Here is a 72089-nt window from a genome sequence, read left to right on the forward strand (position 1 = left end):
GAGAATCTTTGGCATTTTGGTATGCAGGTTTATGCAGTTTTATGCACATTCTGTTATGCAAAATAGACTTGCCGGAATCAAAGTTTCCTTTCCTGTAGGCTTGCAGTTTGACCCTTTTTGAAATGCAAAGAAAAATTAATGAGTCGAGTAAAAAAGTATAGAAGTATTCATGCAAGCAGGACTCATAATAAAATAAAGTGGAAATAAAATAATACATAAAAGACACAAAAACAGAAAAAATACTATTCTTGCATCAACATGATCAAGTTGTGTACGGTGTAAGCCCTATAGCACAAGACCGCCTGGCTTGGCTAGTCTTTGCGCTGGTAACCTTGTTAGTACGGTAAACAGTGAAGGACAACAGCTTATGCACATCTACCTCCAAATGCCCATACAATTAAGTCGCTGGTAGAAAGGGACGAGGTTGTCCAGCGTTAAGCCTGCAAGGCCACTAAGACCAGGTTGAATTTGCGTTCAAGAAATCCGGCTACAGTTAAGACTCGGGCTTCGAGAGCGGGCTAGGCTTAGTAGCCTCAAGGCCACCTTAAGCCTAAGGCTTACGAAGACTCCTATCGAGAAATTCGCCCTAAGAGAACTACCGAATCAGTCGAGCATATGTGACCGTACACGGCGAATGAGCCGTAAATTCCTCCCCGGTCAATTTTGTTTTATTTCGTGTTTAGAAAACATACATCATAAGCTTTAAAATGGTATATTATTTGACTTCAACCGATATCCAGAAGCGGGGTTAAGGTTTGTTGAAATTTTCTCCTTTAACAAAGTAGTAGCTTTTTTCGTTTCTACATGTGTCTCTTTTTCCACATTGCTGGCAATAAATATCAAACAATCATAATTGGCGGTCATTTCAAATCATCCCCAAGTCAAGGAGGTTCACTAAAGTTCTTTCATCGATAATTGTCGGTTATAAATATGATACCTACGTATACAAAATACAATGCCTGGTAACCCACCACTTGAACAGGATTTAGCCAAAGCAGACAAAGACCAGAGCAATTAAAATCTATAGCCATCTAAGGTAGAAGCTTATTATCCTCTTCAACAATAGGATTCTTGATTGGTGTTTGACTATAAAATGAGATAGATGTCGCGCCAGCTAGAGGTACCGATGAATACGACCTTCGTGCATATTAAAAGGAAGGTGTTATTTTAAACTCTAATGGTGACCCGCAGGTCAAACTGCTAGATATTGAACATTAATCACACCTAAACAGACACAATGCAATTTGCAGGCAGCAGCTTTAATCAGCGCCAATATTGCAACAAACAACTATACAAACATTCAATCAAACCCAAACCCATCCCTCCGTAGGCGATGAGGATAAAGTGCCTTGCCCAAGGATACAACACGTTGGCACGAGCGGGGCTCAAACTCGCAACCTATGGATTATGAGTCGGGCGCCTTTTCCATTCGGCCACACGTGCTCCCAAAGACATATTCTAAACATATTTTACACTGTAACTCAGAATACAATTTAGTGAATTTACGGCTCATTCGTGCTGTACGGTCACATATGTCAAATGAACAGGTAGCCGTAACGGAAGATTCAAGTGGTGCTTATTTAACTCCAAACAAATAAAAGATGCACGGAGGGTAACTCCGGGCAATCTAATTATATGTTGGAGCGATCACCTCTTTTCTCATCTGTACATATTTCAGGTATATGATCTGGACATTAAAAGCATTTCAAGTACACGAAGCTGTGGAATTAAAATCGACTTTATATAGCGTTTGATTAATAGCATGCCTATTTATTCAGGGTTGATGACCTATTGCGTCAAATGTATAATCGCTTTATCAGCAGAGTATAAAGCAGTATACAGACTTTTTATTGTACGTACAATATTGTATGTACAATATGTACGTTATTTAATCTATTGCCATTCTATTTCAGTAATGTTTAAGTTCTAACGAATGTTTGATGACGTAAAATCGATAATATATTTCTGCTAGATATTGTATGTAACATATTATCGATTTTTCGTCATCAAACATTCGTTAGAACTTAAACATTACTGGAAATAGAACGGCAAGAGATTAAATAACGTACATATTGGACAGACAATATTGTACGTACAATACTCTGAGTCTGAAGCCCGCTTAACAGTTCAGTCAAGTAAAAGCAAATTGTTTTGGTGTAGTGGATAAGGTGAGTTACCGGTCTGTTGCATCAAGTGTATAATCGCTTTATCAACAGAGTATAAATACTATCACAAAAAGTTTCAAAACGTAAAAAAGGACTAATGTTTTAAAAACTTTTCTGTGTGGCTTTTCGCCCTTTTTTTAAAATTTGGTCCCATTTATGAGAATTTTAACAAAGTGAGTTTTTGCTGGTTCTTAAATCAAAATACATTAAAACTTCTGTACGGAATAACTTCAATCTCGCACGGACAATAATTCATTCACTCTACGAAATGCTTTTTAGAAAACACTGCCAGCTAAGAAAACCAACAAGTATAGATGACTTTGTATACGTCTTTCATAAATGGGACCAAATTTTAAAAAGGGTGGAACTTTGGCCCTTTATACGTTTTGAACCGTTTTGTGGTAGTAATGTCGTTTTGATGTGTTGTTTTTGTTTGCTTTCTTGGAGTGTTCAATCATCGTATGAGAGTCGCCGGGCTCGGGCCTCCAGGCCCTGCGGCCTTGATGTTTTTTGTTGATACTGGGCCCCAGTTATAGGTCTGTCACACTACGACGGACTGGATCAACGTACATCACCGAATACAAAAATATTTTATTCGGTGGAAAAATCACTAGTCCGGCAGAAGATTCGGTGGGATTTTGGGTCCGATTCCCGTTCGTCTCTCTATGCGTTGTGGCCGCTAATAATCCTGCAGGCGTCTTATATCCGATCGTTCAACGTCCGACAAATGACCGGATTTGGGGTCCGATTCCCGTTCGTTTCTCTATGCGTTGTGGCCGCTAATAATCCTGCAGGCGTCTTATATTCGATCGTTCAACGTCCGACAAATGACCGGATTTGGGGTCAACGTCCTACAAATGTCCGGATTTGGGGGTCCGATTCCCGTTCGTCTCTCTATGCGTTGTGACCGCTAATAATCCTGCAGGCGTTTTATATTCAATCGTTCAACGTCCGACAAATGACCGGCGAATCCGTGGCATGTGGCACCAACAGGGACGTCCACCCTATCAGAAAAGTGGGGGAGGAGAGGGTGTTTGAGAGGGTTTTTGACCCCTTAGAGGCAGTGACGTATATAGCAAGCACTTTTTCAGAGGGTGAACAAAGTGGGGAAAGACAACTTTTAAGGGGGAAAACTTTGACGAAAATGGTCAAATATTGGCTAATAAGTACAAAAGGGCTACAAATCTGATATATCAGGGCAACCAGCGTCCGGGGCAATAGACGTGAGAAACCTTTGGACAATGAAGGCCCAATTGAAGCCATTTGTCATTTTTTGGATCAATTTTAGCACTATTATTGGGTACTATTTTAGTTTGAAACAGCCGCAAATTGGTGAAACGAAAGCCTAATTGAAGCCATTGAAAAGTTTTCACCATTATGATTATTGTATAATATAAACAATTATTTTAAAAATAACACGTGGATGTCCATAGCAGAAGCAAAAAGGAAGACTTGTCCATTTTTCAAAATGAAGGTGCAATTGAAACCATTTGCATGGGCACTGTAGGGCCTATTTACATTATTAGGCCTAGGCCTATTGTGTAGAAATTTAGTTTTAAAATGGAAAATTTGGAAAATTGTTTTTGGTGCATCATTTTTACACTATTATTGCCTTAAACAAAAAACAAAGAAGGCCCGAACTGAATTTGCAAAATTTAAAATGTTACACTGATCCACTGACATCACTTAGATAAGACTTCAAGACTCGTAATTTCAGGTAATACATGCATGGATTGATATGTTAAAGTCAGTTATAGACCTAAGTCCGTCGTAATACTGATTTTTGTGACAAAATGTCACGGGCCCTACATATCGACGGGCCGGCAGTATTTTTTCACAGGCTTTTGGACCAAGGAACCACATTTAAGCACTGCCTATAATAATCACAGGCCTATACTTAGGCTTACTATATACTATCCTGGGCCTACTCAATAACGTACAATTTAACCTTTTCCATGTTTTCTCTTTTTTCTTTCTTGTCAATCACTAAAACTGGTAGGAATTTGATATTGCGTCCTCTACCCTTCAGAAAGTGCCCTCCCTCAATACTACTTACATGCATGGTCCTACTAAATTACGTGCAATTTAACTTTTTCTCGTCTCTTCTCTCTTCAATTTTTCTCACTTTCTTTTCTTTTTTCTCTCCTTTCCCCCTTTTTTCTTCTTGTCAGTCACTAAAGTACTGGGGCAATATGATACTGCGTCACACACCCTTCAGAAAGTCCCCCCCCCCCATGATCGATGCACATGTTCGCCATAGGCCTACATCCGGCCGGCACAAGCGCCTGCGAAACCTTGCAAACACCTGCGGTATATAAACGAAAGAATAACGAACAAACCCAGGGTATTATACAGAACAGTACGAACACACATCGGACAACTTCCGAACATGTGTATTCGGCACACTCCGTTTCAAGTTTTGTGCATGCACAAAACTTGAAACGTATTGTCGACGGACTAAACAAACATCACCTAACACGAAACGCATTTGGCGGATAATAGCAGGACATATGAAGAACATAAAACGAACATTGACGAACACTAACGGATTTGCTAAAATACCATCCGTTTTTTATACGGAAAACCGATCCGGTGTAGTGTGACACTAACACGGTCTGGGTCAACGTACATCACCGAATGCAAAAATATGCTATCCGGTGGTGAAGGCCTCACATGAACGTATTTGCAACGAACACGGGCCGAGTGCAACGAACAAAGAACAAACATGAACGAAAGGAGAACGAACAAACTCCGGCAATATGCAGCACCATACGAACACACATCGGATAAATACCGAACATGTGTATTCGGTACACTCCGTTTCAAGTTTTGTGCATGCACAAAACTTACCGACGGACTTAACGAACATCACCTAACACGAAACGCATTTGGCGGATGATAGCAGGACATAAAAAGAACATAAAACGATCATTGACGAACAACAACGGATTTACTAAAATACCATCCGTTTCTTGTTCGGAAGACCTATTCGGTGTAGTGTGACAGAAGCATTAAGGGCGCACTCTGTGTAACCCAAATGAGGGTAAAAACAGAATAATATTTTGAAGTATTTTGGGCCTCTCTGTGAATTTGTAATCAAAAAGGAAAGCATGTTATAGCTTAAATGAAAAATTGCGACCTATACATGAACTTAGATCGCCCAAAAAAGTTGCAAAATACAATTTTTGAATTAAGTAGGCCCGCGGATTGAAAAGTGGCCAGAAACGGGTTTTGAGGGTAGAGAAGGGGTCGAAAATGGTGATGGCGCTGTATAAGCGCACATATCTCGAAATATAATCACAAGATTACCCGTACATTGAAACATATGTTAAATTTTCATCGATTTGCGCAATCGATTGGTAGTATTTTTATAGTTAATTTGTTGCCGAAAAGGTCTAAAATCGCGCAAAGAAAAGGCGTGTTTCCACGTGTATTTCAATGGGACGCTGAATTGGTGGTGAGCGCCCCTAAGGTGACAGCAGGGCGCACACCACTAAATAATCGTCCCATTGAAATACGTGTAAAAACACCAGTTTTATTTATTCGTTTTGAGGCCTTTTCGGCGCTTTCTGAGAATTCTAATGATAACCAGTCGATTGCAAATCGATGAAAGTTTAACATATGTTTCAATGTATGGGTAGTCTTCCACCTCGTTTTCCCGAGAGGAGCCGTTAAACGGCGCCCTCACTGTTTTTGACATGCTCTCATGACTGTAAACCCGTTTCTGCCCATTTTTTAATACGCGGACCTATTTTCTCGATAATTATAAAAATGCGACTTGTTTAGTGATTCAAATTCATGCACAGGCTTTACACTTTTATTTAAGCTATAATTCGCTACTCTTTCCGATTATTAGTCCAAATATTAGCCCATAATACCTCGAAAACTTTCTGTATTTTACCGGAACTTAGTAGGGTTGCACAAATGGCGCATTGATTTAGTGGTGTGCTCCCTTCAAGGGTTTTCTGATGTTCATAAAATTGAGTTCTTTTATCTTTTTCTTGAAATATAAAATGTTTTGAGTAAAACACTTAGAAATTTAAGTGCCCTGTGACATTCACATCAAGAAAAATGTCCTTTCAAAGTTACATGGTGGATTCCGAAAATAGGCAAATTTTCCACATTTTGACCATTCATGCTTAGGCCTACTCGTCTATATTTGCATTAAATTCCAATTCTCTAGATAGTTTTTGACCTTCTACCAGATGAAATTCGGTTTTAAATGAGAGTAAATCACGTTTCATAATTGCAAGAGCTATCTTACAATAACATCCAAAGGGTAGCTTCATTGGAACTTTTTAAGCGTATTGAATCCGTTGCGCATTTTTCGCAACGGTTTTATACATGGGGAAGGTAAGGAGGTATATTACATACTTTGTGTGTGTGTGTGTGTGAGTTTTGCATCTTTCAACGGATTTATAACTTGTGCCACTTTGGTCTATATATACGAATACTTCAAGTCAAGTCAAGTTAAGTTTTATTAATCCATTTCTGGAAATTACATGCACGACTTAATTGATATCAGGTTTTAGATTGTTACCAAGTAACGTAGTTTTACCGCAACCAGGATCTCCATTGTACTTGTATTAATTGATATCAGGTGTAAGATTGTTACCAACTAATGTAGTCTTACCACAACCAGGATCTCCATTGTACTTGTATTAATTGATATCATGTGTAAGATTGTTACCAACTTATGTAGTCTTACCACAATCAGGATCTCCATTGTACTTGTATTAATTGATATCAGGTGTAAGATTGTTACCAACTAATGTAGTCTTACCACAACCAGGATCTCCGTTGTACTTGTATTAATTGATATCAGGTTTTAGATTGTTACAAACTAATGTAGTTTTACCACAACCAGGATCTCCATTGTACTTGTATTAATTGATATCATGTGTAAGATTGTTACCAACTTATGTAGTCTTACCACAATCAGGATCTCCATTGTAGTCTTACCACAACCAAGATATCCATTGTACTTGTATTAATTGATATCAGGTGTAAGATTGTTACCAACTAATGTAGTCGAGTCTTACCACAACCAGGATCTCCATTGTACTTGTCTTAATTGATATCATGTGTAAGATTGTTACCAACTTATGTAGTCTTACCACAACCAAGATCTCCATTGTACTTGTCTTAATTGATATCATGTGTAAGATTGTTACCAACTTATGTAGTCTTACCACAACCAGGATCTCCAGTGTACTGTTATTAATTGATATCAGGTGTACCATATACCAAAAAGAAATTACCCCCTTAATGAACATGATTACTCCAAAACGATTTATCACATGCCAAATACGGGATGTCCATTCTAAGCAGAACTTATTTCTGCGCATTATAGTTCATCATGACACCTCATTTGTTGCAATGGTCCTGATATTGATGTCCCAGCGTACATTTAAACGAGCGCAACCCAAGCTTTGAAAGTTGCCGCAAAATCCAATTGCCTTGTATTCAGTATCCATTGAAGGAAATTTGTTCGGTTCTCATTCATATTCTTAAAACATGTGACAATCAATAACAATCGTCATTATTCGCATGAGTGGTCATTATTCATTTAATGTCAAATTGAAACATGATGATTTCAATATTTTTTTCTGACTATAAACAAGGTCCTAAATGGCATACAATAATGCAAATTGTCCTTTCTATGGTAAACTTAATTCAACATTAATTGGTAACCCTTGGTCTTCCACATCTGGTGACCTTATTGGTCACAAAAAATATTGAACTTGTCATGTTTCAATATGTGATTAATTGCGAACAATGACAATTGTTATTGATTATCACATGTTTTGACCTCCTCCAAATTCATGAAACAAAAGGAGAGCCGAAAACATGTCCTTCCATGGACACTCAATACAGACCAATAGGATTTTGCTTCAACTTTCAAATCTTAGGTTAGGCCTAGGCCTACTGTCTTTTTTGCCAAAATGATCATCCTCGAGATAATGAAGAGTTAGAAAAAGCAGGGGCAGGGGCGTAGAAAGCGGGTAGACAGGGTGGACGAAGTCCATGTGCCCCGAGCCTTCAGGGCCCCCGAGCAAAAGCAAAAATAAAATAAATAGGGAATGAGGCTGATACAGAAGGTGTTAAAAGGGCCAATTTTGTCATTTGACCCCTAAACTTTGACCTTTGGGTCATAAATATTTTTAACATGTTTAGAATGCTGAGCTGGATTGGACCAATTTTGACATTTGACCCCTAAACTGACCTTTGGGGTCATAATATTTTAAAGATGTTTAGAATGTCGTAAGGATCATTCCTATCGAATTGGAGCTTGATTGGACCAATTTCAAAATTTGACCCTTGATACCTAAACTTTGACCTTTGGGGTCATATTTCAAACATCTTTAGAATGTCATAAGGATCATTCCTGTCAAATTTGAATGTCGTAGGATCATTCGGGTGACCTCGGGTTGACTTTTTCATGCTCCCTCATAGCAAAGATGCTTTGCACCAAGTTTAAGCCCAGTCGGGCAAACTTTAATATTGACCCCATTTGACCTTTGACCTCAGATTGATTTTCTCGTGATCCTTCATATGAAGGGTTATTTGTACCAGGTTTTTAAGCCCAAAGGGATATATTTCAAAATTTGACCACTACCCCATGATTACATCAGGCGGCATAGGAAGCGCAACACGTGACGTACGAGGCTGGCGAAGATACAGGGCTGACAGCCCCATTCAAAATACATGGTTAGCAATCACAAATGGAAAATTAACATACTTGCAGTGTGGTACACGGTCGTACCCAGCGGTTTTAGAGTAAGATAATTTTGCTTTGACACCACATAACAAATTTAGAATTGTTTATGAAGATTTCATGATTATGTGTTAATCCAATGGCGACCTCAAAATTGGCGATATCGCTTCCATCACCGCCTGGATTACATAGTCATCTGCCTTACCCCCTCAATCATCATGTTAGTTTGAAATTTGTAATTTTCCTGTACTTTGCACAGTTTGTTCTAAGGAGTTTCATCTGGGGCAAAATACACTACTTACAATTACACAAAGTGACATTTTTGGCCGCATGCCTTGTCTCATTTTAGCATGGAATTGACAACTTTTCTGCGCTTCGCGCCAAATTAGTTCCAAAAAAATTTGGGAGCTCCTCCCCTGGAGCTCAAAATTATTGCACAGCCCCCCTACGCCACTGGTCACCAGGACATTTTGTGAACTTGGACCAGGTCAAGATCTTAGACAGAGACCATAGGTGGTTTGAATGAAGCATCATGGAAGCAGTGCGCAAATCAAAGTCAACCAGCCAACAAACACAGGGGCAGGTTCAAACTTCCAGCTACAAGATGGTGAACAAGTCTGAGGTCAAAAAGGTCATGGCCTGATGATTAACATGGACTAACCATTTGAAATAACTTGGAATAACCATTTGGTATAACTTTGTGTTTATTCAATTTTTATTCATCAATCATGATACAATGAGTACATTATAAAATATACAATACAACTAATAGTAAGTGAGTTGCAAATTTTAGTTCCAGTATTAGATTTAATTGACAAAATAATGTTTTTAACTACTGGACGCCACTTTCCCGGAACCACCGCTAGGTGGCAGCACACGACTAAAGCTTTGAAGGAACACCTGAATTGCTTTCATATGCTCAGACCTGGTAATGCTCAGAGATGCCCGAGATATCTATGATGTAGCCACAATTTTGACATTGTAGCGCATGGAATGCCTTAGGATGGTTTCAAAAGGGTTGGAAACGCTGATAAATATACGAAACAGCATAGGTCTGGGCCAAAAAAGTGCATTTAATCAACAGCTCTACTACACCCGTGACGGGTCTAGCCGGGTATAACCCCTTCATCTGGCCAGATGCCACAAATGGCATCTATCTCTAGTTCCGAAAAACTCTGGATGAATAATCTACACCAGATATAACTAATAGTACTTACTCATAACCTGAGATGCATGCGACCCAATTAGAGGTTAATGACTGTGACCCAATTAGAGGTTAACTGCACATCAAAGGATATGCAAGGTCCAAGCAAAATGTCTAGATTTTTACCCGAAAAATAACTGATACAAAGTCATTAACCTCATTCATAACCATCACTTTTCAATTTCCTTGATTCCATCTGTATAATATTATCATATATTTTTTTTAAATAAAATACAATTTTGACTTTTCTTTCAATTTCCCTTAAACAAAGAGCCAATCCACAAGCAAACAAATTTTAAAAAGCGCTTAATCATGCTATGTTCACAAATACGGTAGTTTTATGTGCGTAAATTGTTCATTCGCCAAGAATACACTTGCGCAAATGTCATTATAGTGCGTATTTCCATACCACAAACGCGCAGAAGTCATTAATGTTATGCGGAGGTCCGCTGTTGTTTATTAGTAACTGTATATCACATTTGTTTTGGCAAAGAAATAAATTTGATTGGGTCTCATGCGTCGCATAAATTATGAGGTTATAAATCAAACTTACTTATTCACCAAAATGCCAATGTGATGCGTGGTTACTATAGCTTGCTAATAAACAACAGTGGACCTCCGCATAACATTAATGACTTTCGCGTGTGCGTGTATTACTTTTGCTCAAGCATATCATACGCCAACAAACAATTTATGCACATGCAACTACTGTACTTGAACATCGCATGATTAAGCCCTTTGTAACTGGTCTGGTAGTGGATGATCATCTATTCAATTTTTAACTTTGCATTTTTTTCAGGTATTGTGAAAAATTTGCTTGGACCTCAGAATATCTCAGTTCCTCAGTCCCCAAGCAAAATATTTAGATTTTTTACAATACCTTCAAAACAACTGATGCGCAGTCATTAACCTCTGAATAGTAAATTGCAAGAATATTTCTAAAATATAATTATTATTACAATGCAGTTTCCAAGAATATCCTTTGGGGCTGTGCCCCTCAGTTCCTCGGTCCCAAAGCAAAATATTTAGATTTTTTACAATACCTTCAAAACAACTGATGCGCAGTCATTAACTTCTGCATAGTAAATTGCAAGAATATTTCTAAAATATAATTATTATTACAATGCGGTTTCAACTTATGAGTTGTTCAACACGTAAATAAAGGTGAAATCTTTACAGGCAAATATTATGAAGTCTTTTAATTACATGAAAAGGCCTAAAATTCCAAAAATTTCAGTTGATTCCGATTTTGCATTTGCAAGTTATGCATGATTATGTGTATTACACTGCTCCATGGGACAATGTGTTGTAAAAATCTGGTATTACCAGAACTAAATTCAAATTTCACGATATCTTTACTGAACAAATTAATCTGCAAGAAATTTTTTGTACATAAACATGTAGCCAAAGGTTTCCAGTGGTATAAAAATCTAAATTTTTTGAAAAGAAAAATGGGGGCTGATCGATGCTGTGGATCATGAAATGCCCCTTTTAATCACGCTAAACACAATCTGGAGGTACAATAGCTGGTTCAACGTATGACAATCCAATACAGCAGGATTTCTATTGTTAAACATTACATGTATTAGACTCTACACGTAACTCTTTGATAATGGTATGAATGCACATTATGTGCCTGTATTGTATAATTAGTTCAATATGAATGATTTCACCAGACTACTACAGACTAACCACAAACAGTCAGTGTCTCAGTATCACCCGATAATGAGGGTCAATCGTTCCATGAAGTATGACAGACGAAACTGCTACGCACATACCACATGTTTTTACGGTCTTTCGTGTAAACGTGAAGACACGCTCTATCATGATCATTAGACGGGCATGACCGAACAATCAGTCCCCATGAATTTGCGAGAATTCACAGCTAGCATACAAAGCATGGGGATCAGACTTGGACTGTTATGGATAGTCTGTAGTATTCTGTGGATTGAACTAGAAGAACACTGCTGTCAGAAAAGAAAAACAACAGCTACATTTTGTATACCACTCCTGCACTAAATATCCTTGCCACGCCCTTCAAATCCATCCATAAAATCATGCATCCCATTGTATTTGCCAGCCACCAGAGCATGCTCCACTGGCATGAAGCTAGTATACACAAACAAGGAAACAAAACACAAAATTACATGTACAGCTGAGTTTACTTTGATATGACATACTATTGAACTGAACATCACACAAGAAGAAACTCGGCCTTGGTTTTTGAAGCGTTACAGTTTCGAAAGAGCGTTTTTACAAATTACAACAGATATGGACATGAGAAATGTGTTGTTATTGTTTTGTTTTGTGATACTTGGATGGTTCTTTAATGAACAGGAAGAAAATCAATATTTTGCCGATCTGATATTTTTCTAACATTGCTAATTATCGGCCGGGCCAATATCTGATCCGGTGCATCGGTCAAGCATTTGATTTGCTTTTCAATCCCGTAACCATAAATATTTGTAATTAATTTGAATCAGCAAATTTCAAAATGGAACAGTAACAATATTAATTTTACACCTGTCCACACCAAACTGGGCGGGGTCCATTTCAATAAACTTTACAACTCTAAATTTATTGTTTGTAACGACTCGAAGTTCCATTTCACTAAACATACTTACGAATGGTAACCCTTTGTCAGAACAATGTAATATGGATTTACTACAGGGATCATTCGTAAAGTTACGTCTAGTATTACCCTTCGTAAAGTTACGTCTAGTATTGGGTATTCATAACTTTACAAACGGTTACTTGAGTTATGAAGGGTTAAAAGTTTAGTGAAATGGACCCCTGGTTGCATCCAACCAGCAAACCAAAATATGGAGTTTCTTTTGCAAAATATTTACAATATTATATCAGCATTTCTAGATCTACGGATCAATTATGAACAATTTACTCTACAGTCCATCAATCACTTGTTTGATTTCTACCAACAAATCCATCCATGAACTCATGGTATCCGAGTACTGCTCCACCAACAAGACCCAACTTTGCAGGTATCCAGCTATATATAAATAATCCAACAAAATGACATACATTTGTATAATACCTGCTATGGAAGATATCATTTCAGATAGCTGGTATATGAAACCAATGATTGCTGAAACTGGGGTAAGGCAAAATAAATATTGATATTTCAGGATTATTTCAGGATTTTGTTTCGTTTTTTCCTGAACAAAAGTATAGGTTTTCTACCACACACAAACTTTTTGTCATGAATGTAATCAGGACTCTCAACTATTTCAAAGACTTTTTCTCTAGAATGAGAATTTGTAGCTCATCTAGGAGAACCCTGATGATGTAATACTACATGTACATGAAGCAATGTGTTGCCTAAGCTTTGATTGCATGTATGCACTGTATTGGCTGATAATAAATAATAGTTTAAATAATAATGATTGAAAGGTGTTTGCACATTAGTGATATACGTGTATTGAAAACGGGTATTGAACTTTTTAATTTTGTGAAAGATCGAGGGGCCAGTGACACAAAGACGTAACTCCATTTTTTTGCGAAATGAGATTTTAATATCGAAATGTTCAAAAACATGAACACTTTCCAATAAACACATAAAAGTAACTAATATTTAGCAGTTTTTAGCACTAGTACCCCATTGAAATCAATGATGATGCCCAGTGAAACATAGACTTAACTACGGTACACAAGTCAATGTGGACCATTATCTTTAAACTCATTTTTCTCAGAATGGCCTAAATGGAGTTGCGCCTTGTGTCAATGACCCCTCGAGATGATCAATGAACAATTGCAGTATAAATAAATCATTTACATTACAAATACATTTTAAAAACAATAGTTCTTACTGTACTCAGTACTTTTGACTTTAGTTTAATCTTCAGAGCCAAACATGGCAGAAGTGATCCATAATTTGTGACACGATCTGGTCCATGGGAGCCAAAGGCGGCAAATTTGAAACTGAGATAAAGGTAAAAATATGGAGTAAAAAAACAATAAAATACATAAAAAAATAAACATTACAAAGCTTTAGAACTTCCAAGTCAAGTATGCTAGACCTTTGGTGTTTTCAGTATATGATAGCCTAATGTTTGTATAAGATAATAATTATAGTAACTCAATTATCAAAAATGTCTCCTTTGGCCCTCATGGAGTAGATTGTGTCACATTCCGTGCTTTAACTCCATGAGAACTACCTGCCGATTGGTCAAAAAGAAGTTTTCATTATCAATTGGCCCAATCAGCAACATTGTTAGAATAATTTCACCACGCAAAAAAATTGGGGTGAATTGTTTGCAAACATCCATTCTGATTGGTGATTAAAGTGAAGATATCATGTAATTGACCAATCAGAGGCAATGTTAGATCAGCAGGTAGTGCTCAGGGGGTTAATCTGATGTGTAATTATTGCCCACAGGTGTCTGGTGAGTTGCATATTACTATGTTGCATTTGCCTAATGTTCATTTGCCTGCCCTACAATAAAAATCAATCAAATCATCATACATTTTACACTAAAATGATGATTTAATGAAAAATTGACTCTGATATGATCATCTTCAAATGGCCCAGTCATTCAAAATCTAACATATCCAACTAAATTAGAACAATAAGATTATTACTTGGCAATAAGATTATTGATTATTACTTGGCAAGATGTATGAAATTTCAGATGAAAAGATGACTGCATCAGGAATGAATGGTGAGCTGTGCATCCATTAAATGTCTTTATCATCAGCACGTCCTATAAAGTTTTTCATCTGTATCTCTTCCACTTCCATTTTAAGAAAAGATTCAACTGGTACCCAACTAAAATGAATTATGGAGTAAAAATTAACAATTTAGAAGTTGATGACATACTTTACTGACAATGAGCTATACAAATGAATTCAATCACTTCATTTTAAGTCAGACATATACATTATTAATGGCAAATTGTCACATATATGTGGTGTGATCAAGCAAAATCAGTTTGAAGTCGGGTATATTAAATTTCCAGTTTTCTACATGATTTTATAAACCATGTGCAAAGATATATTCTGCAGAAAAACCCATTGAAATTGAACATTTCTTTCCAAAGATATGAACAGTTAAAGTGTTTCCAAAACAATAGGCAACAAAAGAAATTATTTCCTTTGTTTGGCTGTATCTGAAAATCAATATTTCCAACTTCTGACTGATTTTCCTTTTTATACTTTGATCACAGGAATCATTGACAGTACAAAATTGGCCAGGGGTGTAGTACCCCCTTAAGGATTCTAAGGAATCTAAGGAATGGGATTCTAAAATTTGATTGAGCATGTGCATCTTAACCCAACCATTTGTTTAGTCAAGCAGCGTTAGGTTAAGGGATGCAGCAGATAGGTTGCTTTGTAACAAGAAATGATAGTTGTGGACTTGTTAGAAGCAATTAAGGCTAAAAAATGCTTTGTCTCAAAATGCCCCACATGTTTGTTTTTCTTAGTGTGTCCATTTCAGCTGAAATGGCAAATTCCTTTTTTTTATTTCCTTTTTTCCCTTCAGTTTTTTGCCCTAAAAACATGGAATTCTGAGAAATGTGTTGAAGAAAAATCACTTGATTTGATTATAGTTATAGGTATAAAACAATTGATATGTATATGAACCAAAATATACTTTTGAACACATGCAAATCTTAACTGAAAATTAAGTTTCATAAAAATCTCTACAACAAAAATCTTTAAAAAAGCATTCCGCATTCATTTTTGAAACTGCCAAGAGCTTTGACCCAGCATTTTTTTACCATAAGAGGCTGTGCAATAATTATGAGCCCTGGGGAAGGTAAAACTGAGGGGGTACGAATTTCTTGGCAAGCTAAAAGGTGGGGGCAAGCAATTTTGGCAGGTCAAAAGGGATGGGGGGAAGCAACTTTAGCACACATTTATGGGGCAAGCAATTTTTGGCAGGCAGAGAGAGGGGAAAGCAATTTTTGGCACACTGTTTGGAAATTTTACCCTGGCTCATAATTATTATACAGCCCCTAAAATTAGCATTTTCCATCTGATACTTTAAAATTGTGCAGTATGCTGACTTGATGTGCAGCTGTACATTTATCAAACAAGATAAACACAAGATATGTATAACGACTACATATTAAAATTGCCAGCAAATTTAAAGTGCTGCAAAGAAATTATTTCAACAATATGAACAAAAACTGCCAGGGTGCATCCATGTTTAATACATGATTGTAAAGTTCCAATTTGCTTTTAACAAGTATGCTTGTTAAAACATCAATGTGACATATATTACAGAAAGGTAAGTATTGCACACTCAAAAGCTAGTATTTTAACAAAATATTTTATGATTCTTCTTCAAGCACATAATAGATACATATTTGAATTTTACATTTCAGAGCATTGTCATGATTGTGATTTTCGGCAGAATATTTCAAAATTACACACAATTTTGCTTTCGGGTTTTAAATTCCAATAAACATGTCTATATACAAAATTAATTTTACCATTAAATAATTCAGGAATCAAATCAAGGATATTCATAGTTTAAAATTGAGATACATGGGTCAGTCTATGAATGTACAAACATAAACAGGTTCAAAGCCATAAGAAAGCAAGAACAGTTTCCCAACCCAAAGTGTTACAATTAAACAAGACAACAAATAAACACAAATCACAACCGGCACCGGCATGGGATTTGAACTCACAACCTTCCGATCTCTAAAGCCATAATGTACGATCTTACAATATGAAATTGGTTCATTTCTTCATACCAGATTCTTTGCTATAGGTTTACTTATGTCCCAACAATCCATTTAGGTGTTTAAACTATTACTAAATGGAATCAGTCAAATTAGTAGTGTTTGTAGGTCAACAGAGCAATTTCAATGTAAAATTGTATTACGACATTAAGTTCCACTACATAGAACTCCATGTTAAATGACCAAAATTGCCAGCGAGGTTTCTTTCACTATACCTCATTATTTCAGCTTAAAATGGATAGAAACCCTTCCTGACAGTTATTATTATTATTTACACATTTTGGGTAAAGAAAAACAACATTAAAATTGGATGGAAATCGTATATTATTGCTTTAAAGAATTGTGCCTAATGGCTGTGATTGAATGTGCACTTCAAAATCAGCACGCTTACAACAATTTAAGCTGCTATGCTGAGATCATCTCAGCACTTACACCTGGGTGGGGTGAGGCAAGTGAGGTCAAGCATCTTGCCCATGTGTACATTTTGGCGCTGCAGGTACCGTGAGCTACTCGGTGTTTATCCAAATCTTTACCACTGTGCCCTCATTAATTTAATAGGCCATCTTAATTTAATTAGTTTGTCCCCATGCGCATTAGTAAAATTGCCCACTTTTTGAGCCTTATTCAGTTTCTTTCCACTGTTTTATTTTTCATTCTAAATCCACCACACAAAAATCTCACATCGGACATCGCAAGATGTCAAAATAGCCTAAATCGTAAATCTCAATAAAATTCTTAATCTTGACCATCGTGAAACCTCTTTGAGAGATGAAAAGGTGGCCTATTCTTGTCAAAAAGTTCGTCACACAGATTTAAAAAAAAGTAAAATAAGAAAACTCTAAAAAAATGCATTCGGCATTAGGTTTTTAACTTGGGAAGGGCTTTGAGACAAACTATTAAATTAAGATGACTTAAGCTTGTTTGAGATCCTATCATTGTGACCAGATAGATCTGGTCCAATCAGGCTAAAGTCGGCAATAATTAAAATGAGATATTGGCAAAAAGTGAGGAGAAAAAACATAAAATGGACATATAAAATGTTCATAGCTTTGCCAGCAAGTATTCAAGAGACCTGGGGATTCAACATCAGTAATTGTATGTACTGAGCAGGGTTATAGCTAGGCAAATTTTAGTGCCGTGTAATATTTATATGAAATGGTAAAAAAATTGAAATTTTGATAAGAATTGTAATTTTTATACTGATTGTTCATTGATTTTGAAACATTTGAGACTGGAGTGCCGGGTATTTGGGCTCAAAATTAACTTGAGTGCCGGGTAGAAATTAAGAGTGCCGGGTGGATCCGCCTGCCACCGCCCAGCGTAGCTACAACCCTGGTACTGAGCAAGTTAGTAATGGTAGTACATAACTCAAGTTTCAAAATTTCCGACTTTGGCCTGATTGGATCAGATTGGTTCATAATAGGCAAAAGTAAGATATTTTGCTAGAGGTCCTGTTTGGTAGCATGCGGTATTACTGCATGTTTAGCAAAGATACCAGTCACCACGACGAAATGAACATCATTAAAATGCTTGATATCCTATCCATCCTTTCTTCCAATAAAAGAATCCAATGCTGTAAAGGCCCCAAAGAATTCCTCACATGCTTGAATAGCGCCTACAGGCAAAAAGCTAAAAACAAAAAGTGGAAATACAGCATATATTCCATAACTATGTTAGTGTTTCTCTGAAAAAGGCGAACATCTCTTATTATTATTACAATAGAATATAATTTGCGTAAGGTTTTTGTTTAATGTGACATTTTTCATTAAAAATGAATGAGTTTATGTATTGTTTTGATGCTTGCTATGAAACCAAACAGGTGAAAATGCTAACACTGCAATGTGACAACAAGCATGGTAACCTGGAGCTAATTAGTAGCTATTAGTGAAATGCAAAAATATGAAATTGGCCATCAAACTTATTTTGAGTTAATTAATACAACCTTCAGTTTGATCCATGGCCGTATGCACTGATTTCAACATCTTAGTGTGATTTTAAGCATTAATTTGATCATTAATTGCAATGTTTATAAAACTAATCTGCTGCTGTCCTCAACTACAAGCAATGATCAGGCTAGTGACCATGGTGATAGGGTGTTTTTAAGCAATGCATGCAAGCACTAAACCATTTTCCAGTCGATGTGGCAGTGACATCCGTTTTTCGCTTAAAGCAATGGCGTACACGTAAATGCATGTGCGAAACAGTTGCCTCAATGTGTTGACATCACTGCCACATCATGATGAAAAATGGTATAACTACAATAAAATAAAACACGGAATAACTTCAGAATACCTTACATAACTTAACACACAATATTTGTCATATTATAACCCTAATCTTAACCCTAACACAAACCTTTGAACATTGTAACCTTAAATCCAAGCCATAATACTACAAGTATGAAGAGTATTCATACTCAAGTTAATCCATGTTTCATTTACATTTCTGTTTGGAAAGCAGCATACCATTTATGCAAGTGTCAATTTGAAGCTTGATGAACCTACCCGTTATCAAGCCTAGACATATTATTGACTTCGATTTGATGCCGATGACTGAGGTCATACTTTTGTTGACCTCAATCATCGGCATCGAATCGACATGGATAATATTCTGAGGCTTGAGGTGGGTAGGTTCAAGCTTCAAATTGACGCTTTCATTGGGGTAATATTAGCTAGTATTAGCAATATAGCATTAATGTTTTCTCCTGATTGCAACAACAACAAAAAGCATGCATTAGCAGACTGCTATGGGGCATAAGCATTTCTACCAGAATGGAACATTCAGTGCAGGAATCTGCAATTTGCATATACAAATTTGTAGTCTTTCACATGCAAATTCAAGAATCTTTCAAGATTTGTAACATGATCAAAATAAATTATGTTATGGAGGCATATTGACATAGATCAGAGGGGGGGGGGGGTAATTCCCCCCAATATTTTGTTAAGTGGGAAAGGTCATAATGAATGTTGTAATAAAAATTACCATCAAAATTCAGTAAAAGATGATGATTTTTTACTTCAGACACTACTCATTTTAATAAATGTTCCCTGAACGTGACAACTTAATCACAGGGGCACTAATTAGGTTGAATACTGTACATTTCTTTGACAATTAATGTACTATCTAATCAACATTTTTATCCTTTTCAGAACATTAAAGATCACTTGACACAAGACTAGAGTTTACTTTGTTCACACCAATTATTCATCAAGGATAACACTTACCTCTTTAACCAGACCATGATGTAAAGAGTCCGTGGTACCATTAGAACTCGCTGATTGGTTAACACGGCTTGCATGATTTTCTCTACTACATATTCTGGTTTCAAACCTGGCAAGAGTTCAGGATGCCTGGAAAACAACATACATTAGGCTTTTACTATTATTATATTACATAACTATTACTCTCCTCATTTTGAGGCACTTTAAATGTTACAAACATCTCAAAACACTGCTGTTTTAGTTCAGAATCACTTTACTTTCTGCTCATGTGCAGCCACATGTGTGTACTTTGTAACAGCATGATGCGGTATTGAACAGCATACTTCAGGTCAGTTTTATTTTGCCACACATCACAACGAATTATACAGGTGCAACAGGAGAAGTGAATATAAAATCTATGACACACACACACATTCCAAAAGTAGCAAGTGTAAACCCAATTTATGGCTGCACTACTCTTACAGGTTGAGCCACAAGGATGCCTTGGCACAAAAGTGTAGGTTGTTGTCCTTAGAGGTGGGAATAATATGATTTTGGAATATTGGCCATGATTAGAGGAGGCTTAAATACATTCCCACAATACATTATGATTGGGAAATTTGATCAATATAACCTTATTTTAAAGGCAAAGTCCCCATTACCACACACACAAAATGGTCATTTCAAAATTGCAGCCAACAAGCTAATAGTCGAGACTTAAAAAAAATCAAATTTGATTTCCTACAGAAAATATTCATATTGTCCAGCTGCATTAATTTTATTTCAAGTCTGGCGATGTCACTCAATGTTTTGAATGTTAAATAAAAGGATGAAAACACCAGATATTTGCACACAATCCTGATGCAAGATATGGTCAACTGTGCCACATGTGTACAAAAGGCAGACATACCAAGGCCAGAAACCCCATTGGGTTATGGGAATGTATTTAAACATCCTCTGGGCCATCATGATATAGATCATTTTCACCTTGATCCTACAAGCTTCCTTGCAATAGCTCCGTTTATGAGAACACCGATTTTGACCCAGATACTAAAGTAGTTCCCAATTTCAAATCCTGGTCATGGAAAAGATTGCTTTTCATTCATTGAACCAACTCCACAGATCAAATAATTTGTGATCTTAACCTTGATACAAAACTTACTTGACTTTTACACCTTTGAACATGCCAGTATTAATCAGATATGGATTGACTATGGTAAAGTTGACATTCTCAGCTCCTACAACAATAGCTTCTCTCTCCACAGACTCATGGAGTCCAACAGCTGCAAATTTACTCATGCAATAATCCGCCATACCAGGTGCCCCGAAGTAGCCAGCAATACTGGCAATGGTCACTATATGACCATGGTCATTCTTGAGCATATCTGGAAGGAACGATTTCAATGTCTGCAAAAGGACAAATTGACAAAACAATCTATGTTATGGCATCACATTTTTAAATCTATTTACACATAGTGACTGGGATTGGTAAAACTGGACCAAAAACTGTGATTTGGTCCTAATTGTAAATCTTCTTTTTCATGAAGTATTACTTTATTCCCATACTCCACACTGTCTTCTTTTCCTCTCCAGCACAAGCATAGGCCCAGGGTCTATGGCACAAGTCACATTTTGTTAACTAGTATGATGAATGATAGACACAGGTGTTGGCCCTGATCATTTGTTCGTATATCCGCCATTTTGGATTTTTGCCATTTTAAGCATTTTGAAACCAAAGACCAATTTTTTCTTCATTTTTTAAAGACCCCAATTAATCTGTATGCAATTACCTATCATGTGAGACATGTTAATGGCTTGGCTTCGATTTAGTTTTCTTCTTCTGACAATTTTCACTTTACGGCCGCCATCTTGGATTTTGGGCTGAATTTGCATAAATTTTCAAGTTTTACCGGATTTTTAAGCCGAAGGCGAATTTTTTCTTCAAATTTTGAAGTCACCAAGTAATCCTTGTACAATTATCGTTCATATAGTACATGCAAATTGGTTGGCTTCGACTTACTTATCTTTTTTTGAACTTTTTTGAACAAGTGATCAAGCGGTCTATGTACATCAACCCCTGTGTAGAATGAGGTTGAAGTGGAAGTTCACCTTTATTTTGGGCTAAAATACTTATGTAAATTGCAGTGGTTACACAATCCCAAAATGATGCCCACTGGGAAATATTTTATCTTTCCCCCCTCGAACAACTAATCCTGACACACCGCATACGTAAATACTTGGACCCCACAAAAGAATTTTTACAAAAACCACATTGAGCAAGACCATTAGACCATACTTGACCACATACTGGTAGAGTGACAATGAACTTCTTTGGGGCCAACACTATCAACTGCCTCCCCTGGCCCCGTCCAGGTCACATGCGTGCAGTGACAAGTTGGGGGAGAAGAGTCCTTGAACTAGAAGTTCTCTGCCTCCTACACTTGACTAAATGGCTTCAAAGAGAATTATAGGCACTGACAACCAACACATATTAGTGCCATGTATATGATATATGACCATTTTAACGCAACCATTGTGTGTTTTGGGAAGTGTTCACATTTTTTAGGCAGGGCGTACATAATGACATTAATATGATAACATTCAACTTTTAATCGGAGGTTTATTGTAACACAAGTTAAAAAGCTTTGAAAGGCAAAATACACACCAAAATGTTTGTATACAAATGAGGACCCCTTTAAAGCAATAATATTGATGCCAAATTGTGGACCACTTTAACATTTACATGTAACTACCGTAATAGATTTACAATGTTAAGTACACAAATTTAAGAAAGCCATTGTTTTGCTTACCCATGCATGCGCCATACTGTTAACTTCCATTGTCTTGATAATCTTTGCATCTGGTGTATCCAATAGTTTAGTGCCTGACACAATACCTGCATTGTTGATAAGAATAGTAACTTCACCTACTTCCTCTTTCACCTGCAATCAATCACAATTTATTTTATTTTATTCATCAGGCAGCAAACATCAAAATCAGAAATTAACATAAAGGAGGCCTCCTGAGCTGCCAGAGAGCACGGATGCTATGTGGGCACTCAATGAAATATCATGTGCCATTTGCCAGGACAACTGTTTACCAGCATTCATTCATTCAAACTCACACACAAACAACAAGAAAAAAAAACAGTGGGAGACTGACTACAAAAGATGGTGGCTGACAGCCGCTTTGAATGAGGCAATGGATTGGCATTTGACAATTGACTCAAGAAGGTAATTCCACAATGTAGGTGCATATGGATTAAATGAGTTTATGGTGAGGGAAAGGCTACAGAAGGGAGTAACAAGAGCGCAGCTGTTTAGGTTCCGGAGATTGGGTCTGGGGTGAGGTTTGTAGGGATTGGGAGAAGTGCATAGAGAGTGATAGATTTTTAAAAGAGCGCTTGGCAAGGAGAGGGAGATTTGCATTCTGGAGGAGGTCATCGTTGGAAAGGCTCCAAGATTGGAGGATGACCCGGGCAGCAAAGCGCTGGGCAGATTCAAGCCTATTACTCAGGGTGATGTTAAGGGGATGCTAAGTGATGCTCCCATACTCAAGCACGGGCCGGACCAGAGCAAGGTAAAGAGTACGGCGGATAGAGGGAGAAGAGGAATTGAAAGTCATGTGAATATAGCCAATGGTGTTATGGGCTTTTTTGCAGATATGGTCAATGTGGAGATTCCACGACAAGTTGTCACTAATGTGGATACTCAGGAATTTGACTGCAGAAACCCTTAAACCCTTTCAACAACCTGGTCATTCATGGTGAACTGCACATTTGGCAGCACATCCTTCTTGGTGGAGATGACCAATAGCTTGGTTTTAGTAGCATTGGGTGTCAGATGATTATTGACAAACCAGTTGTGTATAGTGTCTATATCATCTTGGAAAGAAACAACATCATCATTGCTGGCCATGGGTTTATACAGAGGGTTGTGTCGTCAGCGTAAAGCACCAGGGAACTGTTCCAGGAAAAATTTGACAAGCAAAGGTCGTTCACATAGATAAAAATAAATAAAGGTCCCAGAACAGATCCCTGGGGAACACCAGACACAACAGGGACAGGATTAGACACTACAGTCTGCATGCTTACCTTGGCAGCTGCTTCATATATATTAGACATCTTCTTTCTTGGATATATCACAGACATAGGTATGCGTTCTTCCTCCCATTTCTCTCACCAATCTTGCCCCCTGTACCCCCTCCCACTGGCTTACCTTGGCAGCTGCTTCATAGACATCTTCTTTCTTGGATATATCACAGACATAGGTATGCGCTCTTCCTCCCATCTCTCTCACCAATCTTGACCCCCTGCACCCCCTCCCACTGGCTACACTACAGTCTACATGCTTACCTTGGCAGCTGCTTCATAGACATCTTCTTTCTTGGATATATCACAGACATAAGTATGTGCTCTTCCTCCCATTTCTCTCACCAATCTTGCCCCCTGCACCCCCTCCCACTGGCTACACTACAGTCGACATGCTTACCTTGGCAGCTGCTTCATAGACATCTTCTTTCTTGGATATATCACAGACATAGGTATGCGCTCTTCCTCCCATTTCTCTCACCAATCTTGCCCCCTGCACCCCCTCCCACTGGCTACACTACAGTCTGCATGCTTACCTTGGCAGCTGCTTCATAGACATCTTCTTTCTTGGATATATCACAGACATAGGTATGCGCTCTTCCTCCCATTTCTCTCACCAATCTTGCTGTCGCTTCATTACCACTCTTATTGATATCCCACAGCACTACCAATGCACCACGTTTAGCAAATTCAACTGCCATCAACCGACCTAGGGTTAAAAAAAAAGTTGAATAATAGTTGATATTCTGCTTTAAATGGGATAGTCACTCAGTCAGGTTTCTGTTAAAATCCAAATGAAATGAAACTGGCAAGATTTTGGAATTACTCCTGTCACCTCATGAGATTAGGATCAAGAGTTAGGTCAGGGCTAGGATATACCGTATTTCGTCACCCCCCTCAAATAAACGCCCCCACCACTTTTTTTCAACCAAGATGTTTCAAAAATGCCGATATTTCCATGCTATCTTGTGTAGTAAGCTTACCAAGTTAAGCACATCATGTGGTCCATAATAAGCGTCAATAATTGGCGAAAATCTGGATCAGAAACCGGAAGTGAGCCAGAAGTCAGTGTTTCTAGTTCATAGTTCGTCATTTTAGCGTGTGTTTTTAGTTTACCTAATGATTTTAACGGGAATTATCGTTCTAAAATTGACCTTGAATAACGCCCCCCCTTGGGAAAATGTAACGCCCCCGGGGGTGTTTATTTGACAAAATACGGTAATAGAATTTTGGTTGGGGTGGCAAAAAAAACTGCAAGTCCAGAACACTTTTCGTAGCCTATTAATTAAGCAGAACATAAAAGTGATAGATCTATCCAAAATGACTTTTTCCTTCATAATTTCCAGTTTTATTAAAAAGCAAACCAAATTAATTGCATCAAAAACACAATGGAAGATAGTGTTATCACTCATCTGACATTTATTTGTAGTGCCTTCATCAACCTCGATGGGCAGTCAATGATGACGATGATGATGATGATGATGATGATACAATTGATGTGTACTTATGCAGATATCTTGATATTTACTTACCTATTCCACTGCCAGCCCCAGTAATCAATACCGTCTCATCAGCAACAGATTTCTTCCTTGGCGGTATGATCCATAGTACCCAAGATCTTACTAAGTAATACACCATCAAAAAATTCATCCATAGTGCATCTAAAACAGCCATCTCCAAATATCACTTATATCTGGTATAAGGGGAAAAAATCACAAGGTATCGTTTCAATAGTTTACATATGTACAGTTAGCACAAAAAAATCTACAATTTTGCCATGAAGCAGCAAAAACAACAACTACATCGGTAGGTACTCGAGAACTCCAGCTCTTCAAATTAGTCTGAGGTTGCTCACACCAGGTGGTGTAATTTCCAGAACATAGTAAAATATCATCAAAAATTAATTTTTTGATATTTTGTAGGATATGACACCACTTTATCACTGACAAAGAATTTAACTTAAAAATATTTTGTGTTTTTGTTACAAGAGCCAATTAAAATGTCGTTTAAAATACACAGACTTCTATGTAAATTCAACTTAATTCGTATTTTAAAATGCATTTTTCTCAAATTGGGCCCTGTTATAAATTTCACATTTAAACTTGTAATGTGGTTTTGTTCCATATTTGCCATTAGGCCAATGAAAGTCAATTCATTGTTTCCCGTTACACAATTTTTCATTAAGTGTAGGTGACCATTTCATTTTTCATTATTCATTATTTTATACTATTTCATTATTGTATCTGTTACAGGTGTAAACCAATAACTTGGATGTATACATGTGTTAAATCACAGTTTATAGTTTACAGATGTAGTTTACAAGCACATGAAGGTGATTGTGCAACTATTTTCAGAAGTTTCACAATATTTTTTACGGGATGAGATCAGAGCAGATCTAAAACTGCGGGCCAGAGAATTGAGTAGGTATTTATTATTAATTCATTATTAACCATATACCATGCTCCTACTGCAAAGAAAATCCCTGAAAATCAACAGAAAGAGTTTTATGATAAATTTAAAACCACAATTATTTATTGGTATGTTAAAGTTTGTTAGAAATCAACATTTTATTCAAAATAATGAAATATTTGGCCAGCTTTTGGTTTTGAGCAGAGTAGGGTAACGGGAAACAAGGAATCGACTTTCATTAGCCTTAGAACATGTCCTTTATACTACTACATGTATAGTACATTAAACCTAGTTCATCATGAAACAAAATTGTTAAAATCAGATCCGATTTACACACTATACAGGTTGCACAACTTAATTTAAACGGGCATTTCGTGATCCACAGGCACAGCATCATCGCCCCACTTTTCTCAAAAAAAGTTGAGATTTTTATATCACTGGAAACCTCTGGCTACATATAATGTTTATACAAAAAATTCTTGCAGATTAATTTGTTTAGCAAAGATATATATCGTGAAATTTGAATTTCGTTCTGGTATACCAGAACGAAATTACAACACATTGTCTATGGAGAGGTACTGTAATATACATATTAAAATCATGCGCGGATTTAGAGGGGGGCACAGCCGGCCCGTGCCCCCCTTTTGGCGGATCCCAAAAAATAAAAAATAAAAGAAGAGAAAGAAAAAAGAAGGAGGGAAAGAAAAGAGGAAAAGAAAAGAAAGGGAAAAAAGAAAAGAAAGAAAAAAGAGAACGGCACAACGTAAAAAGAAAGAAAAAAATCTTCGGGCCGATATAGCCTAATAAATCTGTAATAAATAAAAAGAGGAAAAGAGAGAAGAGAAGAGAAAGAGGAAAAAAGGAGAAAAAAAAAGAGAAAGGAGAAGGGAAAAGTTAAATTGCACGTATAATTAGTAGGCCCATGCCAAATAAACCGCACAGTAGCTCACAGTTTGGTATATCAAAAGTAGGCCCTATATAGGCCTAATATAGGCCGGATTCTTTTAGGCAGTACTTGTTGATTTCTGATGGCCCGTCGATGATGCAGGGCCCGTCACATTTTGTCACCAAAGTCAGTATTAATACGGACTCCATGCTGACTTCGATCCATGCCGAATCTCCAAGTCTTATAGGCCTATTAAAGTGTCAGTGTAACATTTTACAAATTGAGTTCGGGCCCTGTTTTGTTTTAAAAAGCAATGATATACTCTCGTATAGTGTAAAACAGATGCACCAAATGGCTTCAATTGGGGAACATCAGACACCCCTGCCTGTATAAACAACTGCCCGTTTTAGCTTCTGTATTTCACACCCAGCACTCTGAATTTATACAATAACAGTGAAAAAAGGTGGCTTCAATTGGCCTGTCATTTCGCAAATTTTATATTTTCGGCTCAAATTTTACACCATAATAGTGCCAAAATGGTCCACCAAATGGCTTCAATTAGGTTTTTATTTTGCAAATGTTTTCATTTCTGAGGGGTATCCCCTCAGACACCCCCATGTCGCGAAACGTTATGGGTACATATACAGCAAATTTTACAAAAGAGGTCAAAACTTGTCCACGAATGGCTTCAATTGGGCCGTCTTTTTGCAAATTTTAGGCATGTTTCAAACTAAAATTTTACACCATAATGTTGACAAAATGGTCCACCAAATGGCTTCACTTGGGTCTTCATTTTCCAAAAGTTTCTCACTTCTGAGGGGGCACATCCCCCTCAGACACCCCCTGCGTCAAGCAGCCTCCGGGATGACAGCTTGGCCATTTATTAAATTTTTTATTTTCAGGAGTGTGCCCCCTTTCTCGAAATCCTGTATCCGCCCCTGATTAAAATCATGCATAACTCGCAAACGCAAAATCGGAATCAACTGAAATTTTGGGAATAAGCTTTTTTGTGGTTATTTCACGGGCGCGACTTTCGGCCCGCTGGTTTTAGGCATGGACCTACTCAATTACATAGTAAATCCAGCACCTTTTGGCAACAGAATAAGTTCATGCAGGGATGTGAGTACTCTCACATCCCTGGTTCATGGTACAAATGTGCACAAAGGATCGTCTATGCCTGTGGTCATAACACGGTCGGTGTATGTTAAGTTGCATTGTAATTTTGTATGAATATGATATGCCGTTTTTTTTATTTAGGCACGATAAAAATGAGTACTCTCACATCCCTGGTTCATGGTACAAATGTGCACAAAGGATCTATGCCTGTGGTCATAAGTAACACGGTGTATGTTAAGTTGCATTGTAATTTTGTATGAATAATTGAATATGATATGCCGTTTTTTTTATTTAGGCACGATAAAAATGATCAAATGAAAGCCGTAATCAGGAGCATCAGCATAGGCAGGAGGTTGTCACCCCCTCCCTCCATCACTAAAAGCTGAAATGGTCGACTTTGTGAGCATAGCGAGCGAGCGAGAAAAAAAAAAGGTTTTTATGCTTTTCAACTGGTCAGAATTTAACAAACCGTTCAAACCCAAGGGAACGTCCTTTATTATTATAATACTAGTTCTTTGTTATTATTTACCTAAATCCTCTTACGCCGTCTTGGCAATGGATGCCTGGATGTTTATGATGGGTTTTGATCGATTGGCTGTCACTCAATTAATATTTAGTTATAATAATTGTTTACAGTTATTTTATAATTTTCAGTGGAGAAATAAGTTTGATAATTTATTATTAAAAATAACACGATATAAACACGATGAATGTTGTTGTTTTTAATGGTTTTTTTTTGTAATCAATATTATTTTTAAATGTATTACTACATTTATTATTATTTATTATTTATTTATATTATCTATTGTTATTTTTATTTATTACTATTATATTATTAAATTATTATTATAAATATTAATCATTATTTTATTATTATTATTATTATTTATTATTATTAGGCCTACTAGACCTAATATTATTATTACTATTGTTTAACATCACTATCTTATTTTTGAACTTGTAAAAATACAATTAAAAAGTAGGCCTACACTGAATTCATTTCAGATTTTTTCTTTATCTTTTTCTTTTTATAGGCCTTTTCGTTTATTTGTACAGCTAAGTATAATATATTATTTGTTTATGTTCTTATTTTTGCTAATTTCTTCAGGTAACTTTCATTTATTTATCATTCATGAATTAATTTAAATTTATTTAGATGGCACTGTATGCTAGCATAGTAGCATGATTTTAATTTTATAAGTTAATTTGTCATGATTTATTAAAATGACGACTTTGTTTATTATTTTACATGATAAATCTCTAGTACTAATAATTCCTGTATTGTTTTTATTTCTTTTTAAATCATAATATCATGATTCATTTTCATTTTTAATAAATGTATTTTTATCTGCTAAAATAATGTCAGCTGACCGTGGGTGACGGTACTCAAGTACTTGTGGCTTTTGATACCACTAGAAAAATCGAAGTCAAGTGGTGACTTCCATATAAGGCTCATATATATAATGGACGTTCCCTTGGGTTTGAACGGTTTGTAGAATTTAGGTATGCTAGGTGAATTCAAATTTGCCATCAAACTGCATCATTTTATATATCAAATTAAAGCCCTTGAGTAAACAAAGCCAAAACTAAAAACCTTTTTTTCATAGCACTTTCCGTAGCAAAGTTACATCTTGGCAAAGAATTCCATGTGCGACTTGATTATCACCATAAAAAATCATATATTTGGGTCAAGTGAAGTATAGAAAACATATTTATGTAGGTTTCCTTCACCGACCTATTCTCGAAAAAAATTCAAATTTCTATGTAAATATATGCATTGTGTTTGGGCCCCGGTCTCGGCGAATTTCGCTGACTAGCAAATGTGTTAATTAAAGCAATATTATAACATTATCATACAAAATAGATTAGCAATTCTTTGACATAAAATGTTAGTTTTTACTGTCAGATATATCCCCTTTTATTTTTTGAGCCGAACAACTACGGCAAAGCAAAGTAAATTGGAATTTACTACCAGCGCGTATGTCGTCAATATGTACCACTCCTTCGGTCATGTTATGGTATGACCCTTTGTTGTGTAGATCACCGTCCTGCACGCCGTGTGTACTGTGTGTTATGAACATCGTGTATGCGTTCGACTAATAATTCCATCGTAATAATAAGGCGCGGTTCCGGTGCTTTATTCAAAATCTCGGATTTTGACAAAACTACAGCACCTAGAGTCTTGAATTTTGCAGGGTATATTGGTTTAATAAAGTACAATATAATCGTGTAAAAAGTGAATTTAAAAAAAATCAGTGAGGGCGTCCTCCTCAGCAAATGTTATAATATGGCTTTAAGGTTTGCCTGGGATACCTACAGAATTAAAAAGGTCAAAATTTGCCCAGTAAAAGTATAAGGTTTTTAACAAAATGTTATCGTGCTATGTTTTCAAATTTTGCAAACCAAAACACATGTTATGTATCAGTGTATGATATTATTGATAATGTAAAGTTGGATTGAGGAGACTGACATCATCATGCATCATGTGACATGATGACAAATTTAATTTTAAGTAAGCTTATCTAAATTTTACTTACAATTTATGACAATACCGGCTCTTCACATCAGGCAGCAAATGCGATAGTGCTTCACTCAGTGTAGTTGAAATTTGACCTTTGGAACTAAAGATCAAGTTCCCATTATTATTTGTTTTGCATGTACACAATCTCAGTCGACCCTGGCCTGGCTGGCCTTTGCAGTGAGTAAGTAAACAAAGTGCACGTGGTTAAAGTTACTGATTCAGTTAGTGCCCGACAGGATTTTGAGAGTTGACAAAATGAATGAAAGAAATCCCTTTAAAACGAATGGCATGTACAGAGGGATGACAGTGCAGTAGGCCAAAAATTATTATTATTTATAGCCTAACTTTGAGAAATTTGGAACAAACATGGTTGAAAATATTGAATTTTCAAGAAAAAAATCTGCTTTTCGCCAAAATTTCATATACTAGTAGGCCCATGAATGATCAAAATTTTTTTTAAATGTAAAAAATGCCAAGAAAAAATGGCACTATTCCTGATCTACCGTAGTTTCCATGGAAAATAGGCCTAATGGTTTAGCCTTACGGTAAAAGCAGTCATACCTAGAAAGGATAAAATTCAAATTGAGAAAATATTCTAGGTATGACCATTGGGGGACTTGTTGTAGGCTACTAAAAACCATGGTAAAAGAATAGATAATGGGGTAACTTCGGTCAGCGGGGTAACTTTGGTCGGTCAAATATATTTTTTTTAATTAAATGATCATATTTACGTAAAGCAATATTGTTTTTAGTCATATTTGGTGTCAATTTGTTAAGAAATATATTTGGAAGAAATAATAGTCGATCATTCATGTCCAATTTCCACGATTGTGAAAAAAAGCCAGGATTTTTGACCAAAATGAGCATTTTTTACATTTTTTACATTTTTTCAGAAAAATCAAAATCGATATTTGTGAGCAAGGATGTATGCTTGATTAATTTTGAAAGGGGTCAAATGTCACAAAAAACAATAACTTGCCCGTATACAGCGAAGATCAATTTTTTTGATTTTTTTTCTTCATGGAAATATGTAATAGGCCTACTCTGACCAAAGTTGCCCCAAATGCGGGGTAACTTTGGTCAGGCTATTTTTAACCCTATAGGGCACCCTTACAAAATTATTAAAAAATCTTTTTCAACTTCAAGGTGTAGAAGGGAATGTCATAAAAAAGAGTTAATTAGAAATATAATTGGTTTTGTTTAGAAGCATCAGTGAAAACTCTGAAAAGTGCCCAAAGTTACCCCATTTTACGGTAATGTCTTGAACTGTGTAAATTCTTATCACAGACGATACACATCACTCACAGATTAGAGAAATTTAAATTTAATTGGCTGAGTGACATTTTTGTTTTAAATATTTTGAAATTATTTGAAAATATGAGAAATTATACAAATCTGTTTTGCGTAATTTATAGAAAAACATGAAAGAAACATATAAAATATAAAAAGTATTGCCCAATGACGTAGAAAAAATAAATATTTAACCAGATATTTACTAGTAAATGTTTATTCAATTTCACAATATTTCCGATATCAGATCGAGATCAGGGTCTGATCGAGATGCGAACTTTCCGTTGTTTTGACTGAATTAGTTCTTTATGAAGTCAAAATGTTCGCACTTTTATTTATCTTCAGCCCATTTTGGAACTTTTATTCCAAATTTCGTGCGATATTTTCAGGGTTTTTTACTATGAGGTAGGCCTAATAGGCCTATAATAATTATACTAATGGCATCTCTGCGGTATCATATCAAGCCGGTAAATTATACTTATAACATTTTGGCAGTAAATATGGCAAACCCTGAATTATATTGACCTACTTCCCAACTATATTTAAAATATTTATTTCGTTAATTCTTACATTAAGGGGGTACTACACCCCTGCCCAATTTTGTGCCTATTTTCCCCCGGGGGGGGCACTCACATGTTAAGGTGGTACGGGTATGTGCGGCGGTCAAGAGTCCCTTTTTAGGCTCTCCGGTAGTTCCTTAAGCCCTATATACATTTGGATCTGCTCCAGTTCTTTGAGCCTCAAACTCTGACAATTGTAGCTCTTTAAGCTCAAATTTGGAAATAATTTAGAAATTTTTAGCTCAACAGCCTATAATTTGGCCCTAATTTCAGTTCTTCAAGCCCCTATTTTGCCCGAAAATCAGTTTTTAGTTCCCAAAGTTCGCCGCACACCCCTACCAAAATTTAAGTTGAGTGCCCCCCCAGATTTTCCCGGGCTATTTTTGCATTTTTCTCAAAAAATATAGAGCATTGATGACAAGTAAGATAGGTATGTATATTATAGTTTTTGAGAAAAATGCAAAAATAGGTACAAAATTGGCCAGGGGTGAAGTACCCCCTTAAAGAAAATAAATAGCCAGGTCCAATGTTGCACAAATAAAATAGAGACCCATGTAAAATTACCCTCGATCGAAAGGGAATAAAGGTATAACTAGATGCCACAGTAATGTGTTTTACCACGAATATCTATGCCCGTGACCACACCTAACCCCCTTCCCCTATTCACAAACGAAAACTTGGTGATGAGCACCATGTGAAAGCACTTGTTTTAAGCTTTCATTTGATATACATGTAATGCTCATAACACTGGACTGACCCACACTCTCTCTAATACCCTACCAAGCCTTCACTCTTTATACCCCCATCAGACCATCACTCTCTCTAAAACACCACCAGACTGGACCACACTCTCTCTTATACCCCATCAGACCCTCACTCTCTCTTATACTCCACCAGACCATCACTCTCTCTGAAACAGCAGACTGGACCACACTCTCTCTAATACCCCACCAGACCCTCACTCTCTCTAATACCCCACCAGACCCTCACTCTCTCTTATACTCCATCAGACACTCACTTGCTCTAAAACATCACCAGACTGACCCACACTCTCTCTAATACCCGACCAAGCCTTCTCTCTCTTATACTCACTATACACTCACTCTCTCTAGAACACCACCAGACTGGCCCACACTCTCTCTAATACCCTACCAAGCCTTCACTCTCTCTTATACCCCATCAGAACCATCAATCTCTCTAAAACACCACCAGACTAGCACACACTCTCTCTAATACCCTATCAAGCCTTCACTCTCTCTTATACCCTACCAGACCCTCGCTCTCTCTAAAACACCACCAGCCTGGACCACACTCTAATACCCCACCCCTTAACCAACCACACCCTTTGTCCCATCATGACACCCTTTTGAGGTGGTCCAAGGAACCAAAATCAAAATGCCTACACATTCCCTTTTCAGGGAGTTTTTGTCAAGTGATGAGTTTCCTTGACGTACGATTCAGACCTTTATCAAGTTCAAGTTCAAGTTATTTTATTGACATCACCAAACAAATAGGTACAGTCAAGTAATACAAAAGATACACATATAGAAAATATAAAAGAGAATAAGTAAATTATAAAACTAAACTATTAAACAAGTTAGTTCAAGTTATTTTATTGACATCACCAAACAAATAGGTACAGTCAAGTTATACAAAAGATACACATATAGAAAATATAAAAGAGAATAAGTAAATTATAAAACTAAACTATTAAACATCTAGGTTACTACGTGCTTCAAAAGCAGAGTTTACAAAAGTAAGAACAGGTTTTATACTATCAAAATCTGTGACACTCACTATTTTTATAAATTTAACATCGTCAGTCAGATTATCAAAGTTATCATACATATCAGTTAAAATTTTCAACATATCTCTACGCAAAGTATCATAAAATGGGCATTTAATAATAACATGAAATTCATCCTCAATCATATTTAAAGTACATAGATGACAAATTCTCTTATGAGGATCTAGTTTAGGTATTAAATGACGCCCTTTTCAATCATCAAAGAGTGAGCACTGAGTCTTAATCTACTGAAATTTGATCTAAATGCGCGATGAAACATAAGAACATAATTCTCACAATGAAAATTTGTTTTGAACAAACAATAAGAACGAAGTTTAGGCTGATGTTGACACATAAAATCTAAACATTGAACTTCATAATTGGATTGAAGATTGGAAAGAATATTAACATGAAAATTGTGCTTAGTTAATATGTTTGGTTTATCCCAAATATCTAATCTATCTATACTAGCAAGAATTTTCTTAATACCAGAAGACCATGAGAATAAACCAGTATCACATAATATTCTATTGTCCAAAAGAGCATCAATGGCTAGGGAATTATTCCCATGTAAACAATGATTATTTAAAGACCACCAATATTTAACAGATAAATTCATCATAAAAAGTAACATTGGAAAGCAACCTAATTCACTTCTTACTGCATTGTTAGTGGTTCTTTTATTAACACCAAGAATTAATTTACCAACCTTCACATGTAAAGATTCACCAGGCAATTTATCACAAATAGATGTAATATTAGAATCATTTAAATTCTTAAGCAAATAGGGCATCCAAACCTCAGAACAATTATTCAAAATGGGCTGAATAAGAGTAGTGAACAATTTTAGGCTACAAGCAACAGATGAACTATACAAATTATCTCTTATTTTGAAATACGCCTTATTGGCCTTATCTTTCAACTGGTTCATAGCTTTAGTGAAAGAGCCAGATGGAACAAAAATGATACCTAGATAACAATATTCATTCGTTAAGTCTAATGTAACATCACCATATTTAAAAGTATAATTCTTCAGCATGCGACCACTCTTATTAAAGATCATAACATTTGATTTACGAATATTGACTATCAACTTCCACTTATTACAATAATCATACAATTTATCAATAGCACATTGTAATCCTTTAGCACTTTCAGAAATAAGAATTAAATCATCAGCATACATAAGACAGCTCAAGAAAGAATTATTTAAAGTAACTGGATCACAGCTTGTATCAAAAATATGCGGAAGATCATGAAGAAATATATTAAAAAATACCGGGCTAAGAACACAACCTTGTTTTACACCAACACTAGTTTGAAATGAATCTGTAATCTTATCATCACACTTAATGGCAAAAGATACTGAATTATACATATCTTTAATGATATTTAAGAATTTGCCACCAATTCCAACATGGACTAATTTATATAAAAGTGCATTTCTCCATACTGTATCAAACGCTTTAGAAAAGTCATTGCAAACACAGTTAGCTAACAAAATACTACCTATTGCGCTACACTGTGTTAAAGGAGTATTTCGTGATCCTAGCATCCTCTTTTTATGACATTTTTCAGTACATATCCACGAAAAAAGCCTATTCCCAAAATTCCAGTTGATTCCGATTTTGCGTTTGCGAGTTATGCATGATTATGTGTATTACACTGCTCCATAGACAATGCGTTGTAATTTCGTTCTGGTGGCACCAGAACGAAATTCAAATTTCACGATATCTTTGCAAAACGAATTAATCTGCAAGAAATATTTTGTACATAAACATTATGTAGCCAGAGGTTTCCAGTGATATAAAAATCTCAACTTTTTTTGAGAAAAGTGGGGGATGAGGCTGTGGATCACAAAATGCCCCTTTAATATGTCGTACCTAGTTTGCATTTTAAAGCCTTTAGACTTTGACCTCTGGGGATGCGGCTAACATAGAATACATCTAGGGTCATGGGTCATCATTGTACCAAGTATGAACCCTGAGGGCGCTGTAGTTCCTGAGCTAGAGCTGTTTGAAATTTTACACTTATTGCCCCCTGTAGCCCATGAACTTTGACCTCTGGGGTCGATGTTACTGCAGAAAATATCTAAGGGTCATGGGCCATCGTTGTGATTTTCCCGGGCTATTTTTGCATTTTTCTCAAAAAATATAGAGCATTGATGACAAGTAAGATATGTATATTATAGTTTTTGAGAAAAATGCAAAAATAGGTACAAAATTGGCCAGGGGTGAAGTACCCCCTTAAAGAAAATAAATAGCCAGGTCCAATGTTGCACAAATAAAATAGAGACCCATGTAGAATTACCCTCGAAAGGGAATAAAGGTATAAAGATAGGCCTATTAACAACAACAGACAATGTGATTTTTTTTTCAGAAAGTATAAACACTATTACCTAAACTATTTGCATGCTTAAGGGTGGACGAGGTATTGTTTCTTCTCATCTTCTCTGGTTGGTTGAAGCAACCTAAAAATCGATTTTCACTATCTAGATCAATATATTATTGAAAAATAACACCTTGATGTTTTGCAAAAGTTCATTCTGCAAATCATATACTTTGCAAACTTGCTTAATTTATTGGGCTATTCCAGAAAATAGATGCACACCCCCTATAGAGGAGTTCGGATATCCGGACTTTTTGTCCAGTCGTAACTGTTGGAAATCCAGACTTTTAAAGTGCCCAAAGGCAAAAAAATCCGGCAGAAAAATAGTTTAAAATCAGAAATCCTCAATATGAAAGCGGCTCATTTTCAACATTTCCGTGATTTTTCCTTCATTTGATTGGATTTCCAAGCTTTTTCCAGTAACATTGGCAACTGGAAATCCAGTCGTTTTCAGAAAGCAAACTTGGAAATACGGAGATTTCTTTGATTGAAAATTGACTCCTATAGGGGGTGTGCACTGTACTTATTTCTGGAATAGCCCATTATTGTTAATGAGTTATGTATACGTTTTACAAAGGTGTTGTTGTTTCAGCCCTCTTTACAACGTAACTCAAGAACCGCAGCACCTATATCTGTGATATTTTAATTCTTCTACACACTCGCTATGAATTGAGCAATACAGTTTTTGCCAAAGCTCACTACCATTCGTAAGATGCTGTGAACTACCAAATCACAACAGTTTAAAATAATTAATAACCTTAAAGACTTGAAATGTGCAAGCATATCGATCTGGATTAAGTTTCAAATAATATTTCAAATCTATTAGAAACACACCTATAGGCCTACCATTATAGACTCATTATGTACCGGTATAGGCCCCCTACTCATTATTACATTCATCCAATATTCAATCTCTCTATGTGCCATATCCAGTGACGTGGGCGACCATGGAATGCCAATCCATCCTGTCACAGTTCTATGCCAATCTCAACAGCTTGATGTTATCCACACCCGTCCAGGCTGCGATTATTTTTTTCGTACATCATATTTGTAAATTTTGATTTTTTTTCCGTTTTTCAAAATCAAACACGGAATAAAGCAAAACTCACTGAAAAAATAATATTTTCTGAAAAATCATCTGCTTTTACACGTATGCGTTACAAATTATGAATATGATGTACGAAAAAAATAATCGCGAACAGTCCTTTCTTCTCAGTTTCAGTCACAACTTTGTTGACTATTTGTTGAAGATCTGACTCAGATGTAGCTATCAGGACAGTGTCATCTGCGTACCTTAGACAGTGGCGTAGCTGGGATTTTTTTCCAGGGGGGGGGGGGCAAGCCCGTATGGGGCGGGGGCCCAAATCCACCAAACGAAAATGGGGGTAGGTGCGAGTGGTGCGACGCACCCCATCGAAAAAAAGTGTACTTTCAAAGAAAAGTACACTTTCAAATATATCAAAGAAAAATAATTAAAAAAAGTAAATAGGCCTACGTTTAAATTTGGCAATACAGTGGCCCAAGAGAGAAAATGGTAACGGGTTATTACTGAGAAAAATTTGCTTTTTTTATTACTAATTTGGTCTTAATAGAAATGAATTTTGGCCATAATTCTTGCTAATTTCCTGATTAAAGTGCTACGCCACTGACCTTAGATTGTTAATATTTGTCCCACCAATCTTGGTAAATCCTCCAGTTCTCTTAGTAGTATCCACTCGCTGTACAAATTACTCAATAGTTGCAACTAAATAACAAAAAGCATAAATCAAGTAGTATGATTTGTAGAATGAATTTTGTAAAGCATCAAAGTGTTATTTTTCAATAAAATATTGGATTTAGATAATGAAAATACAATACCTAACCTACCCGGGATTTATTTTAGTATGAAACATGAACTTCATCCATGGCGTTGTTTTTTAAAGACATTTCTTGTTTAATTTGTGATTGCGTTTCGTAAAAAGTTCCCGGATGTCCAGGGTTGCCAAACCCGCGATTTGGTCGCCCAATTGGGCGATTTTCAACTTCCGTCCCGCGACAAAGAAAGTGCTCCCGCGATTTCGCGACATTTGGGCTACTTTGAAAATCTCACCCGCGAAATGTATTAAATGTTGGGCGATTTGTGACAAAGCCGACTTCAAAACTTATTTTTTGATCATGATTGCCAATTCTTTCAATGGTCATTCAACAAAAGCACCAAACAACTAATTCAATAAGCAAAAGTTACAAAACACTCTGTGGTCAGTGTGCTTCCCATGACAATGGCACGCACAGGGAGGGGGCTGGTTAATCGCATCCCATGTTGTTGCTAAAGACCACTTGAGCTGGAGGATTATCCTTCGAATATTCCGATCTAAATACTCAGTAGCTTCTTAGTGTCAGCGGGGTGCAAAGTTTAAGTTTCTACTTCAACATTAAGTTTTTTTCCCGTTGGCGGTTCTTTTGAAATAAAAATGTGTAAACACCTACCGCACATATTCTTTTGAAACGGCATGCTGATCAAAAGTACTGGCTGTTTTGAATTTAATTAAAAATATTACATGCACATGTTGTTATCACTCAGCTGAAGGCAATTTTTTTGTAGGCCTACCCCCCTATATTGCAATGAATGGCATGTCTATTAATAAATGTGATTGTTTTCCTGGCATTTTTTTTATATAATTTTTAATTTGTTTCAGCATTTCCCACCTAGAATACTTTGATTTTATTTTCCTTGCAGTTTATTTTTTTCTTAAATTTTTGAAAATGTTTGTTAGTTTTTCATTATTTCAATTTGCAGTTTAAACATTTGTTTTTTTTCTTCAATTTTGTTAGTTTGTAATTTATTTCAATATTTCCACAAAAATTCACAAATAAATTTTCCTTACAGTAGGCCTAGGCCTATAACAAAAATCTGTTTTTGTTAGGTTTTTTTATAATTTATTTCAGCATTAAAAAAATAGAAAGAAAGGGGTGTAGAACCCCCCTGAGCCGTCTTTTAATTTTTCTTCTTTTTTTTCAAACTTTTTTCATTTTTTGTTACTTTTTAAAAATTTATTTCAGCTTTTCCCAAAAATTCCAAAATAAAGGGGGGTATAGAACCCCCCTCAAATCGACTTTAAATTTTTCTTCCGCTTTTTTTATTTTATTTTTTTTTTCAGTTTGTTCAGTTTTTGTTGTTTTTTAGAATTTATTTCAGCATTTTCCAAAAATTTCAAAATAAAAGGGGGGTGTAGAACCCCCCTAAATCGACTTTAAAATTTTGGGCGATTTTTTGGCTATTTGGGCGACATTTCACTGCTAATACCCGCGACTTGGGCTAAAAAGATTTGGCAACCCTGCGGATGTCCTTTTCCACCAAGGCAAGATGGCGGACAGGTGTGTAGTGAAATTCGGTGTTTCAAAATCTGTATCAATCTACGTGCTGTAAATAATGGAATTATTCACGGGGTCCATTTCTTGCATAAATACACCGCTTTGATATTGTCTGCAAATTTTGAAATGAAATGATGCTATATTTGAATGAAAAAAATGAGACGATGTGTCGATACGTCAACATGGTCAATGCTGCCATGACACAGTGCTGAGTGCAGATCGAGTGAATCACATGATTTCAGATAATACACTGAAGATATGATGATACAATATTGCCAATCAATTATTCTACTCGTGCAAGTACAAGGAATTTATACGTTGTCCTCAATCATAATCTTATTAACAGGCATGACAGGGGCACTGTCTTTTCATGCTTTTAATTTGATTTTGTCTTTTTTGAGGAGAGCAAGAGCAATCACTCTCTCATCAGTCATGCTCTCCGCTATAGCCAAAATAACAATTTCTCGATCATGAGAGGATGTACCTTCTGCGTCAGCATACTTTTCATAGAATAACACGATCGCGCGACCTGCATGACCGAACCTTGACCTTGCCTGCCCTAGCAACGACCGTGTGATTGGTCAATTCTCAAAAGCTGTGAGCCTGTGTTTGCGCCGTAAGCGCCGGTATTTGTGTAGTACGATCGGCGCAAACAAGTTGGCTCTCATGATCGAGAATTTAATATTTTGGCTATAGTACTACTACTGACGTTCTCTCAGTCTCATTCAATGATTCATGCCCTAAAAAGCTAAAAGCTCCAGAAGAGCTATTTGTATTTGCTAGCTCCTGTAAATTTCCAACTCGGTATGTTCATAATGTTGTTTACATAATTATAATAAATCCCTTCTCAATTTAATAAATTTAACACATGAACAATAAACTACTTAAATTTGGTATTCAATTACCTTGAAATGCATGAAATGACAAAATTTAAGGGGGTACTACACCCCTGGCCCTGGCCAATTTTGGTGCCTATTTTTGCATTTTTCTAAAAAATTATAGGTTTTAACCAGGTAGGGAATTGTAATTACTTGGGAAATTTAAGGAGCGTTACCGATAGCGCTCCCGATTACCTGTTTAGGAGCGTTCTAGCACAGTTTCAGGGTCAACCCCCTTTATATCCCCCAATGCTTTTCAGACAGACACTCTTTTTATCAAAAATTGAACCCCCACCCTTTTGCAGTGTTTGTGACCAAAGCTTACAACATTACTTTTTCAAATGTTCGGAAGACTGAATATCGGCGCTACCGGTCCATTTTATCACTATCTGCACCATCAATCCATTTCAGAATCCGAATTGGAGTATCATGTACCGGTACTTGTTGAAATTGATTGGTAAAATTTATATGGTCGTGCGCTATGAATTGGGGGCCAAATGCGTTACATACTAAAAAATTCAACAATTTACATGTTTTTGTACTTAAACTGATCTAATTCATATTCTGTTCATCGAAACCCTATCAAATTATACATCACTGTAACGCTTAGAGTACCAGGAATACACACATACAAATATTTGGTAAATATACAGGGTGCCACAAATGTCATATAGGGTGGAAAAGTTAAACTTTGGTTCAAAAAGTATACAATTTTGTTCCTCTCTTATTTACTAACATAAACACCTAGTCTGTTAAAACTTTTTAGATGTGCTAATAACATTGTAGACTTTAAAAAAAAGCAAACTTGTAATGATGAGTTATGTTGCCTAACTGAGATACAGGGTGTTCAAAAGTCGTACAAAATTTTTATGATTTTTATTATATTTTCAATCAAAACTTTTTCCCTTCATGCCCTACACAAAAACCAATGGCATATTTGAATTCCTCATCAAATTTGCTTCTAAGAAATGATAACTTTTACAGAAGTAGTGTAACTTATTCAAGAAATATGACATTCAGAACATTTGAGCATATGCATGCTTAGTACAGTAACGTATAGGAAAAGCCTAGAACCCATGACACGAAATGCAGCACATTTACAACAAATTAAACTAGCTTGGAGTAAAATTGGTCACATTACCAACTAGACATAAATACCAAAACAATGGTACATAATCCATCCCAATACCTTGCTGGGTTACAAAGTTAGAGTAAAAAATAAATTTGAGAGGCACTAAAAATCAATATTCCCTATACTTTAACACATGCCTCAACCGTATTCGCCTCAACCGTATTCGCCGCCACCCCTGACACTACTTCGTTTGAATTGCAATATCTCAAGAAGGAAATGTAGTGTGAAGTTGTTACTTTCAAAATGTTAGCTAGATAAATTAGAAACAAAATGAAACCAAAACTAGTTCAGTACCCCTCTCCATTCTTGAGTTCTGGTATAGAATGTCCTGAAAAAAATGTAAAAATGTAACACCGCCACCTTTTCCTATACCCCAATTCATGACGCACGACCATATGTTACTTTTTGATACTTGAAATTCTGAGAAATCCCGACTTTGGGGATTTATACGGATGACCAAAAATCTAAAATCAGACAATGCTTACTTATGATCAGTAACCACGCTTACAAAAAGCATGGGTTTCAGAGATTTGGTAACTAGTATAAAGGGTATAAAATAAAAAGGGTGGGTTTGTATCACCTCTGCTAATTATGATCAACAGTCAAAGTGAATGTCCCCGTGCATTGTAATGCTGTGAATTCTCGCATATTCAATCGTGCCGTGTCTAACAATCGGTGATGCTGAAACTTTGATTGCTTGTACGCGGTCTGTTATCTTTTTCATCTATGCCTGACACTTAATAATTTTGTCTCTGCACTAACAAAACTGCTCCATTGACACTGTACATAATTTACAAATTTTACCAAATTTTTTTCTGTGATATTTTCATGTGTAAAAAAATGTTTTGATTTTTTGTAAATACCTGGTAAGATTGTGCATGTAACTAGCATTCCACTGCATAGTCAGAAATTTGCAACCAAGTGCGAGAATCCTTTTGGATTCTCCAGTGGAATTTTGCAAGAATCCAGGGATTCTCGCCATATATAACTTTCTTAATTGAAATATTTACGAGAATCCATTTACATTCTTGCAATTTTGTTGACGAATATCTTTGCGAGAATGGATTCTCGCCAAATTTCTGACCATGCCACTGGTACTCTTTATCATGGGGTATAGCAGTTCTTGGAATAAAAAAAATTGATTTAAATAAAATCTGATTTAAATAAAAAAAAATCAATTTTTTTTTTTTTAATCAAAAGTTTTACTATTTGAGTTTGTGCCTGTGAAAACTGAGGAGGGCTAGTAGATGTCAATTCTGGCTCTTTTCAAGTGCTGGAAGAGAAAGAGACGCATGAAGCTTGTAAGGTACAGGTACATGGTATTTAATTAACTACTGTTTTTACGTTGTCTTCCTTTTTAGTGAATCCAAGAAGCTGCCCACTACGCCAGAAACTCTTCTGAAAAGAAGAAAGAAGCAACAAAGAGATCGTGCCAAGGATGCTCAAGCTAACCTTCTAGCTAGGAAGGTGAGAATTGTAATTTCTGTTTGCAATGTAAATAGTGTTGCTGAAATAATTAGAGACACAGGCCTTGACTGCGCACGCTAAAATTGTAGGCAATGTTAAGCCGATGTACACATCTCTCTCCTGATAAGGAATCCTCAGGCAGGAAAATTTCCAGCCAAAACTCTGGAACCAGGATTTTTTGATGTCAAAATTCCCGCAGTTTTATTTATTTTCAGCCCATATTCAGGTGTTTTTGGCCAATTTTACACGCTTTTCCAGACTTTTTCATAAATGCGTAGTCCCATGCCTGAAGGATGTTTAGGAAAGCTGTTAAGACATGGTCTCAGATTTGAAGCAGGTTTCACTGCCAAAGTGTGTAAAAATTCACCCCAGAGTGAAAACAGCTATGTTTAATTTCTAAGGTGTCTTTTCTAGGGTAAAATTGTTTGTAGAACATGATTTTTTTGTTTTTTTTCGTGCATCGTACATCGTTTTGCTACAAAATGTTGTTTTGTGGCCGATTTTGTCCGAAAAACACACTTTTTGGGTGACAAAAATTTTCACATGCCAACTTTGTATACTCATAGAGTCTACAATATACATAGATATGGCCCTTTAAAATGTTAACATATCAGCTGAGGGTACTATTTGATGGATTCAGGTATTTGTTTTGTGATTGACTTAATCATTTGCGCGCCAGAATCATTCAAATATGACATGCCTTGTGACAATTGACATGCCAAAATAAGCCATTTTCGGCAAAAAAATTTATTTGAAAAATCATAACTCTTGATAGGAAGGTGCTACAGTGATGGTTGACCTACCAGTCTATGCAGTATTGAATGGGCTTTCATTTGATACCTAACTTAGTTCATTTTAACTAAGGGAAAGACTTGCAAAATGTAAAAATGTTTCCCCTACCCCTTAAAATTTTGATGTGTGTAAAAATTCCCGCCATTTATAAAAATCGGGATTACAAGAAAACTACAAGACCTATAGGCTTGAAAAACTAATCAGTTATGCACAGTATAAGTTCCTACTTGGGTATAACATTAATATCTTTACATTCCTTCTCAATTTTCTTTTCTAATTTTTTTATCAATTTGTGACATCTGTAAATTACGTAAAATTCGGCATTTCGAAAAATCGCAAAAAAAAAAAACAATATGAGGGCGACATGTTTAAAAAACTAATCAGTTATTCCCATGATACAGTACTACAGGGATATAGTACCAAACTTGTGCTAAAATGCATATTTTTTGAGTTCTAATTTTTTTATCAAATTGACTCGCCACCCCATTTTTGAGCAAAATCGGGAACAATTAGGTCTGTAATATTGCGCAATCATGTGACCTATATTCAATGTGTGTGCACCAGTCAGATGTCAGACTTGCACTACAACATGATGTGAGCCTTGCAGAGCCTTTATAAGTGTGCCAATAGAGTTCAAATATGTTGTGATGATGTTGTCACTTATGGATCTCATATTTTATTTCCGTCAAAAGCATATGCCTCTACTGTAATGCTCATATCAGGAAAACAATGACAGATTTTGCATTTCTGACTTCAGAAAAACTAATCAGTTTTTCCCATGATACAGTACTACAGGGATATAGTATCAAACTTGTGCTAAAATGCACATTTTTGAGTTCTAATTTTTTATCAAATTGACTTCGCCACCCCATTTTTTGAGCAAAATCGGGAACAATTAGTACCGTAATATTGTGCAATCATGTGACCTATATTCAATGTGTGTGCACCAATTAGATGTCAGACTTGCACTACAACATGATGTGAGCCTTGCAGAGCCTTTATAAGTGTGCCAATAGAGTTCAAATATGTTGTGATGATGTTGTCACTTATGGATCTCATATTTTTATTTCCGTCAAAAGCATATATATGCCTCTACTGTAATGCTCATATCAGGAAAACAATGACAGATTGTGCATTTCTGACTTCAGAAATGAATTCTGCACAAAATTTCAGTCTAGAAAACATATTTAAAACAATATTTTTTGAAACTTTATATTTTGCCATTTTTGGCAGTCAAACCTGCTTCAAATCTGAAACCGTGTCTTAAATAGTTTCATCAGCTTATGATCAGTGGGAATTGTTAGGCTTTTACCACTACGCCAAAAAGTAGACCGATGTTAAAAGTGATACAGTTGAATCTATGTTGCATGTTTTAGACAAAGTTTATGACTTCAAATAATAATTAGTGATGCCTCATTTGTTAATTTGTTTTCAGAAACGTGCTGCCAAGAGGAAAGAATGCTTCAAGAGGGCAGAGACTTACATCAAAGAGTACCGTAGCCGTGAGAGAGACCAGATTCGACTCAGTAGGGTTGCAAGAAAAGCTGGCAACTTCTATGTACCTGGAGAGGCTAGACTAGGATTTGTCATTAGGATCAGAGGGTAAGTAGGGCTAGTACAGAGAAAGCTTTTTAACATTAAATATGTTGATACAAGCTTAAATCCCAATGCCCTGAGAATTTTGTGTTAATCATTCATTGTGTACTGTTGTTTCACTGGCGACTGGCTTGCTTTGGCAAGTGTTTTTACCCTACCTAGTATGTAAAAGTCCATTCCATTCTTTCTCTATTTTTTTCTCCTTTTTACAGCTTTGCTATTCAGTTTCTCTCTATTTAACCCTAACCACAAAAAATTTTACAAAATCTGAAGACATGATTATTGAGATTTAATAACGTAACAAGTTGATCAACTACAATCATGCAGAAAAGGATTTACAAATTCCTCCTGGTTCTTCAAAAATTGCTCCTGGTTCTTGTAAATTCCATGTGAAACGGAACAATTTTCAAAAACAAATGCTGGTTCCAGTCTGCTTATTTCAAGGCTTAAGTAAGGTACTTCCTAGCTCAAAGTGTTTAATAAAATGATTGTGTATTTTTGTTTCAGTATCATGGGTGTTAGCCCCAGAGTGAAGAAGATCCTACGACTTCTGCGTTTGAGACAGATCCACAATGCCACTTTCATCCGCCTAAACAAAGCCACACTCAACATGATTAAGTCTTGTGGAGCCGTGCGTTGCTTGGGGGTAAGTACCTATCAAGTGTGAACATCAATATTTTCTTTCAAGGACAGAGTGTGACCCTCTTGTTTGGATTAATTAAGTGAACCCCCACTTTTGGTTCAAGTTCCTTGGGGAATTAGTCACGGTTAAAATTTATCAATGTAAATTCTGTTCTGTCCGTCATCAAAGTAACAGGTGTATTATTAATTCTTCTGTGGAGAACTGACCAAGTGGGACATTCTGTTTTTAAAAGTTAACAAATTTTTTTATATGGTGGTTTGACCCTTTCCAAGCTGGGGTACTTTAAACAAGGTGATTGGAGTTAAAATGTGATTTGGAAAATGTTTAACATTTGGATCTCTTACCTGACTAAGGGAACAACACAATAGATCAATGGCATCTTATAAATGAAACTAGTTTTGTTAAGGAGGGAGGGTGTGAAAATGTTGATTAAGATTTTCCTATACTGGGAGGGAGGGTTCAGCTACGAAACAAAACTAGTTACATTTGTAGCCTATATGATGTCATGTACCTTTTGGGTTGTTCCCCAATTTCTGTTGATCACCACTGGCCAGACTCATTGTGAAGTAATTTGTAAATTGCAAGCAGAATTTGTGAATTGAATGGTACAAAGAGCCTCATGCAGGCTTTGCCATTTGAGGAGAGCTAGAGTGATTGCTCCCCATCACTCCCCTCAAATAAAGCTGAGAGCTTTTTATTGCTCGCCTACCTTTAAGTGTAACAATAATAAACACATAATAATACAGTACAGTAAAAATGCTCTCCTAGTGCTCTCCTGTAGCACTCAAGGAGAGCGATTAAAAGCTCTCCTGCAAATTTCAAACGGTAAAGCCTGTTCATGTAGGCAAATTTTGAAACAATCAGTCATGCACTTGGCTATTCAAGTTGAAATCCATGCACCCCCTATGGAACACACAGGGGTGAGGGGTTGTTAATTTCAAATGAAGTCACCCATTCAGCTAGTCCCATTTGAAATTCACACTCCCTGTGTAGAAGTTTGAGGCAGTGTCTTCCATAGAGTGTGTGGATTCAACTGGAATAGCCCAATGGATGTATTACTACATGTACTCTTGTTACATTAAGCCTTGTCATAATATTATAAACAGTAAGTTACAGTGCCCTCTGTTGATGAGATTCAATGCTTTAATTTTCTGTGCAGATACCCCAACCTGAAGTCTGTGAGAGAGCTGATCTACAAGCGTGGATTTGGCAAGGTGAAGGGAGCTCGCAAGCCTCTTTCTGACAACGATATCATTGAAAAGAGCTTGGGTAAGACATGCATGCCAATTCTCATTATGAGAATGAACACTCGCATACTTGTACACCTGCCAGGTGTCAATTCATGCACCATTTTCAGCTACATGTTTCCTCTGCATTTTTATTCCCTTCCACAAGAAGAACATATTTCTATATTGGGTGCCAATATTATGTTCACACTGATTAGGCCAAGATTGATGTATGGGTATGAAACTGGTATTTTCTTTAAAACTTTTCAAGAATAATTCTGGAATACCTTTCACACTTAACTTTTTACAGAATAAAGTGCATTATAATACAGGTCAAGCACTTCATGTGAGAAATTTGTAGCCATATAAAATAGATGCAAGTTTCAATATGGTTACTCGACATTAGGATGTACCGTATTCTAAAGTTTTTGGGGTGAATGTATTCGTTATAAACCAGGAGAGGTGGTAACTCCCAAGTTAGTCAAAATCAGTTTAACTTCAGAAATACTTTGCTAAACAATATGTTTAATGTGGTTGATCTGTTTCCATGCTGAACAGTCTCATGCATGAGCGGTTGAATTCACCTGTTTATAAACATCGGGTGCAACACAGATCCATCGTGGAGCATTGCTTGCCAAACATAGATTTATTAGATCTTTATCTCCAGTACTAAAATAACATAAAATTGAAGAAATGCCATGACTTACCTGTAGGCTGAATGCCAGCAGCCTTATGACGTGTAAACAACATACCACTTAGCATTTGCTGAAAGTTCTGAGATATCATGATTATGTCAACTCTAATAACACGTAAACATGCCCACCCACACACAAATGCACACACACCTTTCCTACTGAGCAGACATTTTATGTTTCAAAGAACAGGCACTGGTTAATGAATTATGGAATGAAATCCTTGTATGTTTGAAAAACAACAGGCAAAGTTAAAGTAAATGTGCATTTTTAGCTTTGGCCTTCTTGTAAAAAAGGTGTTTTATGTGCAAGTCTATGTAGATAGTGTCCGTTGAACTAAGTCAGTTTGTATCACTTTTTAGGCTTGAGTCGAATCAACGCCCCTAATTTGGTCTAATATTTGCAGAGCATGTTGGTAATGCTTTGATTTCTTAATCGGTGTTTGTCTTCAAAAAATAAATGTCCCACAACCACCAATCAACACCAGCATGGCATTAAGTAGCTGGTTTTTGTCATGTCTAGCATAGTAGGCAACAAGGGAGGTAGGCTTGGTAGTAGTAAATGTTGTGGAACACTACCACCCATATTATATCTACACTAATTCCTCATTTCCTTGATGGCTCCATTTTGAACCCACATATAATTATATCTCATGTATGTATCCACATCTTTGAGCACTGGATTTCATAATATGGGTGTAGTCAAAATCAGAAGACCCTGGATGAAATTCAGAATTTCCCAGTATGCGCATGTACATTTTGGTCAATTTTATATATGAAGTTAAGGGGGTACTACACCCCTGGCCAATTTTGTGCCTATTTTTGCATTTTTCTCAAAAATTATAGCGCATTGGTGACAAGTAAGCTATGTATATTATAGGGGCAAGGACTACAACTATTGCACTGAAAATTCAGGAACTCAAGGCAAGTAGTTATTGATTTATTGATCAAATATTGGTTTTCCCTCATTTTTGACTGTAACTCCACAACTTTTGTCTGTGTTGAAATAAAATTTCCAGTGCAGTAGTTGTAGTCCTTGCCCCTATAATATACATATCTTAGTTGTCACCAATGCGCTATAATTTTTGAGAAAAATGCAAAAAATAAACAAAATTGAGCAGGGTGTAGTACTTTAAAGGTGGATGGTCCGATTGTAATTTTTCTACCTCGCATTGAGACCCATTAGCCTCTTTGAAATATGGCGGGCATAAAAGGAGAGGGCATACTTTAATTTGGGCAATCTTTTGTATTTTTCTCAGCTGACAAAAGATTACCCAAATTAAAGTATGCCCTCTCCTTTTATGCCCGCCATATTTCAAAAAGGCTTATTATCCTTATGGCCACGCGTTTTGAACTGGTAAATTTTCGCGTGACATGAAAAGTTCACTTTTTCTGTTCCGAGAAATACGCCAATTTTCATTTAAAACTAATTATTTCAGTGGTTGTGTACGCTACTACAGGAAAAGTATACATATTCTGCAAGGAAATTTCACAAGGAATCCAAAAATGACATTGTTTTTTATGGGGGCTACTGGTTAGGAAGATATTGCAAGAAGAAAGTGAGATTTTTTATGAAAATTTTTCTGAATTTTGTGTGATTTTTTGTTGTTGATCTTATACCCCACATCAAAAAGAACATTATATTTGAGCTCTATAGAGCTAGAGCTTTCAGAAAATGTGTACTTTTACTATGCTACCTGCTATAGATTTTCCATGGCGCAAACATTTTGTGGGAAAGCATAAAAATGTACAAATTGTTTTCAAACTCTTAAGGGGGTACTACACCCCTGTCCAATTTTGTGCCTATTTTTGCATTTTTCTCAAAATTATAGCACATTGGTGACAAGTAAGATATGTATATTATAGGGGCAAGGACTACAACTACTGTACTGAAAATTCAGCAACTCAAAGCAAGTAGTTATTGATTTATTGATCAAATATTGGTTTTCCCTCATTTTTGACTGTAACTCCACAACTGTTGTCTGTGCTGAAATAAAATTTCCAGTGCAGTAGTTGTAGTCCTTGCCCCTATAATATACATATCTTACTTGTCCCCAATGCGCTATAATTTTGAGAAAAATGCAAAAATGGGCACAAAATTGGGTAGGGGTGTAGTACCCCCTTAATGATATTGATAATGCATGTACAAATAATTACAATTTATGTTACAAGACACAATTTTGCACAAAAAGACATGTACAATGTTTTCTAACTGATTGATAAAGGAAAATTTAACAATCTTTTGTAATAATGGGGCAGTTTAAAGAGAGAATCTAGTACCGGTATGTTACACGGAAATGGAACACATGATCTCGCATTCATCTACGGACTTCAGAAGGTACAACTCTGGTGAATTTCCTCTGTCTTGTAAATCCACACCTACATAGGCCTAAAGAACACTTTCCTTGGGCACTATGGTTTCCTTCATAAGTTTCTTATAAAAGCAATCTTCTTTGGTGGTTTTAGTATAGAGCCAATAGCCTTCAATAACTTTTGCACCGGGAAATTAGGTGTGTCCATATTCTGAAACATGGATAGTTTCAGTTAGTTTGATGAGTGATGACACCATCAGATGTAACATGAAAGAGAAAATATTCTCTGTTACTATCTGATGATGGCTTTAGTGCTACAACAGAGTCTTTCCGAATTAAGTTTGTAAGTGAATCATTGTCTCTTTATCAATTCCTCAGAAATGCCCATATTGTCATCATCAAATTCTTCAGTATCTGTTCCAAATATGATGGAACAAAAGGGTTCCACATAGCCTGTGATGGTGGCATTATTGATCTTACACATGGTAAACTAGGCCTAGGTCAGTGTCACATTCACTCTGTTGTGATTTTTGCCAAAATAATTACCAGAGTGTTCAGTTCAGATTTGATTTTTATTGCAAATTTTGCTCAGCACTTTTGTCCTTCTTTTTCTTCGCATTTAAGGCTCCAGCCCAAACAATTCTAAAACTTAATTGCTTTTAACTTACTATAGGGACAAGCAAAAGTATTTTTCAATTGCACTTATAATAATAAAAAGTATTAATTAATAATTTCACCAACTAGAATACATACGACATGATTTTACCAATTTTGCGGTATGAACATTTTGCCTTTCTGCAAGGCAACAGTCGTAATTCTGCTCCAGGGCTCCATCAACTTCCAACCTCTAAACTTTAATAAACTGATTATAGGCCTAAATTATACAGTTATCTTTAATAATGCACATATGCCAATGATGAAATGAAAGTTAAATTAGCTGAGTTAAATCATTTCAGGTAGGTAACAAGCTATTGGTAAATTAGCAGAATCCCATTCTAAATTTTGACGTGTGGGAGCCACCGTGTGGGAGCCACCGTGTGGGAGCCACGGCTCCACCCTGTCATTTGTTCACTTTAACAGTCCTAACTTTAGAAGTTTACATGGTATGTGCAAACCTATGGTACCATTTTAAAGAGCTCATCAATAGCTTTAATTTGATATTTATTTTACCTATATAGGGTATCATGATGTGAACTAAAATTGGCAAGAATGTAAAAAAATCTCGCGCCAATGTCACAGCTCCAGGCTATCAGTGTACCAGTTCAAAACACATGGCCTTATCCTTATTCCAAGATATGAGTTAATTTGACCCTGCAATCTGGATTTAAGGAAGAAAAAATATGTGTCTTGTATAGCCCAGAGGAGTACATAACCTCTGGGCTTGTAATCACACCATGTTTCTGTTCGTACCGCTTAAGGCCATAATGTACGATCTGATAATTAATATGAAATTGGTTAATTTTTTCCAAACCCGATTCTTTGCTATGTTTGTAATGTTAAATGTTTAGACATGTCCCACTCCCAATGTATGTTGCGTTTGTAGGTTAGCAGAGCAATTTATGACTAATAATATTTCAAAATTTGGGGTAAAAAACAACATTAAAATTTGACGGAAATCATACATTATGTCTTTAAACGAAATTAGTGATGTCTACAGCTTTCCTCTGTTGAAGTGAAGCAAGTGTCACATTCAATCTGTGTCACCCCGACTTTGACCCATCTGGCTAATAAATCAGTCCACATTCCAAGGGAAATGTGTGTTACTAACATTATTTTAAGTAATAACTCTCAAATGTTGAGGAAAACCATCAGGAAATCATGTGGTAAAATGTTCTTGGCAGGGTATAACTTGCATGGGAAATTAAATCAATGGAGGTCGTACAAATAGATGAACTATTTCAACTTTTGACTTCACACATTACAGACAACATGGTGAATGTAGAATCACCTTTTGTTTGCTCCTTTCTGCAGGGTCAGAATTTTGTTTCACAGTGCGAGAATCAATCTTGATTCTTGCAGAATAAATTTGCGGGTATAATTTGATTCCCGCAAATCAACTGATGTGTAAACTACAAACGTTTGCGGGAATCAACTTTGATTCACACAAATCTCTTTGCGAGAATCGATTATCTGATTCACCCCAAAATTCTGACCCTGTTTCTGAACTTTCTCCAGTATGAGCCTCATTGCAGGCATGAGAATCATCCTGCTTTTGCAGGATTTCCTGCTTTTTTGTGGTCCAAATTTTTGCACTTTTTTTAATTTCAGCCCGTTTTGGGCCTCATTTGACGCACTTTTCAGGCTTTTTCAAACTTTTCAGGTTTTTTCATGGGTGATCATTCTCATGCCTGTCATTGAGATCGATCAAGTTTCTGCCATCCCACCATGTCAGAATGCTGAATTTAACATTACTTTTTTCTGTCTGTTTTAATAAATAGGACGCTTCAACATCATCTGTATGGAAGATGTGATCCATGAGATCTTCACAGTAGGAAAAACTTCAGATTTGTGAACAACTTCCTGTGGCCATTCAAGCTCAGCTCACCACGTCGCGGATACCGCAAGAAGGGCAACCACTTTGTGGAGGGAGGTGACTTTGGAAACAGGGAAGATCTCGTCAACGCATTGATCCAGAGAATGAATTAAGTTGTCTCAAAGACTCATGAACTGATAATGAAACAAAATCCTTGGCTGTATTTGGTAATCATGTAAAAGGAATGGCCCATCGAATGCTTTGGGGTTTGTGATTACCTTGACAGGTCTTAGAAATAACACAAAAGAAAACAATTCATCAAAACTGACCCATCATGCCTACTTTCATCCAAGAAGAGTTTACAAGCAAGAAAAGTTTGTTAAAAATAAAATTTGCAAACTTTTCAAGTCTAATGTATAATTTTGTGTACTTTGTGTGTTGTTCCTTGCCTCTAGTCACTAGGATCCACAACATGCTCATCCACCAGGCACAGTTCTTTAACCCCAATACATTTGTACATTCATTGAATGACCTTTAAAAATTTGGGTGCAGAAACTCATACTCGGCTACTTGAGGTCGAATTTTGAACTATGATTGTTTAATTGAGGTTATTGAATTATGCCATTGGGATGAGGCAATTGTGGCCTGTATTGTAAAATATTTCAATGGGTATAGACCACTTGACATGTGACGTCATTGCCCGGCAGTATGCGCACGCATTATGGCACTTTCCATTGTTCTTTGCCCTGCAGTGTGTGTGCGCATCGTAGTTTGTTCAGGGCATATGTATTTTAAATCTCCCACCACATTTCATATAGTACAAGAAAGTCGTTGAACAGTGAAGCGGTTCGTTCGAGCATATCGAAAGACCATTCCCACGCCTTTGTTGATAAACATTGATGTCAAGTGGTCTATAAGCTGGAAAGTTCTTACTGAAAGCATTTGACAGGATTAGTATTTTGTGAATACATTGCTCAATGCTGAGGGTATTGCAACTGGAATGCTTTTTAATGAAGTGTCATGTTCATGTACATATCCATGTCACAGAAAAATTAAACCTGTCTACTCCCCATTCCAGAAAAATACAGCACTTTTTTGGGGGGATTAAAAATTAGTATCCTGTTTTGTCAAATGAAGGATGAAACGGCTAAATCCTAATCATTTATTTAGTTCTATTTGGCAATAACAGTTAAATTTCACTATTTGGCCAAATTATGAATTAAGGGCCAAAAACATGTATAGTTAATGCGTTCTAACTTTTTGGATGTTTCATTCTGAAAACTAATCATTAAAGAAACACAATAAAGAAAGTGAAAGTTTGAACAAAATTTCCGAAGATTCTATAGATTTTGAATGCTTAGACTAGATTGTAAGAAACATGCTGAAAATGCATGTTTTGGCTCTTTTTCCAAGGAATTAGTAAAATAACTTTCTTTTATCTCCAGTTAGTACTTTAAAATGAATGATTAGGATTGAGCCGATTCATTTAGTAAAACTTGATACTAGTATTTTTTAATCCCTGAAAATTAATGATTTATTTTTATAATGGTGATATACATTCATTCAAAGGGGCTATTCTAGTAAAATAAACCCAAAGCAAGTGACTAGTAAAGAAAATGCAAGGCCAATCCCTGCCTGGTTTAGACCATTCTGTAAAAAATTAATACCATTCCTAGTACAGAGCTTGCCGAAAGCAAGCTTTCATCATGACATAATTCACCAAACATCACCAACAAGTAGGACCACTATGCAGTATAACTGCCTACCCAGTATTGGTCTACCCCACCCACCAACCGCTCAAGTCCACTACCGACACGCCAGTCGGTCTTTACTATAGTGTCAGAGGGCATATGGCATGGTTTTTCATTTTTTCTTTCAATTGGATGGAAAATAGGTCGGCTTTGGAGCAAAGCTAGCCTATTCCAGTTGAAACCCATAAACCCCATATGGAAGATATGACATGGGGTGTATGGATATCAAATGGAGTTGCTCATTCAAGTAACCCCATTTGAAATTCTCACTCCCTGTGTGAAAGATAAGGTAATGTCTTTCATAGGGGGTGTTTGGATTTCAACTGGAATAGCCGAAGATTGATTTTTTTGGGTTTTTTTGCTGCATTGTTTTAACTGTTTCCACGAAAATAATTTCGTTTGAAACTTCCAAAGATTGAATGTGGCAAGAACCCTTAAGGGGTACTACACCCCTCGATAAATTTGTGTCTATTTTTGCATTTTTCTCAAAACTAATAACACAGTGGTAACAAAAGTTATGTATATTATAGGGGCAAGGAATCCAATTACTACACTGGAATTTCAGTGACCCAAGACAAGTGGTTTGTTATTTATGACCAGAAATGAGGTACCACGTTTCCTATCATATATACTGAGCCTCTTGTCTTGAGTCACTGAAATTTTAGTGTAGTGATTGGATTCCCCAATAATATACATAACTTTTGTTACCAGTGTGTAATTATTTTTTGAGAAAAATGCAAAAATAGTCACAAATTTACCACATGGGTGTAGTACCCCCTTAAGGGTTATTTTCACTTTTATAACTTTTAGTATAAAGGCAGGTATTCGCTACTTGCACGGTTCCGCCATTATGCACTATGTGCGGGAGAGCCTCGAACTGGCAGCATACATGAAAGGAAGAATTATGTAACCTTACACAGAACGTTATGACTAGTTCAATTCCCATTCATGTATGCTGCCAGTTCGAGGCTCTCCCCGCACATAGTGCATAATGGCGGAACCGTGCAAGTAGCGAATAGGCCTATGAAAGTAAACATTTTCTATTAAAAAAAGGAAAGGATTTGAACTAGTTGTGCTTACATTTCTAAATGCTAACAATGGCATATTATTGTTCTTGAGTAAAAAGTGTAGTTACCACTTTTCTCATATTTTTAAACATTTGGACGGAAATGGGTCAAAATTTGCCTAGTTTCAATTTTTACCAAATTTGTACATTATGACACCCCATTGAATCCAATGGAACCTCAAGAAGTTATAAGCATTTGATTTGACGTCCAGTTTTAAAAGTGACAAACTGGCCATACAAGACTAAAAGATTTCCAACAAGTGCAAGAAAAATACAACATAGTTTCTTCAGCAAAGCTAAATTTCATTTTTTTCTGCTCTGTACTTTTCACAACTTTAATTTTATTTTTCAGGTCTTTTGTTTTAAATTTAAGTCAGAAAAACGCGCATAAGTTAGCCATCCACCACTCTCAAACCAGAAGTAAAGTACGTGAATTTTTGCTAAGGCCAGTTTTTCACTTACAAAACTGGACTTTCCGTCTAATCAAATGCTTGTAACTTTACTCCTTGAGGTTACATTGGATTCAATGGGGTGTCATAATGTGCATCTATCAGGGGTGTGAAATCTCTTGTAAGCCGATTTCCTCTTTTGGAAATTTCTTTGAGGCAAAAATGTAGCTTTTTCTTTCATTTTCAGCCCATTTTGAGCATAGTACAATGCTTTTCCTCTTTTTTGAACAAAGTTCTTCATTTTTCAATAGAGGTCACTCACACCCCTGATCTATTTAAAAATAAATTTACCCAAATATGTTAAGCTTTAAAATTAGGATTTTTTTCCCAAAGTGTTCGGATACTTTTTGGCGCAGTACACTTATGGGGGACTGAATAAGTATTTTGGAAATACACATGGTGGAAGCAGGTTCATCATGCATCTATGTTTAGTGCGTGCTTTCATCCTGAACTATTACTTATGATGATAATATGCACTAAACTCGGGGGAACAACTACATGTAGATTGAAATTGTTAATGGAACTCAATCAGGATATGTTTCTGCCACCAACTTGATAAATTACGACATGATATCAAAGCTACATCTGAAAAAAGTTACAGAAAACCGGCGACCTACTAATTGAACTGCTGCTGTGGCCACTACACTAGCTCATACCAGGGATTCAAGATCCTATTTTCTACAAAATGAGCCCACTTTCATTCGTTCATCCCCTGAAACTCTTTTGTCATGTTTATATACAAGAATGAGTAAACGGGTGGGTGGGGAACGGCAAGGGAAATAGCCCCTTTTTCTGATATGATATCCATGCTGCAAAATGAGCCAAATTTAAAATTACGGATCCTGCTACCAGCCCAAACACTGTAATACTAGCCGAGTAAGCCTCTACTACTGTCTTGTAATGATGATGTAAACCGGTGAGGAAGGCGAGGACAATTTACTTTCCTTTTAGTTTTAGGGTGGCTGAACATATGGGGGAAGATCAACTCCGTAAAATTGAAACAAGGGTATGCGGTGAAGGGGAAGGTGGTGACGGCAGTCCTGCGTATACGTACTTTATCACTAAGTGACCGGTCCAACGAAATTTTACCGCTAGAATTTTCGCCCTGACATGCCTGATGGGGCCCGATTGTCACTTTTCGGAAGTTTTTAATTTCTTATGATATCCAGTAAGAGCACAAGATGTGGTACCATCTACATGTTGAAAGTGGCGTCTATTAATCACAACCAACCAACTCTAAGTTCAAGCTGGCGATCTAAGACCCGGGTCTAAACTTCCCTCATTCTACGCCAAATGGAGTGATCGTTTAATATGTATTTAACCGTTTTGGCCTTTGGGGACAAGAAATGTCCTGAGTATTTAATCCATTCAGGTAAAGAAGTTGTTTAGATAAATTGACACGCCAATTAATTACCTGTCGTGCCATTTTTCTATTACACAGCTGAGATGGCATTTTATGTCGTGCTGTAAATTCGTGTCATTGCTAATATCCGGATCAGACCCTCGGGCTATTTGTTTCTCTAATCCTTTAACTCTGCTTGCACTAGCTTGCAGTTAACTGACCGTTGGAAGTCTAAGATAGAAATGTCAATGTAAAGCTCAGTCATCGTCACCGTTTTGGCGTACGTGTGCGTTACCCCGTTGCGACAAACACTGCGTGTCCCTTTCTCTTCTGTGACTTTCGGTTCTGCGCTGTGATGTCTTCTACAGGGATGCCAGTTTTCCTACAAATTTCCGCACTTTTCTTTATTTTCAGCCCGTTTTGGAGGTTTTTGGCCCAGATTCACGCACTTTTCAGGCTTTATCCTTCAGGTCAGCTTGCTTGCTTGAAAAGATAAGATCCATACGACATTTTCTTTCCCAACAAATGTACGCCTCGCATAGTAAATAGTAATGAACTTTTTAAGGCGGTAATCAAAATTAGGGATGTTGACTTTCTGATACTAGCCAGTCGGACCGGGAACTGTCCGGCCCGACGACGGCGCGGCGTGGTGTTAAAAAGTATAGCCTTCCGCACTAGATGTTATTATTGTAACGAAATGTCAATGTGAATATGCAATAATTAATATAGGCCTAAGTCAGACTTTTCAATGATTATAAGATGATTGATTATGCATAAGATGATTTCCTCAAAAACAAAAAAGTGAACGCAAGTTTTAGTTTATTCAGTCTTTGGGTCATGGGTTTTTTTTTTTCGCAACGCAAACTCATCCATAACGTATTTCAAGGTCATGCATGCTTCTTTCATAACAGATAATTTTTAATCTGGCATTGCGAAGCTGAAGTATCTCCAAAATGAACATGATGAACTGGAAATGCATCTCGATGGAAAGGCTGAACTTCCTGACTAAAGACGGAATCACTCTCAATGGTCTTGTAATGATTTCGACTAATATTATATCCGGGTATCATATGCCTATATACATGTCACAAGAGGAAATGTCCCAAGATACATAATGACCACAATTACGCAAAGTTATTAAAAAGTTCGCAAATTGGACGAAAAGGTGAAAAAACGTTTTTACACTTAACAAAATTATTAAGTTATAAGTCGAGTTTACAATACTGCTAATTTTTGAAACGTTGATCGTTTGGTAAAAATGTTGACACTTTCCCTGTGACACGGTGTTCTCTGTTATTTTATTTATTATTATTCGTATCTTACTCAACATAGGCCTATACTAGGTCAAGTTCACCAAAACCTGTTTTTATAAATCGGGACTCTTTCCTCTTAAATCTCTTAAACACGTCCTAATTCATCTATATTATGCACTAAATCATTACAAGTGTTGAAAGCTGTACACTTAAAGCTATAGGATTTGTTACAAAGTTGGATCCATAGCATAACATGGGAAATAATGATGGACATGGGGAAGACTGGAGCTTAAGAGTAAGAACAAGTTTGGATGATGCATCATGAATTTGCACTTTACCTTCATTGACGTATGTACTCGAACTTATGGTGCAAAATATTCCATCGCAAAATTCAATCAAAAAGACGTGATCAGTTTTGTAATGGGGTTATCTGTTACAGGTACGGGTAGAATTTCAAAGTATGTTGTCTTTGATGAACATGATGAAAAACATGGTCACATTAATGCCTGCGTTGATGACGTTTGTGTGTATGTATCTTACAGTATCTACTGTTACCCCACTCATGGGCATAACCTCGTGATAAGAAATGTTTCCTGGTTGAGTAGCTTTGAGTCAATGTAACGAAGATGACATGCAGTTGCTTTATCTGGATTTCTGGTAATAAGAGGTAAATCCCTTGTTTTTTTGAGTTGCCTAAAATCAGAAGATTTTGCTGAACGTCTTGTGTCTCATTAACCATGCAACAAAGCTGCTCAATTTACGATATATCATGAATATCGTAACCTTACTACTAATCCCAATTACCAATCATCTGATCATGATGCCGAAATGCCTACCCAACAAATTCCAGACTTTTTGGACAAGACAAAATAATTAAAATCATCAAATGCATCATGAAATCCGGATCCACCTAATTCAGGCCCATATGAATGAGCTCCTATTGCAATTTGAGAGATTGTGCTCTCTCAATGTTTGCCGTATAAGACGTATAACTGCAAAATTCTGGCATTCGGCAAATACCGAAAACGTCAAAATGCCGCCATTTATGTGTCTTTGGTAAAAGCTAGTGAGATTTAGAGCGCGCAATTGACAAAAAAAAAAAAATTATTATTATTTTGGAACTTATTGCTGGGAAACATCTGAAATTGAGAATCACTGTATATATCCGAGTAGATTTCATATTAGGCCTATTCAACCAATCTTGCACTATGTGTCTATAAGAGTTTAAAGCAGATAGTTTAATTTAAGTGAGCCAATAACCTTTTCGTACCGCCCCGGATGAAGACCCCTTTCTACCTCAATTTAAAAGTTATGTCGTATTTCTTGATTCACACATTTGAATTTGGATTTGGAAGATACCTTCTCTTAAATAACAGTATTGCGAACCACCAGCATACATAACTCGATGTAGAGAGTCTTTCCTATTCAGAGGAAATATTGCAGTTACACACCTTATTGCCTTTTAACAATAACCATTGACACTAGCACATATCAGAGAAGATGTAAGAAAAGGATGGAGAACAGAATTATATCCTTGAGATAATCCCGTAGGTAATCCTGTTGCACCTATCATACATGTAGTCCTTTATTCTCAAGTGGTGGGTTAACCAACAGTTAACAATGAGAGGAAATTCCTGAACCTAGTTCAGTTGGGGATGATTTGAAGTGACCGCCAATTATGACCATTTGATATTTAATACCAGCAATGTGAAAAAAAAAAAAGAAATAATGTAGTGCCAAAATAATGTACCCTTTTACGGAAGGAGCAAAGTTTAACAAGTTATAACTCCGCTACTGAAGTACGAATGTCAGCGGCGAATGTCAGGTTATTATTTCCCAGTCTTTAAATAAAATTGCAGGCAGAGGTGGGAATCGATCTCGGTACCTCCCGGTTAAACAGCACTGTGAAAGACCACTAGACCAACTAAATATCTGTTGTGAGATGTGTGACATTAATCTTTGATATTGCTTAATGGAACAAATCGCGGAATTAAATCAGTAATAAAAGAAATAGATTCTTATATAGCGGTCAAATTAGATAAAAGGGGAAATATTTGTCCCTGCTCGAAAGAAAATATAGGTTAGAAAATTATCAAATAAATTGAAATTACAAATTGAGATTTTATATTTCTTTCTTTCACGAGGCGACATTATCACAGACAAACACTGTATAAGCTAAAAACTCGACGCTCATCACTAGATGCTGTCATTTAGCTCAATGGTAGAGCATCAGACTGCTGATATTAATATCGTTGGTTCGAGTCCTCCTGCCAGCAATGGTTATATGTATGATTTTAATGCTACGCTAAAATTTGTTCAATTTTTTTCGTTTATTTATTTATTTATTTATTTATTTATTTATTTATTTATTTATTTATTTATTTATTTGTTTTTGTTTATTTATGTAAATAATTTGATATATTTGAAAGAGGTATTTGAGCAATTTTATAATCCTATGGGGTCATTTTGAACCCCACCCCGCCCAACTTGCCAAACGCACAACACTTATGAGTTTGCATCATACATGTCATCATTAGTCACGATTATGCACTTTCAGTTTCCCACGCGTTTGAACGGGAATTGGATTGCGTACTTTTTCGATGTCTAGTGAGCACATTTTTTCATTATTTTGAGAAAATGATGTCAAATTTTCTATTCTATATTGTTTGGTAATAATGTCTTTTGCCAATAGTATGTTTAAAGTTGTAATTTTGTGTTTTTGATCTCAAATATCGGATATTTTCGTTCCCGATTCGAATTCTGAACCCTTCGCAAGGGTGCCGATTTCAGCAGAACTTTGACGATAATTTTGCCTTTTGGACACTTAAATGCTTTCGATCCTTAATTTTGTTTCAACTGAGTCTTAAATTATCAAGCACAATACAGTTGGTACCACATTTATATACATTGATGAAATTTTAAAGATTTTTTTTCAAGTTTCTAACCGGCGCAAATCGTTAAGTGTGTATTTCCCATTGACATCCAAAATGGCGTAAGCCAGTCCTCAATATACATAGGTACGGCGTATATAGGACTGGCAAGCGAGTCCATGTCATCATCATAAAAATTTGAAATTCAGGTCCCACAAAAATTCAGTAATTGTGCAAAAGAGGACATAAATAATTTCTTTCTGCAACCATAATGGGCCGCAATATATCACTAACCGCATAGTCCGAGGCAAGGTTCATTATTGTCAGGGTTAGGGTCTTAGGGTTAGGGTCTTATGGTTAGGGTTAGGGGATAGGGGTTAGGGTTAGGGGTTAGGGTTAGGGTTAGGGTTAGGGTTAGGGTTAGGGTTAGGGTAAGGGTTAGGGTTAGGGATTAGGGTTAGGGTTAGGATTATATTCGTATTTATTATACTAGTAATAGTATATTGTGTGTATGCAGTTTATTCCGTAATCAATAAGTATCATAAACAAACACCTTTCCGGCACAACGAATCATAGCACAGTCGTGTAGGCATTAGACTATGGATACAAAGGTTGTGGGTTCGAACCCCAGGTAAACCGTTATAGAATTTTAATTCTATCGATTTCTTTTTATTTTGTTAAGAGGAAATAATAATGGTAATAAACTCGTGTTATATCTAGCCTCATAGGCCTATTAATTACATGTATGTACTATGTGTTATCGCATTGTGGCCCATTATGGTTGCAGAAAGAAATAACGCACGCCGGCAACTAGACTACTGTACAAAAAATAGTATCAAATCTTTCCTGCTCAATCAATATAATACTTGCAAATAGATCATAGTTTACTAATCTAATCCTGTAATATAGACCTGTTATATCACCTGTATTTGCATGTAGAGTCTATACATGGTTTGTTATGGTAGGGATTAGTGTCCGATCTCTGTAATGTAATGTAAATGAAGCATATTGATATGCAGGAAGAATCGATCAGGGCGCTATCTATTAGGGAAAGATAAACACTATTCAAAATATCAATAGACAAGAAGAAAGGGATGTAGAGATTTGTAATTGAGTCATGCATGATTTATCAGAAGGTTCATTCCAATTCCCAAACGTAATGCATACGGTTATATGCCGTCAACTATTTCCTTCATGTAGTATGATATATTTTAGGGGTTGGTTGCAGAGTCAAAATTCATTTTGTATTCTCCCTTTGAGGTTACCGATATCAAAATATGTATCTTCTCTTCATGTTGGGAATTGACAACTTCAGACCATTATATGTACAAGTGATATCAAAATACAAATTCGGCATAACACATGAAACCGTGTCACAAGAAAATCATTTTGCAATGTACATTGATCGTTATCCCCTTATGGAGGGCAGAATTAACCGTCCATTTGTTACCGAAATGAGTAACATGGAATTGAGAAAACAAATAGATAGACATAGCTAGTTCTGGCTCTAAGCCCTCGACATATACTACTATCAGCAAAGATGCGAGTGAAGCCTACATGCACCAAACCAAAGAGAAGATCAGGCACACTGAATGTTAAACATGTTAAACGGCTGAATGGCCCCACCATCAAAGCCAAGTTTGAGCAAGAAGCCGAACAACAGTTCAGAAATGAAGCGATAAACCGAAATACATCGAGTGAGACCAAACTTGAATCCTTGTGGGTAACGTAAAAAACCATATTGACACAGACACAGAGCTAAAAGAGTACCCAAAAAAGCCATGGATTAGCCAAGAAGTACATGATTTAGCTGAGGAAAATAGCAGGTTGCGCAAACAAAGTAACACACCAACCCAGAAACATCGATACAAAGAACTGCGTGCTGAGATCCAGAGGAGGATCAGATGAGACAAAACAACATTGCTTGAAGAACAAGCAGATCCGAGACTTTGATGCAACCGGAAAAACCAAAGTAATGTTTGTTTGTTTGTTTTTTGAGTTTGAACAGATTAGATCAGTAAAAGCCAAGTCCACTCCAAGTCTCCAACACAGCAAGCATGCATCAAGATTTAGAGAAGGAAAAAAAGTACTCAATGAGTCGGAAAATATGAGCAGATGGAAAGAATATGGTGGGAAACTGTTTGAAAGAGCAGATGGAGAAGTGTATCACTTTCCATGCCCAAAACACCGGTTGAAGAATTAGAGCCGCCACATCTCATCTGCATGCAGTCAGCAAAAGACTGGGAAATCACCAGGTCTTGACGGAGTACCTGTCGAGCGAATAAACTCCACATGACGGTATGGACTAGAAGCTTTACACCAAATATGCACAATTATAGACAAGTCTTTAAGACTGGAAACTAATACAAGAGTTTGTGATGTTATTCAAGTCTGGGGACCCCAAGCAATGTTCCAACTACAAGACCATCGCACTCATCAGCCATACCAGCAAATTTCTCGTGATGATCATCATATATCTCGTGAAAGCAAAACTGGAGTAAGAACTACCAGAAGAACAAGCTGCTTACAGGAAAGGTCGAGGAACAGAGACATGTTGGTATGCCATCAGATACTTATGGAGAAGATACTTGAAATAGTTGATGAAGTCTCATGATGCAGTCATGTCTACAGTAGAATTCATCTCGACCTTTGCAGGACTTAACCCCATTAAAAGCTATTAAACCAAGATAACACTCATTGAAACAGCTCAACTGATTAAATCGGATCTTCTCTGGTTGTGCACAAGTGACTGTTTTCATGTGCGATATCGCAATAAAGCTGGTATTCATAGCTTCAGTTGGGTAACCGATTATAAAGGAAACGAAAGGAAACAATGTTATGTGTGGCTTTGTTCACGAAATCAGACAATGTCGTGCTTTTTGTAAACCAGCATTCTTGAAAATGAGCAACATAATGATTTTTGACTTAACACGGTTTAGAAATAATTTCTTCATATTTTTGGTGTTATCTGTCGTTTACATGTCCTTCCTAAAACACAAAAGTACGACCCTCTCCAAACACCTAAATTAGCTAAAAATTTAGGACATGTTACAAAACTTTATTTTCTAGAACCTATTTAGAATAATTTAAATGTAGCTTTTACCGGTTTTTTGTGGCATCCTTCAGAAGTGAGCGGTCCGATACCAATATTTTCGGTCAAATCTCCATTCAAATAACACGGGGAGTTGGCTAGCTATGCCTTGCCCTCACTCATATTTTACAAAAGTACGACCATTTCTGAACATCTAACCTAGCTGTAATTTTAGGTCATGTTAGAGAAATATATTTGCTAGAAGTTTTGGAGAATAAATAAAATATTGGCTGGTTATTTTTCACACAGTGATGTTAACTAGGCAAGTGTCCATTCTCCCAACATACATCATTTGTAGGGGTCACGCGTCAATGGTGAGAGCACTGTGTATTGTGTATAGGAAAACGGACAGTAACTGCAGTATGTTCGTCATGTTCATTGATTATTCAAAGGCGTTTGATTCAGTCAGCCACGTTACACTGTTTGCTGTAATGGACGACATGGGCTTCCCAGTATATCTTGTATTTCTACTACAATCCTTATATGTAAGACAGAGAGGAAAGAGCAGCACGTGGAACGGTGAAAATACAGATAAGTTCAGTATAACCAAAGGTATGAGACAGGGCTGCATTGCGTCACCATATCTTTTCGTAACATACACTAGAGAAAGCGACGAGAGATGCTGGATACTTATGGCCCCGGCTTATGGCATCAAACCAATATCAAACCTCTGATTATGCAGACGACATGACACCGCACTCCTTGAAACATCAGTAGATGACATAGAAATATTGGCAACAGCGACTGTGAGCTATAACTGGCAAAGACATGAATCTCAAACTCAATGTGAAGAAAACGAAACTTCCTGTTGCAGAGGCAGAAGGAAAGAGAACAACATTACAATAGATGGAACTGAATCAAGGTACTGGTATGGAGTGTATTCCTTTATATGTGGTTCTGGAGAAGAATGTCAAACATCAGTTGGAAGGAGAAAAGAACAAATAGAAGCATATTTGAGGAACTTGGTGTGAAGAGATAGTTGCTTGGAGAGTTGGTGACAAGAAATATAATTTTTTAATTTTCTGATTATAATTCAATAGATCAATAATCAAACTCAATCCTAAATATGCTGAAATGAGTATCCACCTTAGTATAATGTGTCCCCATCCGCACTTTACAAATGTGTTCCTCAATCCCGAGTCCTCAATATAGGGGTTTTATAATAATAATAATAATAATAATAAATTTGGATTTATAAAGCGCCTTTCTCCAGATCTAAGAGGACTCAAAGCGCTGTGATTTCGCTGCAATGGTGAATCATCACAATCAGATCGCATCAACTAGGTTGCTGCCGAACGGCGCATACCTATCCGCATTTAGATTGTAACACCCACCAAGTCTTTGTATACAGGTGTTTTTCCAAACGTATGGAAAGTAGCTAGAGTTGTTCCCCTTCACAAAGGTGGCGATTTAAACAGCACTAATAATTATAGGCCAATTTCCATTCTTTCCTGTGTAAGTAAGATCATCGAAAAGGCTGTTCATAAACATGTTTGTGGGTATTTCTCTGAAAAGGTGTACTATTTGAAGATAGGCAAATATGAATTTGAAAATGATTATAAAAATGTTTCCTTTACATATCTGTAAGGATGTAAGTCTCTAGTGCATGAAAACAATATTTGGCGCAATCTTTAGGGCGCCCTCTATATTATAGAGGGCGTAATCTGCAGGTTGTGCCAGGTGAGCATCATCTCCGTCACATTTAGGCCAAAAAGGAAATAAGGACAAAAAAATTGTTAAAACTCTTAATTATGAGTTTTATGGATAACTTGTAAGTTGCTTGATTCATGTTTGCTTTTTTTTTTAAAAAAATATGATTTTGTACTTTCGTCATTTAGTTGGGACAATGAGAGGCAGGCTGTACGGAAAATGTCATGTCTGTTAGTATTTTTTTTATACAAACTTAAGTATATTCATAATTTTGCTTGAAATAACTAAATAAATTTCTATTGACATAGTAAACACATACAATATCAATTACATTTCCAAATAGTAAATTCCATGTTGTCTGGGTCAAAGGTCAAATAAAGGTCAACAACAATTGTGATGGAGATGACAATGCTGTGATGGAGATGATAGTGATGTGACGGAGATGATATTTCTACACAAATTCCTATAGAGAATCATCTCCGTCACAGACATTTGATTTCAGTAATGTTTTCACACTACTTGAAAATTAAATTCATACAGATGAGAAGGTCTAGAATTGGTAAGCATTTTCTGATAAACTAAACTGGACTTCGCTGTATCTCAAGATCCGGTGATGTGATGGAGATGATGGTGATGTGACGGAGATGATATTTCTACACGAATTCCTATAGAGAATCATCTCCGCCACGGCAAATTGTGACGCCAACTGATGTAGCGGAGATGATGGTTCAGACATTGCTTACGATTAATAGCAGGGTTAATCTTACCCACGTGTTACATATCACCACAACAGCTTGTGGGACATATTCAACCATCATTATTTTCCGGAAAATTTCAACAATAAGACTTATATCAAATTGATCAGAAACGTTTGGAGATGATGTTGAATAAAGGTACGCACGTGTATACTTGAAGATACCCTCAAAATTGGCAGAAAAAGAGTGCCAATGTGCACCTATTCCGGGTTGATGTTTTTCGTCGTCTGTAAAAGGCAGCGTACAGGGTCAAATTATTGACCTCTGATATTTGGTCTTCACCTCCAGTCGTTTTGATGCCAATGTGACGGCAATGATGCAAAACCAAGGGACAGCAATTGTTTGACACAAATTTTTGAATTATTCCATAATATTGACTTTAGAAGTGGTTTTAAGCATTTAAACCTTCTTAGACATGATATTTACCCCAGTCAGTGGTAATTTTCACTTCCCACACTTGCTCACAAAAATACTACAAAATCACTAAAATTCGGTGCGTGACATCGGGACATGGGGTTTTCAGGGGGTCGTCAGATATTGAAGAATTTTTTGACACCAAGAAATTAATTTTTCCCTACTTGGATGTTCTTAACTATTTTTATACATACAAAAGTCCATGACTAAGCCAAAAAAGAAAAAAAAAATCCGCTTTTAAAACTTTTATGAGCGCCGAAAGTCGCGGGACTTAAAAGTTACTCTTTTCAGAGAATCACCCTTATACATTTCTCAGTAACCACAATTTGATTAACCAACATCAGTCAGGTTTTCGTCCATTTCATTCAACAGAGACGGCGCTAACTAAAATGACAGATTACTGGTTGAGCAATATGAATTCAGGTAAAATGACTGGCGTAGCCTTTGTTGATTTGCGTAAGGCGTTTGATACAGTCAATCATGATATGTTGTTGAATAAATTACATGAAATGGGCGCAACTGACCACACAGTTAAATGGTTTCGTTCTTATTTACATGATAGAACACAACGAGTGTCTTTTAAGGGAGCTTTATCAAATGAACTTCCTGTAAATTCAGGTGTTCCTCAAGGTAGCATACTTGGGCCACTATTATTCATCATTTTTATTAATAGCATGTGTAAAGTAATTGAGCATGGTTATATTTCAATGTATGCTGATGATACCACACTGTCTGTTAGTGGAGATGATGCTCGTGATATTGCAAGTAAATTAAGGTGTGATCTTGAAAAGCTTATGATTTGGATGCGTACGAATAAGATGTTCCTTAACTCTGACAAGACAAAAATCATGCTAGTTGGTACTAGTGCTAGACTTAATAATGTGCATGAAAATGATTTTTCTGTTAGAATTGATGGTAATGATCTTGAATGTGTTGATAATTTTAAATGCTTGGGTGTTGTAATTGATAATCAATTAAAATGGCATAAGCAAGTTAATAATGTTGTTCGAAATGTTTTTGTAAACTTGCTTTGTTACGTCGTGTTAAACCATATCTTAATGTTGATACTTTAAATGTTCTTTATAAAAGTATGGTTCAACCTCACTTTGATTATTGTAGCTTAGCATGGTATGGTCGTTTTAAAGAAGATTGTCATAGACTTGATGTAATACAAAAGCGATGTGCGCGAGTGATCTTAGGTGTTAATTACTACACTCCATCTAATTATATGTTTCAAGAGCTAAGGTGGTCACTGCTAACAGATCGTAATGATTATTTCAAAGCTCTAATGATTTATAAATGTCTTAATGGTCTTGCTCCACAGTATTTAAATAATATGTTTAATTATGTGCGTGACAATCACGATCGTGTTACGAGGCAAGCTGCAGCTGATATGCTAGCTCTTCCACCCATTGTTCATGGTACTGACATCGAGTCTTTTAAATTTTCGTTCAGCTATAGTGGCGTTAAGTTGTGGAATAATATTGACCCGCCTACTAGAAATGCTGTCAATGTTCAGTCGTTTAAGACAATGTATAAAAGCAGCCATCTGAAGTAGATTGCATATTCGCTTGATTTGATGTTTTTAAAAGTTGTATATACCTATGATTATATGAAATTACGTGCCATAATTGTTTGTATATATATCTAAATCATGTGTTTTCATGTATAATTACTATATTTTATAAGAGTGTCTTTTAATATTGTTGTAACTTAATTGTATATTGCAGGGCCCCGGTTAGAACAGCTTTAAGCTGATTCGGGTATACCCTGGATAAAGATAATAAATAAATAATAATAATAATTATCTGTGCAGCTCCCCAAATTCCATTGGGTGAAGGAAGTTTTGATAACCAAACAACTAATCACCGATTTTTGCGATACAGGAGGAAACCGGAGATCCCGGAGAAAACCTACGAGAGCGAGCATGGAATCGGAATAAACCAAGTGCACATGAGTCCTTGGGCCGCGCCGGGGCTTGAACCCGGGACCTCAGTGGTGCAAAGCGAGGGAATTACCGCTGCGCTAACTCGCCCTCCCTGTATAAACCCGTGTGTCATTATATTATTAGACGGATAAGTAAAATGTTATAGAAATCCCAGGTCCTCAATGTACATACATGAAAATAGGGGTTTTTAATACCAGTAAAAACCAGTCGCATAATTATTACGCATATAAAGTGTTATAGACAATAATCTGCTCGAACGATGTGGGAATCATGGAACTGAACACTATCTAAAAGTTTTATGCATTGTAAGAAGATGAGCCTATGACTCCCCCAGGGATAACCCCCTGTACTAGTTCTTTGCGCACGTCAGCCAGGATGTATAGGGACGTTTGCATGGAGAACCAAAAGCAGGTCTACATTTCCAAGGTGTCAATGGATGAGTTCTAAAATTAATTACTTGTGTTTACATGTTTTTTGTGTCCTTGTCAACAGAATGTCACAAAAAGTTCACCAATTCCTGGGGACGGTAGGTAGAAAGATGTCTCTATTTCCTCTAAGTGATTTGAAAGTTTCACTTAGATTCATCATGTTTCGTGTGAAAGATTATGTTAAGTTTTGTTAGAAAAGTATAGCAAGATCGTGTACACGTGAAACACGTGAAACGAACTTGTAGAACATATTCCATGTTTTCTCGGGCCATGTTTATATTCTGTCCGTGTCTATTTGGCAGAGATATTCAATAGTCATATGTGTGCATTCGTGTAGACTAGGACAGGTAATATCAAATATGCATACTATAGTAGTTTTGACATGATTGAGCACCTAGTGTCACAAAATTTGTCAAGTTCCTTATATTGGATCTCACCTATTGCCTTAATCCCTGCCTTTAAAGACTGCCAAATTTGACTGGCGGATTTATACTTTTCGATGACACTTTGAGGGTGAATTGTCTTGCGAAACGTTGATTGAAAAACAAGAGAGGCTATATCATTGTGGTGTTCTATTAGTTTAGTAGCCTTACCCTATACTATTTTACAACATACACCAGACACAAAAAGAAACTCAGTTATAGTCATAAGTCATCCTTGCTGTTCAACAACCTGATACTTTTGGATTATTCTGAAACACACATGTTTTTCAATTGGACTTTGCTTTCTCATTTGACACCCTGTTTGTGAAAATCGAACAAGAATTGACCAAGATATGCGCCTCCAAACCCTCAATCCCCAAAATCAAAAGTTGCAATTTCAACGATTTTCAAAGGGAATGCATCGTTGTATTGCATACAAGTACCACGGGCCAATCAATAAAGCACACAATGTAACAGGCACAATTTAATCGTTAAATTTGAAACTTTTGATTTTGGGGTTTGAGGGTTTGGAGGCGCGTATCTTGGCCAGTTCTTGCTGGATTTTCACGAGCAGGGTGTCAAATGAGAAAGCAATGTCCAATTAACAAAATGTATATTTCAGAATAATCCAAAATTATCAGGTTGTTGAACAGAAAGGATGACTATAAGCTACTATAACTGACGAGTTTCTTTTTGTGCCTGGTGTAGATATGTTCATATGGTCTATGATTAAGCAGTATACACATCAATGCATTCATGATATCTGTTCGAATTCCAGCATAAGGATTCAGAGTGGAGTAACCTGATTGTTACCTGAACCTGAATTACGAAAATGTATTTATTTCTAGTCCACTTGAGACATGATATTGCAAACTACCAAAAGTCGGTCAAACGTTTGAGATTTCAATCTGAATTTGCCATTACTCGTAAGTAAGACGTAATTAACTACCCTTAAGACATAATTCATGTAAAGCACCAATCTATTCGACTAATTCAAGTTGATTGTATATCCAAGTACCTTGTCTAAAAATAAAAGTAACATGACAAAG

The 72089-nt window shown here is 36.4% G+C and overlaps 2 protein-coding genes across 3 annotated transcripts; one reads left to right on the top strand and one right to left on the bottom strand.

The window, feature by feature from the left end:
* Positions 1 to 11007: 11007 nt before the first annotated feature.
* Positions 11008 to 31086, bottom strand: LOC140158728 (epidermal retinol dehydrogenase 2-like). Of its 2 annotated transcripts, XM_072181923.1 has the most exons (7): positions 31033 to 31086; positions 25617 to 25777; positions 24621 to 24793; positions 22805 to 22936; positions 21157 to 21401; positions 20019 to 20144; positions 11008 to 18423 (listed from the first exon to the last, which is right to left on the bottom strand). In XM_072181923.1, exons 2-7 carry the CDS (start codon positions 25756 to 25758, stop codon positions 18333 to 18335), a joined length of 909 nt encoding a protein of 302 aa, XP_072038024.1. In that variant the 5' UTR covers positions 25759 to 25777; positions 31033 to 31086; the 3' UTR covers positions 11008 to 18332. The 2 variants fall into 2 exon arrangements, with proteins under 2 accessions (XP_072038024.1, XP_072038023.1); XM_072181922.1 differs by lacking the exons at positions 24621 to 24793; positions 25617 to 25777; positions 31033 to 31086 and adding an exon at positions 24212 to 24294 and having other exon boundaries at positions 11008 to 14870.
* Positions 31087 to 40363: 9277 nt separating this feature from the next.
* On the top strand, positions 40364 to 54021 carry LOC140158729 (large ribosomal subunit protein uL30-like). The gene is given in 8 exon segments (XM_072181924.1): positions 40364 to 40394; positions 43763 to 43868; positions 46096 to 46262; positions 46764 to 46875; positions 46877 to 46902; positions 48059 to 48168; positions 53567 to 53623; positions 53626 to 54021. Coding segments are annotated over 8 exon segments (738 nt in total). The 5' UTR covers positions 40364 to 40383; the 3' UTR covers positions 53775 to 54021.
* The last annotated feature ends 18068 nt before the right edge of the window (positions 54022 to 72089 follow it).

This window comes from Amphiura filiformis, chromosome 8 (assembly GCF_039555335.1).
Source record: "Amphiura filiformis chromosome 8, Afil_fr2py, whole genome shotgun sequence".
Taxonomy (NCBI): Eukaryota; Metazoa; Echinodermata; class Ophiuroidea; order Amphilepidida; family Amphiuridae; genus Amphiura; species Amphiura filiformis.

Coding starts and splice junctions, on each gene's coding strand:
- LOC140158728 (XM_072181923.1), bottom strand. CDS start 25,758: ATGGCTGTTTTAGATGCACTATGGATGAATTTTTTGATGGTGTATTAC. Junction 24,794..25,616: donor TGGGGCTGGCAGTGGAATAG/GTAAGTAAATAT, acceptor TTTTAACCCTAG/GTCGGTTGATGGCAGTTGAA. Junction 18,424..20,018: donor ATCATGGTCTGGTTAAAGAG/GTAAGTGTTATC, acceptor TTTTGTTTTTAG/CTTTTTGCCTGTAGGCGCTA.